The following is a 72,089-nucleotide window of genomic DNA, read 5'->3' as shown; positions in this document are numbered from 1 at the left end:
ATTGGGTCGTTTGTAATATTTACAAAGTGGGCCGTATCTGTGGTGTTGCAAGGATATGGTACCCAGCCTTATCGATGTACTACATAATCTTTATATTCCCGAGACATTGTCCACTTGTATATTGAGAGTATATCAAATATATACACAATATATACTTTCCCGACCACAAGAAAATAACATTGGATGTTTAGTTTATTGGAGTTGGACCATGCAATGTTGTAAACTCAACAACAATTTGATTGAATAAGAAAACATAACTTCATTGAATATAATTTTTTTTTTACAAAATTACAAGCTACGAGTTTAGGGCAACACACCCAACAATCTCCCACTTGAACTAAGCTCTAGTGGGGGTGTACAAAATCATAAAGTAAATGGACAAATACAATAAAGTAGGGCATACACTATAACCATTACATTTATCCCACTTGTCCTATACTAAATGTAGAACGTACGTAAACTTAGACTTTCTAGATCGCCCTCAAAGCCTTTAGCCGTGAACACCTTCGTAAAAGGATCACCAATCTTGTGCTTCGAAACGATCTTTGTGACGATCACGTCTCCTCATTGCACTATCGCCCATATAAGGTGGTACTTTCTTTCGATATGCTAGCCCCTCTTGTGGCTTAGAGGTTCTTTAGAATTTGCCACAGCACCACTGTTACCACAATAATGTGTGACGGGCAAGTTCATGTTAGGAACGACTGTCAGATTGATTAAGAACTTCTTAAACCAAAACCGCTTTTTTTTACTGCTTCACAAGCTACAACGTACTCAGCCTCCATGGTGAAGTGTGCAATGCATCCTTGTTTGATGCTTCACCAAACTATTGCTTCTCTGTTAAGAGTGAATACTGATCCCGATGTGGATTTCCTAGAATCGTTGTTTGTTTAGAAGTCAAAGATATTGTATCCTGTAAGGATCAAATTCTTAGAGCCTTACACGAGCTTGTTGTCCATCATTCTCGTAAGATACTTGAGGATTTCGTTAACAGCAGTCCAATGATTATATACTTGGTTGGATTGATACCTACTGACCATCCCTACTGCATAGCAAATGGAAGGCCTAGTACACAACATAGCATACACCAGGTTGCCCACTGTGGAAGCATAAGGTATGCGTCTCATATCCTCAACATCTTGAGGTGTCTTAGGACATTGTTCCTTGACATATGAATTCCATGCTTGAAAGGCAATAAACCCTTCTTGGAATTCTACATCGAATATCGAACAAACATTTCATAGATATAAGTTGCTTGAGGCAGGACTAGCGTTTTGTTCTTGATATCCCTTAGAATTTAGATGCCAAGAACATATCGAGCTTCTCGTAAATCCTTCATTAAGAACTCGGTAGCTAACCACTTCTTTATGTCAGTGAGGTACCCTACTTCATTCCCAATGAGTAGGATATCATTCCTATACAACACTAAGAAGGCTACAGTGTTATTAACGATCTTCTTGTATACACAAGGTTCATCAACGTTTTGGTCAAAACAAGCTACAATGTACTCAGCCTCCATGGTGGAGTCTGCGATGCATCCTTGTTCGATCGTTCGCCAAATTACTGCTCCTCTGTTAAGCGTGAATATTGATCCCGACGTTGATTTCCTAGAATCGTTGTTTGTTTGTGTGACGCCCGAGATGAGGGGTACATGAATAAACCAATACCACATCCGAATGAGAGGGATCCTGAGATTATGGAAGAATGGTCAAGAAAGGGTTAAAAAGAATTGATAGTCACTACCTATACCAACAAGGTGTACCTTCCTTTTCGTTGCTCAATTGTAAGAACTCCAAAGTTAAGCGTGCTTGGCTTGGAGCAATCTTAGGTTGGGTGACCTCCTAGTTGCTTTACTATGAAGCATGTGAGTGAGGACAAAGCATGTTGGAAGGACTCGTGTTGGTCTGTAGGGGCAGTCTATGCTCTTCTAACTCACTTAGAACTTGACGGTGGCGCAGCCAGGTCGCAGGGGAATGTCGGGGAGAGAGGTGTCGAAACCGGATTCCGAATCCTGGGCCGTTCCTGTAGACTGAGTTAGAAACTAGTAGTGATCTCGGTCGACCTCCTCGTCATCACCATGTACGCTTCATGCTTGTCCTTGAGAGCTTATACATTGAAATTTTTCTCATCAGTTTTTGTTGCCGCTCTGTTTCGCTAGACATAGAGTGTGTTTATTAAGCGTACCAAATAGAATGTGGTCGACCTTTTTCTATTGTGGGGATTTCGACTGCCACTTTTTCCTTTTAGTCTATGCGTGGAGTATCGTGCTAACGTCTTATCGAAATTTTGTGTCATTCTTGCAGACAATGCCTCCCCGTCGTAGTATGAGATTGCGAGCTGACGCCGACCCCCCTCCCAAAGGTGAGAACGGAGCGGATCCACCGCCCCCTCCTGCTGGGAATCAGGCAGGAGTAGTCCCTCCATTTCCTCCAGCAGCCGCTCGAGAGCGGGCAGATCCTCCAGTTCCCCCAGCAGTTCCTCAGGTGAACCCCCAATTGGCATTGCTTGTGGAGGCCTTGCAAGCAGTGATCAGTAACGCCGCAGGGGTGGGCGGGGTCCAAGCTCCGCCACCCAAACACTTTCATACACCCCAGAGTGAGGCTCGCTTCATCAAGGATTTCAAGCGCTACGGACCCCCAACCTTTGACGGTGAGAGTGAAAGAGCGACTACAGCGGAAGAGTGGATCAGAGAGTTGGAAGCCTTTTACGCGTATCTTGGTTGCGAAGACCAATCCAAGGTGAAGGGCGCGGTTTTTTTGTTGAGGGGCGAGGCCCTGAACTGGTGGGACTCAGTAGCAGCGGCAGAGGATCATGCGAATGTACCAATTCCGTGGGCAAGGTTCAAGAACTTGTTGTACGACTACTACTATCCGGAGACTGTGAAAGACATGAAGGAGGCAAAATTCCTGCATTTAGTCCAAGGAACTTTATCGGTGGCACAGTATGAAAGGAAGTTCACGGAACTCTCCCGTTTCGCTCTAGAGTTGATTCCCACTGAGGCATTAAAGATCAAGAGGTTTGTTAAAGGCTTGCGCAAGGGAATCAGAGTCTCGATGGACCTCCAGCGACCCACCACCTATGCTGAAGCGGTTAGGGGCGCCTTGGTTATGGATAAGGATGTTTCCAACAAGGCCTCACCCCTACTAGAGGTCGGATCATCTTCAGGTGTGAAAAGGAAGTTTCCTTCGACTTATGCCGACCCGGTATTGAGAGCACCCCAGCGCCAGACTCAACACCAGGGCATGCCTCCAGTATGCCCCACCTGCCAGAAAAGACATACAGGGCAGTGATGGACGGGAAGTAAGGGTTGTTTCAGGTGTGGAAGAGAGGGGCATTTTGCAAGGGAATGTCCCATGTCGGCCGCAAATACGCAGAGGTTGGGTCAGAGGATTCCACCACCAGTTTTGACGCAGGGAAATAACCAAAGGGCTCGTGTCTTCGCACTTACTCGCAAGGAAGCGGCGGATGCCGAAACAGTGGTCACAGGTATTTCTTCTCATTTTTTTTGGGCTTTGTGTGTGAGCGTATGTCCTTATCTTTACATTGTGATCCAGGTACTGTTTTAGTCCATGATGTGCCTGCGTATGTATTGTTTGATTCGGGGTCGAGCCACACCTTCATCTCTTCTGCGTTTGTTCGTCAGGCAACCCTCGAATTAGAGCCGATAGGGTTTTTGTTGTCGGTTTCTACACCATCAGGGTCGATTTTGATCGCTAGCCAAAATGTGAGGGCAGGTGAGTTGTGTTTTGATAATCAGACTCTAAGGGCAAGACTGATCGAGCTGGACATGCAAGATTTTGACGTTATTGTGGGCATGGATTGGCTAGCTACCAACCAAGCCAACATTAATTGCTCGAGAAGAGAAGTCTCCTTTCAACTACCTTCGGGTAGGAACTTTACATTTAAAGGGGTTACGGGTAGAGTCGCAAGGACAGTATCCGCGTTGAAGGCAAGACGCCTGTTGCATAATGGAGCTTGGGGATATTTGGCCAACGTCGTTGACATTAGTAAGACTCCACCTAGTATCGACTCTGTTCCCGTGGTCAGAGTGTTCCCAGATGTGTTCCCCAATGACCTCCCGGGGCTACCCCCTGTTCGTGAACTGGATTTTTGTATCGACTTACCACCCGGGACAGCTCCCATTTCAAAGGCACCGTACCGCATGGCTCTAGCAGATCTTAAGGAGCTTAAGGCTCAGCTGAAAGAGCTCTTAGACAAAGGCTTCATTCGCCCGAGCGTGTCTCCTTGGGGTGCTCCCGTGCTGTTTGTGAAAAAGAAGGATGGATCTATGCGACTTTGTGTTGACTACCGGGATCTGAACAAGGTGACAATAAAAAATAGGTACCCCCTTCCTCGCATCGATGACCTCTTTGACCAACTAAAAGGAGCAAGGGTGTTCTCGAAGATAGACCTACGATCGGGGTACCACCAGTTGAGAATTAAAGACGCCGACATACCTAGGACAGCCTTTAGAACCAGGTATGGGCATTATGAGTTTACCGTTATGTCTTTCGGACTCACTAATGCCCCTGCGGCATTTATGGATCTTATGAATCGAGTTTTTAAGGAATTTTTGGATCTGTACATGATCGTGTTTATCGACGATATTCTAATTTACTCCGTTACGGAAGAGCAGCACGAAGGACATCTGCGGCAGGTTCTTGCCGCTTTGAGGAAGAACAGCCTGTACGCGAAGTTCTCGAAATGTGAGTTTTGGCTAGTTAAGTTGGCTTTCCTTGGCCACATAGTCACTAGGGAAGGTATTCATGTGGACCCGGCCAAGGTGGAGGCGGTCAGTGGTTGGCCAAGGCCTCGCACAGTGACAGAAATCCGCAGTTTTCTCGGTCTAGCCGGCTATTATAGAAGGTTCGTCCAGGATTTCTCTCGGGTAGCGGCACCGTTGACTCAGTTAACCCGCAAGAATGCTACGTTCATTTGGAGCGACGAATGTGAGAAAAGCTTCCAAGAACTGAAGCAGCGTTTGGTCACGGCCTCAGTGAACAGTACCGGATGGGTCGGGAAGTTTGGTGGTTTACAGTGACACTTCACGAAGGGGCTTAGGTTGCGTTCTGATGCAGCAGGGAAAAGTCATTGCCTATGTCTCACGTCAGTTAAAGGTACACGAGGTTAACTATCCCACCCATGACTTGGAGCTCGCCGCGGTAGTTTTCGCCTTGAAGATGTGGAGACACTATCATTATGGGGAAAAGATTCAGATCTTCACTGATCACCAAAGTCTAAAATATTTCTTCACTCAGAAAGAACTTAACCTTAGGCAACGGAGGTGGTTAGAACTGGTAAAAGAGTAGGACTGCGAGATCAATTACCATCCGGGTAAGGCAAACGTGGTGGCCGATGCACTCAGTAGAAGAGCAACAAGCGTAGCTCCTCTGGTAGTACCTCCTGGACCAGTGTTAGATGAGTTGGACCATTCTGAGGTGGAGCTAGCGGTAGAAGATGTTTTGGCAGTGCTAGCTCAACTCTCGGTCAAACCCACCCTAAGACAACGAATCATCGCTGCACAAAAAGGAGAGTCCAGTATGAGCAAGGGTTTCGTGATGCTGGGCCAAGGAGATTTTTCCCTTTCGGAAGATAAGGCCCTGCTCTATCAGGGGAGACTGTGCGTACCAAGAGATTTTCCTTTAAGGAGGGATTTACTAACCGAGGCTCATAATACCCAATTCTCGGTGCATCCTGGGAGTACCAAGATGTATAGAGATCTTAAGAGACACTATTGATGGCACAATATGAAGCGTGAGATTGCTCAGTTTGTTAGTAGCTGTTTGATGTGCCAACAGGTGAAAGCCTCCAGACAGAGGCCCGCCGGGTTGTTGCAACCTTTAAGTATACCGGTGTGGAAATGGGATGACGTAGCCATGGACTTCATTACAGGGTTGCCGAGAACGGCTAAAGGTTTCACAGTGATTTGGGTGATTGTGGATCGCTTAACAAAGTATGCGCATTTCATACCAGGCAAAGCCATGTATTCAGTAGAAAGGTGGGCGAAACTTTATCTGCATGAAATAGTTAGACTCCATGGCATACCAGTGACCATACTGTCAGATCGGGACTCCCGTTTCACGTCAACGTTTTGACGGAGTTTACATAAAGCTCTGGGGACACGACTCGATTTTAGTACGGCGTTCCACCCCCAGACCGATGGTCAGATCAAGCGTCTGAACCAGGTTCTGAAAGATATGTTGAGGGCTTGCACATTGGATTTCGGTGGTTCTTGGGACAGACACCTGTACTTAGCAGAGTTTGCTTACAACAACAGTTATCAGGCGACCATTGACATGGCCCCATATGAAGCGTTGTACGGGAAAAAGTGTAGGTCGCCGGTGCATTGGGATGAGGTCGGTGAGAGAGTCCTGTTGGGACCAGAATTGGTACAAGAAACTAATGGTGCCATCCAAAGGATTAGAGCAAGAATGCAGACGGCCCAAAGCAGACAGAAGAGTTATGCTGATATTAGGCGAAGGGCATTGCAATTCGATGTCGGTGACCACGCTTTCCTTCGTGTGGCACCGGTGAAGGGAGTCCTACGTTTTGGTAAGAAGGGAAATCTCAGTCCAAGATTTATCGGTCCTTTTGAGATCTTGGAGCGCTTCGGACCGGTCGCCTACAGGTTGGCCTTGCCACCGTCGTTGAGCGCAGTGCATAACGTGTTCCACGTGTCCATGTTGAGGAAATACGTCCATGACCCTTCCCACGTCTTGGATTATGAACCACTGTAGGTAGATGAAACATTGTGCTATAAAGAAGTACCCATTGGGATCGTAGCAAGAGAGACCAAAGTGTTGCGGAACCGGGTGATTGATTTGGTGAAGGTCTTGTGGAGGAACCACCAAATAGAAGAGGCTACCTGGGAGAGAGAAGACGAAATCAGGGCCCATTATCCTGAATTGTTCGAGCAACGAACTTTCGAGGACGAAAGTTTTTGAAGGGGGGAAGTCTGTAACGCCCCGCGTTACTCAGGTTAGCTTGCCCCGAGTTCCGAGAAATTTTATACAAAATGGATTTTATTTATTGATTTATTTATTTATTTCATTTATTTTATTTGATTCATCATTGATCTTTATTTAATTTTAGTGTGGCATCTCGGCTAGTGTGTATTGTTACAGATTTAGTGGTGAGTTAGTAGCGTGTAGTATTTATTAAGTTATGTTTATTACAGATTTCGCTATGTGACACTAGCTCTGGGCCATTGGATCAACTATGAAATTATATTATTGGTTTTGTTAACAAGGTGTGATTGGGTAAATGGGCCTTAAACAAAAGAAACTAGCCCAAGTCGGTTTATGTTGCAAAACAAAAGGAAAAGGGGAATTCAAAACAAAACAACCCTAGCCCATCTTGTTCTCCTTCCTCATCTTCTTCCACCCTCCCCTATCGTTTGAAGCCGCCAGCCCCCCCTCCCATCCGGATTTCTTTCTCCGACGAACCAGTACTGACGACGAGACAGCAGCAGGCGCGGGCGTCGGCAGCAGCAGGTGCGGCGTCGGGCAGCAGCAGCGCGGCGTTGGGCAGCGGCAGACGGCGGCAGCACGCGACGGACAGCAGCGGCGTGCGACGGGCAGCGGCGGCGCGTGACGTTCGGGCTGCTGCAGGCGGCATCGATACACGTGAGGCTGTTTTCGCGGCGTCCCTTCTCCGATCTAACAAGCCTAACAACCTCGAATAGCTTAGATCCGTGAAACCCGGTAACTTTTCTTTGACCCACATTTATTCGAAGTTAGATTTGGATTACCCACATCCAAACGAAACCGATTTGGAATACCCACACCTAAGCGAAGTTGTTTTGTAGTAATGGACATCAAAACGATGTCGTTGGAGGTCGTTTTGGGCACTTTTCGCTACTGCAAAAACGTGGACAGCAGTGTTTTGGTGGTGTTCGGCGATTATCTTCATTCGTTCGAAGCCCGATTTACGCTACCCACACCTTTGCAAGCTAGATCTAATTTACCCACACCTACACGAAGTCGTTTTGCGGTAATGAGCCCTTTGAACCCTCATAGAGTCGTTTTCGAAGGCTGAACAGTACATTTAAATTGTTGTATTTTCCAGTTTTTGGTGCTTAGGTGTGAGATCGACGCAAACTTAAAGACGTGGTTGTGTAAGTAGCACCAAGGGGCGAGTGCGTGCGTTAATTAGCGTTAACGGAATGGTTTTGATGCTGTTTTTCTTGTTAAAAATAATTTAATTGAGCACGTAGGGATTGTTAGTTTTGATTGTTGCCGTCTTTCTATTATCGAACACTTCTGAGAAAACATGCTTCCTGTTTTTTTATATTGATGTAGGTGACTAGTAGGTTCTGAATGGTTGTAGTTAGAAGTAACTGGCTCATGACGTTTTGCAAATGTGATGTAAATGAAATGCTCACGTTGTTAAACTGATAATTTAGTTTGTATCGTTCTGGTTGCGAGTTGTGGATGTATTTTGTTCATTACGAGGAAAAGCATGCTTGTGAATGGTGCAGTGGTTTAGAATGTGGGAAACTTACCTGTAGGTGGTCATGGGAGGGTTAGTGAAGTGGTGAAGGGTGAAGGGTAAAGGACGGGTTGATAGTCCGTTAACTATGGGTTCTGACCTGAAAATGCATATAAATCGCTTGGAGGATCAAAGCCTTGAGTAGTGGCCTCGGGAATAAATGACAAGGCCGAACGTCAAACCTCTGTAAACGAGTATTGGGGTCTTGGGGATAAATGTCAAGGACCAATACGCTGGGAAGTCATCGGTACCTTGGGGATAAAAAGCAAGGACCGGTGCACAGTTCAGGCCTTGGGAATAAATGGCAAGGCCGAACGTCAAGCTTCTGTAGAGGAGTATTGAGGCCTTAGGGATAAATATCAAGGGCCAATGCGACTCGAGGAGTTAGGCTTGAGGGATAAAAGTAGAGTGGTGCTTGCGAAGTAATGGTTGTAGGCCGTGGGAATAGATGACAAGGTCGAACATCAAGTACTGTAAAAGGAGAGGGCACGGTAACTTAGGAATAAATGTCAAGAGCCGTCATGCCTCGAGAAGTTAAGCGGGGAGTAACACGGGGGGGGGGGGGGGGGTTTCAGAGGAAGGTTTAGTACTATGAGACAAGGGCTAGTGAATCATGGGTTGTGGTCTTGGTAGTTTCGACGCTTGGTTGTTGTATGTAAATGTCAAGTTATTTGTTCGCTATCTCTCACTGCTTATTTGATTGCCTTGCTATTGTTTTGTTCTAAATGTCAAGTTATTTGTTCGCTATCTCTCACTGCTTATTTGATTGCCTTGCTATTATTTTGTTCTTTATATCGTGACTGTGAGCATGATTTTTGTGCTAGTTAGGAAGTGCTACTTACGGAGTACCTTCTGTACTCACCCCCCTTTGTACCCTTATATGTTTTTAGGTGTGAACGGGATCGACCGCGGTGATGACGTGGAGAGGGCTTGACCGAGGAAGGATTACTAGCTTAGTTAGTGAGGATAGAGGGAAGGGTCGTTGGGTATGAGTAGCATTGAGATTTATGTTATTGCTACGTGTGAACCGCGAAGGAAATTTTGTATTCTTTAGAACTACTTTATTTGTTATGGATGTTGCTGGTAAACGCGTCGTTGTTGTCGTTGGAGTTTAGGTGTACGGTTGTTTTTATTTATTTAAGAATTTTTGCCACTGAGGCGAATATGAGATGTTGTTGTTTTCAAATTGCCCACGGAGGGTGAAGTCCTGACAGTTTATGACATTTATATTTCTGATAGAACGTATGGGAGTCGAAGCTTTATTTCATTTAAATTATTTTCCCAGGGAGTTGTTTATCTCGTGTTTAGAGTTAAGGTTAGCCAGGTGAATTATTTAGCGTTGCCTAAGATGTTATATAAAATCCTGGGGCGTTACAGATGGTATCAGAGCGGAACCTCTCCCAGTAGGATGTGGTTCTGGGACGAACCAAGGCGGAAGCTGGTGGGCATGTGACGCCCGAGATGAGGGGTATATGAATAAACCGATACCACATCTGAATGAGAGGGATTCTGAGATTATGGAAGAATGGTCAAGAAAGGGTTAAAAAGAATTGATAGTCACTACCTATACCAACAAGGTCCACCTTTCTTTTCGGTGGCTCAATTGTAAGAACTCTAAAGTTAAGCGTGCTTCGCTTGGAGCAATCTTAGGTTGGGTGACCTCCTAGTTGCTTTACTAGGAAGCATGTGAGTGAAGACAAAGCATGCACGAAGGACTCGTGTTGGTCTGTAGGGGCAGTCTATGCTCTTCTAACTGACTTAGAACTTGACGGTGGCGGCGCAGCCAGGTCGCAGGGGAATGCCGAGGTGCCGAAACCGGATTCCGAATCCTGGAATCCTGGGCCTGGGGCGTTACAGTTTGGAAGTCAAAGTCAGTTTATCGTGTAAGGATCAAATTCTTAGAGCCATATACTAGCTTGTTGTCCATCATTCGCATAAGATATTTGAGGATTCCATTAACAGCAGTCCAATGACCATATACTTTGTTGGATTAATACCTACTGACCATCCTTACTATATAGCAAATGTCAGGCCTAGTACATAGCATAGGGTATGCGTCTTATATCCTCAAATCTTGAGGTTACTTAGTATATTGTTCCTTGATATATGAATTCCATGCTTGAAAGGCAATAAGCCCTTCTTGGAATTCTGCATCAACTATCGAACAAGCATCTTATATATATAAGTTGCTTGAGACAGGACTAGCTATTTGTTTTCGTGATTCCTTAGAATTTGGATGCCGATAACATACCGAGCTTCTCCGAAATCCTTCATTCGGAACTCGGTAGCTAACCACTTCTTTATGTCAGTGAGCTACCCTACATCATTCACAATGAGTATGATATCATCCACATACAACACTAAGAAGGCTACAATGTTATTGACGATCTTCTTGTATACACAAGGTTCGTCATTATTTTGGTCAAAACCATAAGATTTGATCGCAGTATCAAATCTTATGTTTCAAGATCGAGATGCTTGTTTCAATCCATATATGAACCGTTTAAGCTTGCAGACCTTTTGCTCTTGACCTTGTGCTTTGAATCCTACGGGTTGAGACATATAAATACTTTCTTCAAGATTGTCATTCATAAATGTAGTATTGACGTCCATTTGCCAAATTTCATAATCATAATATGTGCCAATAGACAGGAGTATTCGTATGGACTTCCTATGGGGAGAAGGTTTCTTCATAGTCCACCCCTTCACTTTGGTGTAGCCTTTCGTCACAAGTTTCGCCTGTTAGGTCTATACCTTTCATTCAGCGTCCTCGAGTTTATGAATTCTTTGAACCCGATTAGCCATTAACTCGGCTTCTGAGCTCAAATTTGTAGCAGTTGGAAAACTTATTAGATCAAGAGTTAATGACGAGGGTTAGTATCTACGGCCTCAAAAGGAGTTTTGCCTGTGGTCAGATTCTTCATGTTGTTAAAGCAAATTACACATGTTGTAAACAAAGATCCCATTGCTTTCTCTTATCCCCACGTAAACATCTAATTAATTTGCCAATTGTTCTATTTGTAACCTCAAGTTCACCATCCGTTTGTAGGTGGCGAGTTGTACTATACTTTAATTGAGTATCAAACTCCCACAAAAGGCATTTCCAAAAATGTCTTAAGAACTTGGTAGTCCTATCACTTGTGATAGATTTGAGTATTGCACGTAGTATAGCCACTTCTTTGAAAAATAGACTGGAAATATGAATAGTATCATTAGTCTTCTACATGGTATGAAATGGGCCATAATGCTAAAACAGTTAACCCCTATAAAAGTAGAATCGTTACCTCGTTGGGTTCATGGCAAGCCCAATACAAAATCCATAGTGTGATGATGTTCCAAAATTGTTTTTAGAATAGTGAGAGGAGTGTACAAACATGTACTTTGTCATTGACCTTTATCAAACTTGACATACATGACATCTTCTCACATATTTTTCAACATTCTTTCAGATATGAGGCCGAAAAAATCCACTAAGTCCTTGCTCAATGGTTTTATCTCGGCCAAAATGGCCTCCTAGCCCACCTAAATGAGTATCCCTAATAATTTGCAACCGTAATGACGTGCTTGGAATACAAAGTGCATTGTCTTTAAAGAGAAAATCATTAGTTATGCTAAAGTCTTTATAAGTATGTCCATCTTTGCATTTATGCCAAATATTCGAAAAATGATCATCATGCTCTTCTAAATTAGCAATGCGCTATCAAAGGAAATAATTTCACCTTTCAATATGTTGAATAAGTGAGATCTTCTACTTAATGCATAGGTCACCTTGTTAGTTTCTCTAGATTTATGTTGGATAGAGAAATAAAAAATGTTGAATAAAAGTAATCCATCTAGCTATCGGGGTTTATGCCGTAAACACGTGGTTTGTAAATGTAATTACAAATTTATTTATTTAAATAAAATTGTTATTGATGTTTATTTTACACTTGCATTAATCTAAATCAAATAAACTACGTCCAAAGTTATGTAATATAGATGGAATAGTATATATTTGATAGACTATATATATCTAAGATACAATTTATATATATGTAGTATATATACAGTATATATTCGATATACAAGTGGATAATGTTCCAGTAATAACTTAAATGGTTTATAGTATATGGATAAGGTTTAGTACCTTATCATGGTAACACTATGGATACGGTCCACTTTGTAATAGTTACAAATGACTTGATCTAGGTCGTTTGTGTGGGGACATGCGAGTGGGGGTATCCTATAAATTGAGTTTGTATAAGACCGGACCGCGAAATAATTAATCTTTAGTTGTAACATCGTTAGCTAATAGATTAATATTTCAATAGGATGTCTAGGTAACTCAATCTCAATCTTGAGTGAGTTATAAACTCCTGCATATTAGGGCTCGTCCTAGGATTTGTATGGGTTAGAGTGATTGAGTTTCTGACTCAACATGCCTATCATTTTGGGGACGAGACCGAGTGGGGAGCTGGAAACATAACTTCACAAGATGAAATTCAGTCCTCCCCGACTTTAGGGGAGTACACGAGTGTTCCCATTACTACTGACTCCGGGACTTGAACGAGAGTCCCCAAACTCTCACTAGCCCAAGACGGAAGTTATTGGTCAGAACATAACCAGGTTGTTCTTTATAGGATCATCGGTACTTAAGGTACAAGATGTAACACAAGGGTAAAACGGTCGCAGCAATTTGACCCAGCTGTATTTACGAACACTCGTGAAGGATTCACTTGTTGTTAATGGTTGATATCCGTGGACACATAAACATTCTATAATGAGAAGAGTGCAGTTGCATGTTTTTACTGGAATAACCCGCAATTAACGTAGGTGGATTAAGGTGGTTAATAAGCTTAACCAAATAATCTGGTAACTTTGATGCTTCTAATCTATAGTTCCTTTAGGTATGCTTGCTAGCTCATAAAGGGTAATTAAGAACATTAAGTCTTGGAAGGAATTTGAATTGTTCAAATTTAATTAAATTAATTTGAGTTAATTAATACAATGCATTATGATGTATTATAAAACTTTATATATAGTATGAGAGAATAATGTGAATTGGATTCATATTGAAACTATAGGTTAAAAGTTAATGTGAATTAGATACATATTAAATACTATAGGTTAGGAGTGAAAAGCATATTTGAACATGATTTAAATATTAATTTATTTAATTAAATTATGTTTAATTAATTAATTAATTAAATGAGATTTGATTAATTATTACTTAAATTAAATTCAAATAGCTTTCATTTAATTAATTTATTTATTTATTTGTTAAATTAAATAAATTAAATATATATCTATATATATATATTAAATTAGTTAACTATGTTAATTAATAATAATAATTAACATAATTAGCTAATTCACCACTTCCTAACAATTTTGCTGAGAAGTGGTGAGGTGGAGAGTGGGAGGTTACTCTCACCCCTCTCCGTTTCCTCTTACGTTGAAATCACACATGTTCACCGTGATTTTGGTGCTTTTGGATTTTTTACAGAATTGTTTTGGAGTAAAAATCTCTTTCTCTCATAATCCGAAAAACTCCCTGTTTTTTTTTTCCAAGAAAGAGGATCCCGCAATAAAGGTTATTAATCTTAGAGGAGAGAAAGGTTGCTCTTTGTTGGTGTCGCTTCTTGGGTTCGTGGATGTTTTTTCGTTCTTACACCAAATTTCATGTTTGAGGAAGAAGATTTGTTCTCGGTCTATGTAAGTCATCTTCTTCACAAGAGGCTGAACCTCTAATTCAAAATAGAAATGGATCTATTTTAAATTCGGTAACGTAAACCACAATCGATCAATCGCTTCTGTTGGGGATTAGATCCCTTCACTAATATGCATCCTAGATAAATGCTTTTAGGACTTGATGTACCGTAGGGATTGGTAGTCAGAATATAATATGAGTTCCTTTCGTATTAGGTAATGTTTCCACTACTTAAAGCTCTAACAAAAGCATAAAGTACTCCTTGCTTATAGGTACTCAACTTTTATCTAGCTTCAATATGTTTCTCACTAAAATACTCAATAGGCTTATTCTCTTGACCTAGTACACCACCTATTCCCTTGCCCAAATCATCTACCTAATCAATGAACAGTTTATCAAAACTTGGTAGTGCTAGGATATGTGCTATAGTTAACCTTTGTTTTAAGGTCTCAAAGCTATGTTGTGGATTTTTACCCCATTGAAACCCCATTTTCTTACGACATTCGGTTAAAGGAGCTGCTATAGTGCCAAAGTTTATAATGAATTTTCGACAAAAAGATGCAAGCCCAAGAAAATTTTGACGAACTTCTTTAATATTTGAAGGTTCTAGCCATTCACTTATGACCTTAGTCTTTATGAGATCAACTTCTATACCTTGCTCACTTATTATAAACACTAAGAAGATAAGTTTAGGCACTAAAAAATGCATTTTCCAAAAATTGATATATAACGATTATCTTTAAGAACAGACAAAATACGCTTTAAGTGAATAAGACGTTCATCTAAGTTTGTGCTATAGATTAAGATGTTATCAAAATAAACCACCACATATTTTCCAAAAAACGGTTGTAATTAGGACTTTATTCATTAGGCACATGAATGTAATCGATGCATTAGAATGTCCAAATGGCATTACATGCCAATCAAATAATCATTCATTAGTTTTAAAGGTGTTTTTCCACTCATCTCCCGATCCTATATGAATTTGGTGATATCAACTTCTAACATCAATTTTGGAGAAAATTTTGTATCCATATAATTGATCTAGAAGGTCGGATAACCTAGGAATTGGGAATCTATATCTAATTGTGATTTTATTTATTTTACGATTATCAATACACATTCGCCAAGTTCCATCTTTCTTTTGGGTAAGGAGGGTGTGAACTGCATAAGGACTCATACTATGTCGAATCAAACCATTATTCATGAGGTCATAAATTTGTTCATGCAAAATAATATACTAAGTTAGACTTATCTACAGTGTGGTAAGTTTGGCAAAGGTGCACGCCAAAATTAAGTTTGTTGCCAAGCTAAAGACCTCACCCTCAACCTTAGCGCCAACTGTAGTATTTATTCTCAATGTACTATTTTGCCTATGCGACTTCATCAGCTTGCTAATCCGTTTGAGAACTAGGGCTAAAATCTGACAGTCTGAATACATTGCTGAGTAGTTTTGCTTTTTCTCCTTACTACTTTCCAACTGTTGGACTTGAACTGATGGAAAGTTCTCTCATCTATCCTGGATGTCAATCCTGCTAGTTCTATCAAGTCCCCCCTGAACCATATGCACGCTTATGCAAAACCTATCTTTCTAATCCTTTCGCAACACCATACCTCGACACGTACACTGATGCTTCCTTGTGCCTTACAACCACTACTTTGGATCCCCTCACGAGTTTCCACCTGTTCTCTACAAACTCATTTTTGTAGCCTTCGTCATCCAGCTTCCCTACTGACATTAGATTCATCCTAAAATTGGGTACATACCTCACATCATGCCATACATACCTCACATCTGGCACTCAGCAAGCTTAACATGGAAGGCTCCCATTTTTCCATCAAGCATATTGAGTTTCAGGAGGAGGCCCCCATTGTTTGCTTCTTCATTAAGCTCTCCAGTTTGTGCTGTTGGTAAGTCGATCTCTATTGGTACCACTGCGTCTAACCTAACTACTAGGGAGAAAGGTGTTTCACCGGCCGAGCCTCGCGTGGTTATCTGATAAGACCATAACACTTATGGGAGTTCTTCTGCTCAATAACCTCTCCGATCTTCAAGTCTCACCTTTTGGCCCACACTTAATTATCTTATTAACTGCCTCCACCGGCTATTGGCCTACGGGTAGGTGGAAGATGAGCTAAAATGCTTTATCTCAAGCTTCGTACAAAGTTCGTCGACCTTTGGAATTATCGAACTATTTTCTATTGTCGAAGATGATGACATGGGGTATGCCAAAACGACAGATGAAGCTCATACGAAAATCCTGATTTTGGCTCAAGTAATCCTAAATAGCGGCTCGGCCTACGCCCACTTAGTTGATGGGATGTGAATCCCGAGCGGAAGTAGTAGAAAGCATTATTGAATTTCTTCTGAAACTCAAAACACAATAAAGCTAAAATAGAGGGAATTAGTTTTATCTTTGGAGAACACTTTCTACAATGTGAATGCAAGTGACATGTCCAATGGATATTCGTTGTTATTACTCCGACGAGAATGCGATTAGTGGAAACTGTGAGGAATGTAGAACTTCTTTTGTTGGGTGCTATTTTCTTCAGTTTTACACTCAGAGACTGTGTTTTAAGCTTAGTTTAGTTTGTAACACCTTTCATTTGGAATTATCATTGGTTATACATGCATATAAGACCTTTTTACATACTTTAGAGTTGATTTCTAATGGAAATTACAAACTTATGCAGAAAAATACCGAGCTAGGCGCCTGGCGCCTTCCCTAATTCCGAGATTGCTCTTAATGTAACACGCAATTTTTGGTGTGTTTTGAAGCTTCCCCAAGCCCCTCCACGTGTCTTCCATGCATTGATGATGGCCAATTCAACAAACAAACTAACTAAAAGATATTGTAAAGGGATGACTCTCCATCAATGTCTCAACCTCCTAACCGTCTTGAAGTTCCTACAAATACGCAACTCTGCTCACTTCATTCATTCATCATCCTCAAGATCCAACACGGCAAAATGCGTTTTTCTCTTCTTTTATCACTTAAAGTCGTTTTATAAAACTTAAAATTTGATTTGGTCAATTAATGTTTTAACCAAGCATCAATACTGAAAGGGTTAATACATTTTCACAACTTGACAATGATTTCGCTCGGGTAGCCTAGACATAGGACCTCGACTAAGGTTACGGTTGGTTTTTATTAAATTAAGTTCCATTTTCTAATAGACATATTAGGATGAACTTATACCTTCAAAATCACTAAGACATAAGAATATGGCGAAGCAAAACTAATGAAAAATATTGATAGGCGCCAGAAAAAATTGTTGTATTTTTAGCTAATTCGAAGTAACTGGGCTGTGTTTATTGCATTGAGTCTTAAAACACCAAAACCAACATTATCCTTGATATTTGTTACACAAAATTCAATTGTAAAGTCATCAATCAACATCATTTTCATTAAAAAGACTTCATTTGGCCCTGAGGATCGATAATCGGAATACTCATTCCGTTTTACTACTTGTGACGGGTGTACACTTGCGCTCTATCATTTATTTCCATTTCAAAATCCTAAACAAGTTTTTTGCGCCGTTGCCGGAGACTAATTTGATTTAGTCGTTTATTAATTTTCATGATTGGTTTTTGTGATTGTCGTTTCTGTTCTCAGACATTTGAATTTATATCCAACCTCGAATGTCATTGTTTAGCGCATGAGCACATATTCATTTATGTTGCCATTTCATCTTGAAATTGAAAGAACGTGTTGTAAGTTGAGAAAAGAACAGAGACTTAGAAAACAGGGGGAAAAACAAAAAAAGAAGGAAAAAGAAAGAAATTTTGAAAGCAAGAGTGAAAGTACCATCACCATTATGGACGAGATTCCACCACAAAATCCTGCAGATTAACCAGTTGTTAACGGAAATATTGCAGATCAACAACAAAATAATGAGTTCAATCATATCCCAATGGCAGATAATAGATACATGGCCATGCGAGATTATGCTGCCACAGCATTCTACAATTTTGATTCTGTCATCTTGAATCACATTCCAAAAGCTGCTCACTTCGAACTCAAGTCTCTTAGGTTTCAAATGCTTCAGACATTAGGACAGTTCCGGGGGGGGGGGGGGGGGGGGGGGGGGGGGGGGCGTGAACACGGAGATCCTTATGACCATCTCAAAACTTTTCTTCAAATAGCCAGTGCATTTAGATATCCAAATATAACTGATGATGCATTAAGATTAACTATTTTCCCATTTTCTCTTAAGGATCAGGAAAGAACATGGCCCAACTCTTTCCCGCTTAGATCAATTACAACATTGGGGTCACTAGTAGGGAAGTTCGTTACAAAATATTTCTCTCCTACTCGCCATGCTTACATAAGGGAAGATACTGCCCCTTCTCCTATTTGCAAAATTAATGAAATTAATTGTTCTTATTGTAATGGTAATCATCTTTATGAGAATTGTCTTCATAATCCAGCTCCTGTTTATTATGTAGGTCACCGGAACAATCAGAACTTTAACCCCTACTCAAACGCGTACAATCTGGGATGGAGACATCATCCCAACTTTTCATGGGGAGGTTAAGGAAATTCTAGTGGAGCAACCCAAGAGCAAAACCAGTAGTACAAGTAGCCCTATATTCCACCAACTTATCTGAATCATCAACCATCACCATCGCAACAGTTTACTCAGAATCAACAAGTTCCACCATAGCCAGCCCAGAATAATAATTATAGCCTCGAGAATATGATGGAGTACATGGCTAGAAATGATACAACGATGAGAAACCAATGCTATTTTCCTTTACATATTGAAGTTCTAAAAAGAGATGGAAAATAGCAATGCAAAGCGGTAACTTTGAGAAGTAGATTATCTTACAAAGGACCAAAGATGCCGGTTGAGGTAGAGAAACCGCCCACATCAATCCATAATCCCCCTAGCGAAGTAGAGAAAGAAAAAAACACCTCCGGTGAGGGCGCCTCTCCACAAAATAAATCATCTTTTGCCCCGATTCCTCCTTTCCCACAAATATTAGCAAAGAAAAACCAAGAAACTCAGTTTAGGAAGTTTTTAAACATCCTTAAACAACTACACATAAACATTCATTTAGTTGATGCCTTATAGCAAATTAGAGGTGCACTCAAAACCGAAAAAATCGAGAAACAGAACCGAACCGAACCAAACCAGAAAAAATTTGTTTAATCGGGTTCATGTTTTGATTCGGTTTGAGAAAATAAACAAACCTAATTATTCGGTTCGGTTTCGTTTTGAAAAAGTAAAACTGAACTTCAAATCGAACCGAACTGATTACGTTTAAATATATATTTTTTAATATATTATATATTTAAATATACATATATTATATTATATTACATTAATGGTGACGTGACAGGACGCAAAAGATAAATAGGTTAGCGTGCATGAAAAGAAAGAATGTGGTGTCATGTCAAGATGTCTTTTCTTCATTTATTTTATGTTTTTTCTTCTTCTAGTGAGTCGTGAATCTCTTCATTTACGTGTTTCTTTCCTTTTATCTTTTTCATCAAAATATGAATCTCCCACTTCCTAAGACTCATTAATTTCTCATTTTTCTTTTCTTATTCAAAATAGTTACGCTCTCATTCTTTCCAATATCCATCTCACCCATCTCTTTCTCTCTTCTTTCTCTCTTGAAAATAGAGTCTCTTATATTTCTGAAAACGCACAAATTTCTTTCTTTATCACTTTTTTCCTTCTTCAAAATAACTTAAGAGTCTCTTCTCTTTTCAAGACCCATGAATCTCTTCATTTTCCTTCAATGGCCGACTCACGAAAAGAAAACTCACAACACAGCAGCTCCGACGACGTCAACAGATCCGACTAACTACACCATCGCAGTGATCGACGCTCCACTGCTCCGACGAGATTTGTAGACTTGCATCTACAAGAACGACTTTTTTCATTCGTCCGCTAAACAGCAAAACCGAACCGTCAAACCGTCTATTTCGATTCCATTCCATTCGATTTGCATCTTGTTTGCTGTTAAGAGCAGTTTTTGTTTTTTTTTTCATTTTAAAATTTTCAGTTTGGTTTCGGTTTGATCCCAAAACTGAACCAAACCGAACTGTGAACACCCCTAGAAAAAATGTCAAATTATGCTAAGTTCATAAAGGATATTGTGTCTAGGAAAAAGAAGTTAGGTGAATGTGAGATGATGGCTATGACTAAGTGTAGTAGTGAAGCTCTAGATAGCCCTTTCCCCATAAAATGTAAAGATCCCGACAGTTTCGCCATCCCTCGTTGAATTGGAGGAAAGAATTTAGGTAGAGCTATATGTGACTTAAGAGCTAGTATCAACCTCATGCCTTTATATGTTTTCAAGGAGTTAGGCATAGGAGAAGCTATACCAACAATAGTTACCCTCCCATGAGTGGATAGATCCATTAAGAAGCCTGAGGGAAAAGTAGAAGATGTTCTAGTTCGGGTAGATAAGTTTATCTTCCCTGCAGACTTCATCATCTTAGACTGTGAGGCTGATTTTGATGTACCTATAATATTAGGTAGACCTTTCTTAGCTACATGAGATAAAGTGTGTAATGTTCGAAAAGGAGAAATAACAATGAAGGTTAATAATGAGGAGGTTAAGTTTAATGTTTTGGATGCAATGAAACTTCCAGGAGATTTAGAAGAATGTTCAGCCATTAGTACTTCGAACCTTGCTTCGTTTGATGAGTTTTATGATCCTTTGTATTTACAGGAATTGAGGAAGAATGAGAGCCTGCAAAAGATGAATGCCCAAAAGTAGTTGAAGAGTCGCATCCACTAGAGGAGAAAGAGGATGCAAAGGCGGAATTGTGCAAAACATTGCAACCATCAATTGTGGAGCCGCCTATTTTGGAACAAAAGTCTTTACCTTCTCAGTTGAAATACGCTTATCTTGGGACTAATGATACTTTGCCTGTTATTATTTATTCTAGCCTATCCATTGAAAATGAACTTTCATTGTTGCAGATTTTGGTGAAATACAAGAAGGCCATTGGTTGGACCATTGCTGACATTCGAGGGATAAGCCTTGCATTCTGCATGCATAAGATCCTATTGGAAGACGTTTGAACCCAAAAACGAAGGAAGTCGTTCAAAAAGAGATCTTGAAATGGTTAGACGCTGGAGTCATACATCCTATATTTGATAGCAGCTGAGTGAGCCTAGTACAATGCATACCAAAGAAGGGCGGGATGACGGTGGTGGTAAACGAGGAGAATGAACTTATATCAACCCGGACTATGAGCGGATGGAGAGTTTGCATCGACTATCGTAAACTAAACAAGGTAACGAAAAAATATCATTTTCCACTCCCGTTTGTTGACCAAATGTTGGATCGTCTTGCAGGTAAGGAGTTTTACTGTTTCCTATACATATATTTGGGATATAACTCGATTACCATCGCTCCAAAGGATAAGGAGAAGACGACATTCACATATCCGTATGGGACATTTGCCTTTAGGCGTATGCCTTTCGGACTATGCAATGCACCAGCGACATTTCAAAGGTGTATGATGATCATCTTTTCGAATATGGTAGAAAATATTATTGCGAAGATGCGAGGAAACAAATCTTGTTTTAAACTGGGAGAAGTGCCAAGGTACGAGAAGGGATAGTTCTACGCCATAAGATTTCGAAAAATGTGATTGAGGTGGATCATGCTAAAATTTATCTTATTTCAAAATTACCACCTCCCACGAATGTTCTAGGAATTAGAAGTTTTTTAGGCCATGGGGGTTTCTATAGACGTTTTATAAAAGATTTTGCAAAGATTTCAAAACCCCTCTACTATATATTAGAAATTGATAGACCATTTGTGTTTGATGATGTTTGCATGACAGCCACTACAACAAATTTGTCTTTTCATGACGGGTATTGCCCGTCATTAACGAGTAACCATGTCGGTCAGTGACCGACATCTATTCGAGTGTCCTTGTTTCCTTTTAATGACGGACAGTTTTAATGTCGGGCATTGCCCTCATGTAAATCTTCTTTTCCATGATGGACATGCCCGTAATTGAAGGATAACAATGACGGGCGGTGACCGACATCTTTATGAGTCTCCTTGTTTCGTTTAATTTTGCATGGCGGTTTTTGCCCGTCATTATATGTGCGACATTGTTTGTAGGTCATCGTTTGTGCGTCATTGTTTGTACGTCATCGTTTGAGCATCATTGTTTGTACGTCATTGTTTGAGCATCATTGTTTGTACGTCATTGTTTGAGCATCATTGTTTGTACGTCATTGTATCTACTTCTCGTGCATCATGGAATGACTATATTTCATGACAGACATTGACCGTCATTATTTCGTGAATAATTTAATTAAAAAAATAGTTGGTTGCCGAGACGTGACTAATCAACTATATTTCATTCAGACTTATGATAATATTTCATCTTAGACTCAAAACACATAAATAATAAAAAGTACAAATTTGAACCTGACCTTTCCACTTTAGAATATATATAACTGAATACTAACCCCAACCATATATCTCCTTCCAACCTAATCACGCAAAATAATATCTCAATATTATTGCAACACAAAAACTAATATGCAACTAAAACTTAACTATTTCAACATCATGATCTATTCGAAAAACATAACTCAAAAATTAACCTTTAAATTCAAAACACAAACAATAAAAGAAAAGTACAAATTTCAACATGACCCTCCCAGTTTAAAATAGAATCAAAACTAACCAACCAATATATCTCCTTCCAACTTATTGACACAAAATAATATCTGAATATTATTGAAACTGAAAGCATAATATGCAATAATACTTCTATATATTAACACCCTTCCATACAGAAACAAATGGGACCGCCCGTCGCTCCAACAAAACTACATTCAGCATAACAATCCAAAGTTCTATATATTATAAACAAGACCAAGTACTTCAAATCTACTAAATACTACTACAGAAAGTAACCCGAACAAAATACTTACATCAAATAAACAAAAGTAATGAATTCATAGGTACTACACAAATCGTCCAACAAATGATGTCCATTCTATTCGAACTTCGTCGATTTCTTCTTGTTTGTAGGCATTTTTTGTATTAAACTACAAAAAAAGAAAGATAATACTGATTAATATAAGGATAAAGCATATATAAACAAATAAAGGTATATGATAATACGTACAAGTTCAGTTATGGGAGTATTAGGGTTCCGCACTATTTCTCGTATATAATTTTGCAAATAGTACCCACACTCGATACAACCTAGTTGACGAGGACACTACATATAGAAAATTTGAAAAATAACATAATTATGAGTTACCAAAAGATTTCAATGCAAATTTGAGCATATTTAAAATGTAATCAAATGCAAATTTACTTTCACAAGTTTCCAAATTGTAGTACTGTGACAATGTTAAATAGAGTGTTTGTCTTGCCACATTTTCAATGATCTAAATAACTTGAAACATTAGAATGACATAATTATAAATATTATAACTATAAGAGTTCAAGGCACTTACGTGTTTATGATTCCCTTATAATTTTCTTCAATCTTACTTCCTAGAAAGTCCAATACATAAACACAATTCTCTCGAACATGTATAACAAACAACTTTCAGTGAAAACTATTAATAACCAACATGATAATGTTACATTCATGGATGGATTAAAGAAACTGTAAATAAGTAAAATCAAGTTAAATTGCTAGCTTACCCGCGATTATGTAGGATAAGTACTACTTGTTCCAAGTTACTCATGTCTAACATATTGGCTAGATGTCTAGAACAAGTTTCTTAAGACATAATTTGTGGTACAATGTTGTCAGGGTCAACCACCAAGAACTTTTTATGTGTCTCCTCCTCACATTCATTCCAAATATACCTAAACATATAATTGTAAAACATTAAACTTCATAGTTAGCGACGTTAAGATATGAAATAGATTTAATATACTTACGTGATGCACGTGAGCATACACATATAGCCTATTTGAATCATTTCGCAGTATTGCATGATGTCATCACCTGTTAAACCAATGATCTTCTCCATTCCAAATATATAATCACCGATATTGAATTCAATTACATCCTTGTTGTTCATTGAACGCATGTCATATTGATTTAGGAGTTTAATAATCATGTGGACATCAATATGTTCAGATGATTGTGTTCTTGGCTTGGAAGTTCGAGGAGAAGGAACCTTTGACAAACAAAATTACAAACAACATTTAACAAACGAAAAAAGTTAAAACTTCACTCAAGTTACAACAAGACATACATTTTTCTCCTCATTTAAAATTACTAGTGACGAGGCCGTGCCACAAAGCTACCAATGATTTGATTTAATGTCTCTATCTCACCCTTCACAAGAATTGGTATCGTAGCATCTTCACCCATGACAATGTCTACCATCACTCTGACATTGTCCACACCTAATGGCACTCCATGAATTGTTGGACTTTAGACGTCATTATCAAATACTGTGCCAACTACAACAATGTTCTCCACCAATCCAATAGCCAGATGAGACAGTTTTCCCTTAGAAAATTTAAAAGCAAAATGTTAAATGTTATGCACAAAAAAGATAAGTGTCGTGCCCAAACACAGTAAGTGACAAAACTAAAACAAATTAGTTACCATTGTTGGTTGTTCGTTTGAGATAAAAACTTTAGTAGGTGCATTGACAACTTCCTTCCCTTTCTCCTTTTTCTTTGAGACATTCCTGACTTTAGTTGTGGACTTTTTTGGTTGTGAGCTCTGAGTATTCAATTCGGCTTGGTCTTGAGGTTGCAATCCCAAATTTGACTTCCTTTTGGCAACATTAAAATATAGGGATGATGAAACAAACTCACCTAATGGTTTCTTCAAATTATATAACTTCAACAATGCAGATATTTTGGTAAATTTCTTACAATTTGAATATAATGGTTTCTTCGCATCACCCAGTAGCTATTCAAAATTTTGTGGATTTTCATCAAAGTAATCATATGCAGCCTCAAACATCCCTATTGTGTCATCAAAATCGTCATCCTCAACTTCTTCTTGTACACTATCAGACATACTTTCAATGTTTCTCTTAATCGGTAGTGATTCACCATGCTAAATCCATGTCTTATAGCTTTGATCGATACCATAAACAAATAAGTGATCTCTTACTACATTCACATTTTGAGACTTTGCATTCACACACATTAAACATGGACAACAAATGACATTTGATCTTTTTGAATGTCGTAATCCATTTTCAATAAACATCTCAACCCTTAAACTATACTCTGTTGACATTCTATTTTTTGTCATCCACGACTTATCCATGATTAAATTTTTTAAAGTTTAATCTACAAAAAGAAAAAACAATGGTTAAGCTTGTGTACTTTGTCGGGTTCTTAAGAAGTAAAACAGGAATGATTAAGAAACAAATGGTTCATAAGGTGGGGTCTGTAAAGTGGTAGCTAGTAAACATGGAAGGTTATAATGGAAATATAGATGGACCCCACCTGCCTGTACTCTACACTCACCCACAAAAGAAAAAGTGTTTGTTATTATTGTTTTTATTATTATTATTTTAACTTTCAAAGGTCTGTAGAAAATGCTGCAAAAAAGAAAAAGAAAAAAAGATCTGATTTGGGTCTTTGATCTTATTTGTTTATTTTTTTCAATGATCAGATGGAAGCTCATATGCATGTTGATTTGGGTCAGTTTGAAGGGTGAGTGAATATAGATCTGAAAGTAGTATTATTATTAACGGGAGTAGCAAAGTGCACACTAGAATTGAGAAGACAAGAAAGTAAAGACTAAAAGAGGGCGAATGGCGTGTGGAATTAGAATTTTAAAATATGCCAATTGTCATTCCATTCGGCTTCACCCTTTTGTCGACTTTGGTTAAATTCTATGCCCAAGACAAGAAAAAACCAACTGCTTTCATGTCTTTTAAATCCACACATCTCAATTCAATTCACCAAGCAGTAGCAACAACACTTAACCAATTAAAATGATGACTTGGACTACCGATCAAAAATCTACAGGCCTGAGATAGAAGGTGGGTGGAGGCGTAGGCGGCAGATGATTATTTTGTCGAGTGGTGATAAAGTGAAATGGCAAGGGATAAACAAGATTATTTTCCTCCTTCCCTATTCAATTTGAGGTTCTTTAGTTTTTCTCCTCTTCATTTTCCATTTTCCGGATCTTCTTCTCCCTCCAACAAACAAGATTATTCCCTACCCTTCCCTTCCCTTCCCTTCCCATCCCATCCTAGCGCACTCCAATTATTATTATTATTTTTTTTTGATTTCTTTCGTGCAACAAGGCACAACAGAGAAAGAGAAAAAGACTAAAGTTATAGATAAAATAACATAAACTCAAACCATAAGAAAATGAGATAGTTACCAAACTAGAAGAAGATGAAAATGTGCTGATATTAGGGAAGAGAAGAGAAGAAGAATGGAACCTTCGATGTTGTGGCTGCCGCCTAATATATTCGCTCGTCGTCGCCGCCTACTGCTGAATTGAAGCTCGCTGTTGCCGGAAAATCACTCCTGGACCGTCACTCGCACCGTCGTTCATGGCTATTCGTTGGCCTTCCCACGTAGTCAAGCTCGGTTCACAACGATGGTAGAGAGGGTTTTGAAGTTGAAGCTGGGTTGGCAAAGGGAGGTGGGAGGCAAAACATTATCGATTATAAAATTTGGGTGAAATTTTGAAGTAAGGGTTAATTAAAATCACACATTATCCATGTCGGGCCTGCCCGCCATTAAAACTAAACTTACAATGGCGAACTAGGCCCGACATAGATACTTAATATATATATATATATATATATATATATATATATTAAAATTGGCGCGTTTTTTACCTTGTCTGACATGGTTTCCTCCGTGTTTTTTTGTTCGACGTCATTTCGTCCGTGCTTTTCTTGTCCGACATCACTTCCTCCGTGTTTTTTTTTTGTCCGACATTAAAACCAAGATTTGTTGTAGTGAGCGTTTGAAACTCTGAAAGCTGCTTTGAGCTTGACTCCAATAATTATAGAACCTAATTAGGAGTTACCCTTTGAACTCATGTGTTGTGCTAGTGATTATGCTTTAAGGTTAATGTTAGGAGAAAGAAGGAATAAGATTTTACATTCGATATATTATGCAAGTAAAACTTTACCTGAAGCACAAATAAACTACACCACTACTGAAAAAGAATTGTTAGCAGTTGTGTTTGCTTTTGATAAGTTTGGGTCTTATTTGATAGGAACAAAAGTAATTGTGTATATTGACTACTCTGCTCTGAAGTACTTGTTTGCAAAGAAGGAAGCAAAACCGCGTTTGATACGCTGGATCTTGCTACTTCAAGAATTTGATATAGAAGTAAGGGACCAAAAGGGAATGGAGAGCCATGTGGTCGACCACTTATCTTGGCTCCAGTCTCAACTTCAGGAAGATCAAGTAGAGATTAGGGAACAATTCATAGATGAGCAGATACTTTGTCTCGAAAATGTCCCTTGGTATGCGAATATTGCAAATTATTTGGTAAGTTGTATCATTCCCTATGAATTCAGTCAGCAGTAGGTAAAAAAGTTTCTTCACGATGTTAGATATTATAGGTGGGATAAGTCTTTTCTGTACAAACTTGGTCCTGACGGTACCCTTCGCATGTGTCTAGCGGAACAAGAGCAAAAAGCAATCCTGGAGGCTTGTAATACATCTCCATATGAAGGCATTTCGCAGGACAAATGATCGCAACGAAGGTACTTCAAAGTGGGTTATTCTTGGCCCATTCTATTCCGTGATGCACATAGCTTCGTTCAGGTTTGTGATAAGTGTCAATGGACAGGTGATATTTCTAAACATAACGAGATGCCTTTGAACCCCATTTTGGAATTAGAAATTTTTGATGTATGGGGTATTGATTTCATGGGCTCATTCCCTCCTTCATATGATAAGAGTTATATATTATTAGCCGTCAATTATGTGTCCAAGTGGATAGAAGTTGTTGCTACCCCTACGAATGATGCTAGGGTAGTTGTTTGATTTTTATAAAACTATATCTTCACTCGTTACGAAACCCCTTGATGTTTTATAAGTAATGAGGGGACCCATTTTTTAAATAGAGCTATAAAAAGTTTGTTGTTTAAATATAATGTCCGTCACAGGATAGCTACAGCTTATCACCCCCAATCCAATGGGTTAGCTGAGGTGTCGAGTAGAGAGATCAAGTGGATTTTAGAAAAAAAAACTGTAATTATCAATAGAAAAGATTGGTCTTTAAAACTAGACGATTCTCTATGGGTATATAGGACAACATATAAGACTCCTCTCGGTATGTCCCCACTCGATTTTTGGTAAAGCTTGTCATTTCCCGTTAGAGTTAAAATATAAAGCTTTTTGGACGACAAAAAGACAAAACTTTGATTTTGTTTCTATGGGAGAATCAAGGAAGCTCCAACTGATGGAACTTGAGGAGCAGATGAATTTTTCTTATGAAAACGCAAAGATTTTTAAAGAAAAAACTAAGCAGTGGCATGTTAAGAGGCTTAGGCCTAAACATTTTCAAGTAGGAGACTTAGTTTTACTTTTGAACTCTCGTTTGAGATTATTTTATGGAAAACTAAAATACAGGTGGTATGGACCATTTAAAATTTAAAAAATTTTCCTTCGCGGTGTCATTGAACTCGAATATTTTAAACGTAATATTTTTTAAGTTCATTGCCAACGTGTAAAAATATATTTTGGAGAAAAAAAGATAGAGGGAAAGCGTCTATCCATCTTTCAAAAAATTAAGAGATTCAATAAAAAAATTCCCTTCCTTGATTAATTGGAAATATCTTTTGAAGGGTTTTTAGTGTAAACTAGTTAGGATTAGTTTTCTTTTATTTTCCTTTCCAATTTCACTTGTTTTCAATTGCAATTAGGTTATTTTAGCTCAGTTTAAGGTTTTAACAAGTTCTTCTGGCGAAATTTAAAAAATTCGAATTTTTTTCCTTATGGAAGGTGCCTGGTGTCACAACCATAGTAGTGGAGAATAGTTTGCGACACCCAAATAGTGGCCAAGTGGTGACGACATGCATATGTCGCCCATCGGGCCATGTTGAGGGTCGAGAGAGGTGTATCGTGATGAGACCAAGGAGCATGGTGCATCACCTATCACACCCTATGGATGTGCACAAGAGTGCCTAGAGAAGGCGTATGTAGAATGTAAGGCGAAGACGATGTCAGTGGTGTCGGTGACAAGCTCAACGAGGGCCAGTTGGGGCCCCGGGCCATGACCCTAGACGTTGGGTTCCGTCGAGAGTTTGGACGAGCAGCTTTAGAGTTAGATGCATATTAGTGAGATATGCAAGCACGCCAAGTTTCGTGTTGATCGGAGTTCAGACGTGCGCTTTACGTTGGCGAGTGACTCCTCGCCACTTTGCACGTACACGCCTGTCAGACCAAGATTGCCTTAGAATGTATCTTAGAGGGAGGAATAGTGTCAGCTCTCCACCACCCTAGGCCCTGTGAGGTAAGTGAGCTACCCCATGGCACATGCGTGTGTCATGGCGTGGGCGAGTGTTGCAACACCAAGGTCTTGGGCGTCTTCGTTCGAGAATAGGAATCTGAAGGACAGTGCACGGGTGTGCCGGCATTGCGCCTCGTCCCATGGGCTGGAGGTTACACATAGGGGCCGTTATTCGGTACGATATGCTCGAAAGACAAGGCACGGGTGCGAGAGTCGTTGTTCCTCTATTATGTCCGGATGGATGGATGTCCGACAGGTCCCGAATACAAGCTCATCGATCGGTTCTCGGTCTGCATGCTCAAGTGATCAGCGAAGCCCGATGATATCCTGATGCTCGGGGTGGTATCCTACAGTACCGATGGGCACCCGGTAATTGAGAAAAAGCTAGTCTTGGCCCGGTAAGCGGTAAGACTCATTCTGATTGCCAAGTTTAGTCATTTCTTGCCCGGATCTCGACAGGAATCATCCCGGTAGTACCCGGGGTAAGGCCGTTTAGCCCATTATTGACTAGTTTCTTTGCAGGAATGCTCTTAGAGGTGTCTGATGGGCTCGATAAGCTAGTTTTGACATAGTTAAGCGATAGGAATCTCTCGGTTGGCGTTTTAAGCTCGTTCTGACCCTGCTAAAGGTCAGAACTCATCCCGGTGAGGTTCTGGCTCATCGTAGGAGGGGGACGGCCTAGTGGCTGAGAACCAAGATGGTTGGAAACGTGAAGGTCCTCGCTCATTGTAGGAGTGGGACGGTCGAGTCGATCGACGAAGAAAGAACCTCGCCTAAGGTCTGACGACGCCACAAAGGGCCCAACAAGTAAATTCGGGCTAGAGTTCCCCGTAAGGCTGGCCATGGTCGAGATTAGATCATGGTGCCGCGCAGTTGAAAAATGTACGACCGTGACAATTGGTATCAGAGCCATTCTTTGTGCGTTTAATCAGACAGTTTGTAAAGCCAAGTGCAATTTGAAGACTATGCAATTGTGTCAAGAGTGCCAGTTTGGGGTAGGGCAGTTGCGTCAGTAACTATTAGAGGTAGAGAAAGAAGGGTTGAAGCCGAACTTCTTATGACTCAATGATGTCAAGAGTAGGCATCCGATTGAGGGAAGTCCATCCCATTAGAAAGTGAAAACCAAGCGTACTTGCCAAGTACTTGGGTGTTCTGTTGGACAAGAGAAGAAACCAGAGACGAACAAGGTAGGGTGTCTTCGAAAGAGCCATTACCATTAGAGGGATAGTGTCAATGGCTGCAAGCAGACAAGTCGGGGTTCATTGTGACATGTGTCGGTCAAGTGCAAGAAATGCATCAAGTAAGTTTACTGATGGTGGACAGAGTGGGTAAACAGATAGCCAGTTCGAGAAAGGGAAGTGACCCAAGATAATGGGTTGCTTGCCCCAAGTTGTGCTCGAGATATGAGCACGCGTGTCCCTTAAGTTGAAACGCTATAAAGTAACGCGGGCTTGCAGGTGCCCTCAAGAGAATGGGCCAGGTTGCATGACGAGTTTAGAGTTCACGACTTCACAAAGAAGTTTAGAGGCTAGTGTTTGCTCAAGAAGGAGCGTCAGCTTAGTACGATTATGTTCACAGGAAGCTGCAAACAAAGAAGGCTCGTGCAACGTATTCGCCACATGAAGGTGGCGTGGACACAGCCGTGTGGGTTGTTCGTTTGCCGCAAGAGGCGGCATGAGAGTAGTTACCGCGAAGGGTAGCATGAGAGAAGCCGAGTTGCGGCTAGTTAGCCAGGAGAAAGTGGCATGTGTGTGGTTGCTGATTACGCTTGTTTACATGCGTAAAAAGAAGGTTTTTGATGCTGTTTTTACAATGTTTCAGCTTTGTTTCGGATTTTTCTCGATCGTTTGAGTTCCAATTCATGCAAAATTCATATACTATGGTTTGTGGATGGCTTATATGGTATTTATGACATTTTAGGACCATTTGGGAGTGCAAATTAATCAAAAGAAGCGAAAAGACGGAAAAACCTACATGGGAGGCGCCAGGCGCCTGGGAAGCCTGCAGAAAAACTGGTTTTCTTCCAACTTTGCCCTTAATGAAACGCGTCTTCCAATGCGTTTTGGTCGTTCCAACCGATGCATACGTGTAGAAGAAGTGTTCCACTATCAGTTTGAGCACGATTTGGTCAGTCAAAAGAGTTGGAAATGGGTGATTCACCATCGTTTTAGGACCTACCTAACCAATTCTGCACAGCTATAAATTCCAGCAACTTCTCCACCAAAATCATCAAGCCTTGCTTCCTTCTCTTGATCATTTTTAGTGTTTCTTTGTTGCTTTCTAAGTACTTTTGAGTTGCTTTTATTAGTTGTTTTTGGTTTTTAAATCCCGAGTACTTTACATTCTTTTATTGAGCTTTGTTTTGTTTCCATTTGTACTTAGTCATTTTCTACTTATTCAAATATATAAAAATCCAGCACTTTGCTTATCTTCCCTTTGCCTTTACTTTATTTTTAGTTAAGAGAGTTGTGTTTTTGGAGGAAAGAGCACGTGACACTCCCCCTTGCTTGAAAGAGAAGGGCGAAGCTCTCAATCCCGATAAAAACTCTCCGTTAGTTAACTTTTGTTTTTCACACATGCATTCCACATTCAACCATTTTACTTGCTGTATTTTCTTCAATATGTCTTTCTAAATTCTCGTCTCTAGCCCGGTTATGGATAGTTAGCCTTTTATGTCTAAAAAGGGTTGCTAAGAAGTAGTGTTTTTACTTTCCATTCATTGCTCAACATGTTTTCCCAAAAAGTTAGGATTTAGAGAAGGCCACTGTAAGTCTTAACAAGTCAATACTAAACAGGTTGCTTATTTGCATTGTTGAGTGATTAAACCGAGGAGAGGAGCGCCTTAGACATAAGGGTTCCGCTTAAGTAGCCTAGACATAGGACCTTAACCCGAGGTTGCGACTATTTCCATCCTAAAACTAAGATATCTCTCGTAATAGACATATTAGGGAATGTCTTAGGACTTTGAACTTGCTTAGACATAAGTCAAGTGAAAAGCGTAGTCGTTGGTTCCTAAAGTGAAATGCATATCGTCCTTAGCATATCCTTGATTCTTTGTTGGCTAACTTGAAGTAATTCGGGCTAGGTTTTATTATTATAAGTCCAAATCCCAAATCCAAAATCATTATTTGTGACCACTTCCCATTTACAAGAATCACTCATTTCAACATTCACTATTCTTTAAAACTTCAGAGTTTGGAAATTATTTAGAAGTCCTTGAGGATCGATACTTGGATACTCCATCCATTTTATATTACTCTGACAGGTGTGCGCTTGCATCTATATAATTGTTACCACGCTTAGTGCGTGCGTTCAGCATAAACATCCCAGTCAAGTTTTTGGCGCCGTTGCCGGGGACTTTAGTTTTAAAATTTATTTTCAAATTCTTTTAGTTTTTTATTTTTGTGAATTGTTGTTGGGTGTAATTTCCATCCACCGTTTTTGTTCTATATTTTTGGTCGTTTATCTCACAAGGGTAAGTTAAAGTGCATGAGCACAAGATCTTTTCTTCTACCCCTTGACCCTGAGATTGAGCGGACCCTTCGAAAAACTAGAAAGGAGCAAAGACTTCGAAAACAACTAGAAAAGCAAAAAGAGAGAGAAGGTGAAATCAGTCCTGAAAGTGAGGTAGAGAGAGTACGAGCACATCAATGGCAGATATTCCACCTCGTGATCCGGTTGATCCACCTGCTGTTAACGGTAATATGAGGGATCATGCAAGAAATGATGAATTCAACCATATCCAGATGGCGGACAACAGAGACGTGGCAATGCGAGAATATGCCACCACGGCTTTTCAGAACTTTGATTCAGGGATAGTCAACCCTATTCCAGCCCACGCAAACTTTGAGCTTAAACCAATGATGTTCCAAATGTTGCAGACAATTGGACATTTTGGAGGGCAGGAACATGAGGATCCACATGATCATCTGAAATCATTCATTCAAATTGCAAATGCATTTCGATTACCTGGTATAACAGACGATGCTCTGAGACTAACACTTTTTCCATTTTCTTTGAAGGACCAAGCTAGAGCATGGCTCAATGCATTTCCACCGGGATCCATCACCACATGGGGGTCGTTAGTGGAGAAGTTCTTAACAAAATTCTTCCCACCTACTCGCCACGCTGATATCAGAGAGGAGATCATCTCCTTTAGACATATGATCGTGAACCTGTTCACGAGGCGTGGGAGAGATTTAAAGAACTAATCAGGAAATGTCCGAACCATGGCTTGCCGGCATGCATCCAGATAGAACATTTCTTTAGAGGTTTAGATCATCCTACTAAGATGATGCTAAACAATGCTGCCAACGGAGCCTTTACAAAGAAGACATTCAACGAGATAGTTGACATCCTAAATGACTTAGCTTCACACAACGAACTATGGTGTTCGCAAAGATCTAGGGCAGCACCAAAGAAGCAAGATCCAGCTGGAGTTTTGGCTCTGGACATTGCGACCTCGATGCAAAAAGAGATGGTTACAATGAACCAGAGGCTGAAAGAGATGGCATTGGGAATAAAAATCCATTAGCCACGCCGATACAACCTGTGCAGTCGGATTATTGCACTCCTGCCCCTGTTTGCCAAGTCAACGATCTCATTTGTTCATTTTGCAGTGAAAACCATATTTATGATAATTGTCCACATAACCCTGCTTCTGTTTTTTATGTAGGACATGGGAACAATAGGAACTTTAACCCATATTCGAACACCTACAACCCAGGTTGGAGGCCCCACCCTAATTTCTCATGGGGAGGACAAGGAGGTTCGAGCGGTTTTAATCAAGGGCAGAGCCAAGAGAACAAGCAGCCCTATGTTCCACCTACACAGCAATACATCCCACCACCGCAACAGCAGTACAATCAGAGAACACAGACTCCACCAGTTCACAATAACAACTCAAATCTTGAGAATATGATGAAGGAGTACATGGCCCGAACCGACGCAGTGATACAATCCCAAGCGGCATCAATGAGGAATTTCGAGACCCAATTGGACAGCTCGCCAATGAATTGAAGAATAGACCACAAGGTTCTTTTCCAGGCCATACTGAATTACCAAAACGAGAAGGGAAAGAACAGTGCAAAGCTGTCACCCTCAGGAGTGGACTGGCATATGATGGACCAACAATGCCAACAACAGATGTACAGATTCCGTCCACTGAACCAATTGTAAAGATACCAGAAAATCCAACAACACCAGAAAAAGAAAATATTAGAAAAGGTAATGAGGACACCCCGAGTGTTCCTCCACAGGTACAGCCTTCTTTTACTCCTACTCCCCTCCCCCGTTTCCACAAAGATTAGTTAAGAAAAATAATGATTCCCAGTTTAGAAAATTTTTAGATATTTTAAAACAATTGCATATAAATATACCATTAGTAGATGCTCTAGAACAGATGCCAAATTATGCTAAGTTTTTGAAAGATATAGTTTCTAGGAAGAAAAAAATAGGAGAGCATGAACTGGTAGCCATGACAAAATGTAGTAGTGAAGCTGTAGGCAGCCCGCTACCCATGAAATGTAATGATCCTGGCAGTTTTACCATTCCATGTTCCATAGGAGGAAAAAACTTAGGTAGGGCATTATGTGATCTAGGCGCTAGCATTAATCTTATGCCATTATCAGTTTTCAAATCTTTAGGCATAGGAGAAGCTAGACCTACTACGGTTACCCTCCAACTAGCAGATAGATCTATTATAAGACCTGAGGGAAAGATAGAAGATGTTTTAGTCCAGGTGGACAAATTCATTTTCCCTGCGGACTTTATCATTCTAGATTGCGAGGCAGACTTAGACGTTCCCATTATTTTGGGAAGACCATTTCTAGCCACTGGGGATACAGTTTTTAATGTAGGAAGGGAGAAATTACAATGAGGGTAAATAATGAAGAAGTTAAATTTAACGTTCTAGATGCCATGAAATTACCAGGAGACTTTGAAGAGTGCTCTGCTATAAATAGCTTGAATCCTGTTATGTTTGATGAGTTTTATGACTTATTAGTTACAGAGATTGAAGAAGAGCTTGATAAGATAGCAGAAGGACCAGAAGATGTGGCTAATCCTATTGAAAAAATACAAAAAGAAGAATGCAAGTCGTTACTTCCGTCCATAGTGGAACCACCCACGTTGGAGCAGAAGCCATTGCCGTCGCATTTGAAATATGCGTATCTAGGGGATAACGACACTTTACCAGTTATTATAGCTTCCAATTTATCACCTACTAATGCATATTCTTTATTGCAGATTTTGGAGAAGCACAAAAGGCCATTGGATGGACGATAGCAGATATCCGAGGGATAAGCCCGGCCTTTTGCATGCACAAAATTCTATTGGAAGAAGATGCTAAGAACTCTATTGAGAGTCAAAGGCGGTTGAACCCGAAGATGAAAGAGGTTGTAAGGAAAGAAATTCTCAAATGGCTTGACGCCGGTGTTATATACCCAATATCCGACAGCAGCTGGGTAAGCCCAGTACAGTGTGTACCAAAGAAAGGGGGTATAACCGTGGTGGCCAACGAGGAGAATGAGCTCATCTCAACCCGAACTGTGAGTGGGTGCAGAGTTTGCATTGATTATCGCAAACTCAACAAGGTAACAAAGAAAGACCATTTTCCTCTCCCGTTTATTGACCAGATGCTCGACCGTCTGACAGGTAAGGATTTCTATTGTTTTTTAGATGGATATTCGGGTTATAATCAAATTACTATTGCTCCAGAAGACCAAGAAGACAACATTTACGTGTCCGTATGGTACGTTCGCTTTTAGGCGAATGCCCTTTGGACTATGCAATGCACCCGCGACTTTTCAGAGGTGTATGATGGCCATCTTCTCTGACATGGTAGAAATATTCTAGAAGTTTTTATGGATGACTTTTCTGTTTTTGGAAATTCTTTTGACGCTTGTTTAGTTAATTTGGAGAGAGTATTGGAGAGATGTGAACAAACAAACCTAGTCCTAAATTGGGAGAAGTGTCATTTCATGGTACAAGAGGGTATTGTTTTGGGTCACAAAATTTCCAAGCAAGGAATAGAGGTAGACCACGCTAAGATAGACATCATTTCAAAGCTACCTCCTCCTACAAATGTCAAAGGGATTAGAAGTTTTTTAGGGCATGGGGGATTTTACCGCCGCTTTATAAAAGACTTTGCTAAAATTTCTAAACCCTTGTGTCAATTGTTAGAACATGATAGACCATTTTTTTTTGATGATGACTGTTTAAAATCATTTGAAATGTTGAAAGTTGCTCTAAGTTCAGCCCCTATAATTATCGAACCTAATTGGGATTTACCTTTTGAGCTCATGTGTGATGCTAGTGATTATGCAATAGGAGCTATGTTAGGACAACGTAAAAACAAGATCTTGCATCCTGTGTATTATGCTAGTAAGACTCTGACCGGTGCACAACTCAATTACACTACTACTGAAAAGGAACTGTTAGCAGTTGTGTTCGCCTTTGATAAGTTTAGGTCTTACTTGATAGGCACAAAAGTCATTGTTTTTACTGACCATTCTGCTTTAAAATATTTATATGCTAAAAAAGATGCTAAACCACGTTTGATACGGTGGATTTTGTTACTTCAAGAGTTTGATATTGAAGTTAGGGACAGGAAAGGTACTGAAAACCAAGTTGCTGATCACCTGTCTAGATTGGAATCCCCGCTCTGTGATGATGGAACTGTTATACGTGAACAGTTTATTGACGAGCAACTCTTGCGAGTTGATTCAGTTCCGTGGTATGCCGATATAGCAAATTATTTGGTAAGTCGAATAGTTCCTTATGAGTTCAACAAGCAACAGGTAAAGAAATTTTTAAATGAAGTTCGATGTTATCGTTGGGATGAGCCTTTTTTATATAAGCTAGGACCTGACAATATCTTACGCAGGTGTGTCGCAGAAGAAGAGCACGAGGCGATATTAGAAGCTTGTCATATGTCTCCATATGGAGGACATTTTGCAGGACACAAAACCGCAGCCAAAGTTTTGCAAAGTGGGTTCTTTTGGCCCACTCTGTTCAAAGATGCACATAAGTTTGCCCAGGTTTGTGACAAATGCCAACGGACAGGTAATATATCTAAACGCCACGAAATGCCTCAAACCCCGATCCTGGAGATTGAAATATTTGATCTGTGGGGTATAGATTTTATGGGTCCATTTCCATCTTCTAATGGTAAGCTTTATATATTGTTAGCAGTATATTATGTTTCGAAATGGATAGAAGCCATTGCAACTGCTACCAATGATTCCAAAGTTGTTATTCGTTTTCTGCAAAAGCACATTTTTACGCGTTATGGAACCCCGCGTTGTCTGATAAGCGATGGGGGGGCTCATTTTGTGAATAGGTCTATGCAAAAGTTGCTGACTAAATACAATGTGCGTCATAGGGTTGCAACAGCATATCATCCTCAGTCGAATGGGTTAGCCGAAATATCTAATAGGGAGATAAAAAACATTTTAGAAAAACTGTAAATCTTAACCGTAGGGATTGGTCTTTTAAGCTTGATGATTCACTTTGGGCATATAGGACAGCATTTAAGACTCCCCTCGGCATGTCCTCCTATAGGCTAATCTTTGGAAAAGCATGTCATTTGCCTCTTGAGCTAGAATATAAAGCATTTGGGCTGCTAAAAATTAAATTTTGATTTGTTGGCTGCAGGTGAAGCGAGGAAGTTACAATTGTTGGAATTAGAAGAACACAGGCACTTTTCTTATGAGAATGCTAAGTTGTTTAAGGAAAAACTAAACAGTGGCATGATAGGCGTCTTCGGCCGAACAATCTTCAAGAAGGTGATCTGGTTCTGTTATTCAACTCTAGGTTGAAACTTTTCCCTGGAAAACTTAAGTCTAGATGGTCTGGTCCCTTTCAAATTTTTAAAGTTTACCCATATGGGGCAGTGGATCTAGTTGACTCTAAGGGAAATGTTTTTAAAGTAAATGGGCACAGACTTAAGCCGTATTTTGGAGAACCAGTGGATAGAGGAAAAACCTCTATTCAACTTTCAGGTCAATAAATTTTGCGAAAAATGTTTTTTTCCTTCTTATCCGTTTTTGAAAGAACAAAAGTAAAGGAAGGAAGTCTTTGTATCTTGTATTTTTTTTTCTTTGTTTCATTATAAAGTTTTTTCTTATTAAGAGAATGTTTTTGAAAACGTTGAAAAACAAAAAGAAAGAATGAAAAAAAAAAAAAAAAAAAAATTGAAAAAATTTTACGCAGGCGCCTGGCGCCTGCCCTGTTTTTCCAGCATTTCGAAAACTCTCAGGTTCAAGAAGTCGTGCAACATATCTACAACTTAAGGGCTTCATTGGATTTTGCGGTTTTACCTTCATAGCCTCCAGCGCTAGCTGCTATCCTTGGTCATCCATCTCCCAGTACTGACACTGATCCTAGTCCACAACCTCCGACTTCATGAAGGGGAGGTTCCTTCTTGCTATTTTTTGTGTTTTCTTCTTTTTTTTTTAATGACGTAGTTTGCATATTCTAGCATTACTACGCATGTTTTTTTTTGTATTGATTATGTTTGAGCTTAGTTGAAGCATGAATAAATTAGTATCGTTTATCTTCTGATCACTTAAAGTATGCCTTCACTTAACCTTAGTTTAGCTTTTCACATGCCTATTTTGAAGCATCTGTGCTGTGCATGTGATTTCATGTCGATGATGATTGTAAGAGATGGTTGAGTTTTCTGTTCTATGCCTGACTAAGCTTGGAGCTATTTCCTTTGTTTATGTGATAAACTCATTTTCTTTTATGTCTTTTTGATCTTTACAAACTTTAAGCTTTTTCTTTGCCCCTATATAGGAAGTCCTTGTCCTTTTTATTGTTAAGCCTTTTTCATCCGATGCAAAAGTCTTTTCCAGTGAGGACACTGTCTCTCTTAAGTTTGGAGGGGACAGTCGTTGTGTGAGTCGTTGTTTCAGAAAGATAAAGTGTTATTTATATTTGAAAAATCATGCTATTTTCTTTGAAAAAGAGTCAGTTGGAAAAACAAATGCTATTAAAAAAAGAAAGTGTTGAAAAGGAGAAAAAAACACAAAACAGAAAAAAAAAAAAAAAAAAATTTGCAAAAGAGTAAAAAAGAGTCTTGTTGAGAGAAAATAAGAGTGGGGAAAAGACTTGTTTAGAAAGAAAAGAGTGGTAAAAACAATGAGAGTTAAAGAAAATGTAGTTATGATTTCCGAGTCCTACTGTAGACACCCATTTAGTTTTAGGTTGGGTGTTGACTTTGAAAATAGCAGTAAGGATGGTGATAAGTGACTTCGTGTTTCTCATTGTCGTCGTTTTATGACCTAGCTGTTAGTTCAAAGTCTTTCTACGAGTAGCTGTGGTTGAAACCGATGTTGTGTGTGGAAACCTCAGGGGCTAGTAGCCGGTCTTTCAGATGTAAAAGTCTTAGTGTAAGAGGGAGTGTGCAGATTCCTTAGGGGTATTTGAAAACGTTTTCTGTTTTTGAAAAAGAGAAAAAGATTTTGAAAGAAAAAAAGTTTTTATCATTTCAAACTTGGTTTATAGTGACTAAGTTTACAAAGGCAATAGAATGGTAGGCTTTGACATCTTTTCCTGAGACAATTTATGATTGAACATCTCGGTTGCTTTTGCTTGCTTTTCCTTGTCCATGTGTTAGAAAGCTGATTAAAGTTGCTAAGTTTTGCTTGAGGACAAGCAAAAAGTTAAGTTTGGGGGTGTGATTACGCTTGTTTACATGCGTAAAAAGAAGGTTTTTGATGCTGTTTTTACAATGTTTCAGCTTTGTTTCAGATTTTTCTCGATCGTTTAAGTTCCAATTCATGCAAAATTCATATACTATGGTTTGTGGATGGCTTATATGGTATTTATGACATTTTAGGACCATTTGGGAGTGCAAATTAATCAAAAGAAGCGAAAAGACGGAAAAACCTACATGGGAGGCGCCAGGCGCCTGGGAAGCCTGCAGAAAAACTGGTTTTCTTCCAACTTTGCCCTAATGAAACGCGTCTTCCAATGCGTTTTGGTCGTTCCAACCGATGCATACGTGTAGAAGAAGTGTTCCACTATCAGTTTGAGCACGATTTGGTCAGTCAAAAGAGTTGGAAATGGGTGATTCACCATCGTTTTAGGACCTACCTAACCAATTCTGCACAGCTATAAATTCCAGCAACTTCTCCACCAAAATCATCAAGCCTTGCTTCCTTCTCTTGATCATTTTTAGTGTTTCTTTGTTGCTTTCTAAGTACTTTTGAGTTGCTTTCATTAGTTGCTTTTGGTTTTTAAATCCCGAGTACTTTACATTCTTTTATTGAGCTTTGTTTTGTTTCCATTTGTACTTAGTCATTTTCTACTTATTCAAATATATAAAAATCCAGCACTTTGCTTATCTTCCCTTTGCCTTTACTTTATTTTTAGTTAAGAGAGTTGTGTTTTTGGAGGAAAGAGCACGTGACACTCCCCCTTGCTTGAAAGAGAGGGCGAAGCTCTCAATCCCGATAAAAACTCTCCGTTAGTTAACTTTTGTTTTTCACACATGCATTCCACATTCAACCATTTTACTTGCTGTATTTTCTTCAATATGTCTTTCTAAATTCTCGTCTCTAGCCCGGTTATGGATAGTTAGCCTTTTATGTCTAAAAAGGGTTGCTAAGAAGTAGTGTTTTTACTTTCCATTCATTGCTCAACATGTTTTCCCAAAAAGTTATGATTTAGAGAAGGCCACTGTAAGTCTTAACAAGTCAATACTAAAAAGGTTGCTTATTTGCATTGTTGACTGATTAAACCGAGGAGATGAGCGCCTTAGACATAAGGGTTCCGCTTAAGTAGCCTAGACATAGGACCTTAACCCGAGGTTGCGACTATTTCCATCCTAAAACTAAGATATCTCTCGTAATAGACATATTAGGGAATGTCTTAGGACTTTGAACTTGCTTAGACATAAGTCAAGTGAAAAGCGTAGTCGTTGGTTCCTAAAGTGAAATGCATCTCGTCCTTAGCATATCCTTGATTCTTTGTTGGCTAACTTGAAGTAATTCGGGCTAGGTTTTATTATTATAAGTCCAAATCCCAAATCCAAAATCATTATTTGTGACCACTTCCCATTTACAAGAATCACTCATTTCAACATTCACTATTCTTTAAAACTTCAGAGTTTGGAAATTATTTAGAAGTCCTTGAGGATCGATACTTGGATACTCCATCCATTTTATATTACTCTGACAGGTGTGCGCTTGCATCTATATAATTGTTACCACGCTTAGTGCGTGCGTTCAGCATAAACATCCCAGTCAGTTGCCACATGAAGGTGGCATTGTTGAAGCCTTGTGCAGTTTTTTGCTTGCCACAGCAGGTGGCTTGAGAAAAGGCTCGTTGTAGTTGTGCGTGCCACGACAGGTGGCCTGTTAAGGAAGTTGGCCGAAGGGGAGTGCCAAGAAGTTGTGTGGGCTGTGTGAGATGTTGTTGTACCTTACTCTGGATGGGTTAGTACCACGATGAGTAAATTCCGTGGTAGGCTTGTGAGCCTCACCCCGAGGGGTGCACTGTTATGTGCTGCTTAGAGAGTACGTGTTTTAAGGGGCGGAAATTCCCCAGTGTTGTGTGTTGTTGGGCAGAGTTGTCCGGGTAAGAGAATTGTGCATAGCTGACACGTGAGGAGCGCTCGGCTGCTTGTCGTGGCAATGTTGCGAGTCTTGGGGCCAAGTCCTAAAGTTGGGCGTGTGAAGCTCCGTGGGTGGGATAGCTCATTGTTAATGTGCAAGTTCCGTATTCAATCTGATGCACGATTATTTACAAGCGGGTCAGTTGGCAGCCAGTCCGAAGTTGGAGTTTCGGGTCGTAACTGTTATCTTTGGATTGGGGAAGAGTGTTACAATCCTATGCTGAGTTTAAATGCGGAAGACTGTCACAATCCTAACTGTTATCTTTGGATTGTACCCCACCAATATGTCATCGAGGACGATTACAGTTTAAGTGGGGGAGAATGTCACAACCATACTAGTAGATAGTAGGTTCTGACGCCCACATAGTGGACCAGTGGTGGCGACATGCATATGTCGCCCGTCGGGCCATGTTGAGGGCCGAGAGAGAAGTGTCGTGGGACTTAGTAGCAGCGGCAGAAGATCATGCTAATGTACCAGTTCCGTGGGCAAGATTCAAGGACTTGTTGTACGACTACTATTACCCGGAGACCGTGAAAGATATGAAAGAGGCAGAATTCCTCCATCTCATCCAAGGAAACTTAACGGTAGCACAGTATGAAAGGAAGTTTACGGAGCTCTCTCGTTTTGCTCGAGAATTAATTCCCACTTAAGCAATGAAGATCAAGAGGTTTGTTAAGGGCTTGCGCAAGGGAATAAGAGGACCAGTGGACCTTCAGCGACCCGTCACCTACGCTGAAGCAATTAGGGGCGCCTTAATTATGGATAAGGATGTCTCCAACAGGGTCCAACCTCTGGTGGAAGTCGGATCATCTTCAGGTGTGAAAAGGAAGGTCCCTCCGACTTATGCGACCAGCCATTTAGAGCACTCCAGCGTCCGGCTCAACAGCAGGGCATGCCAACAGTGTGCCCCTCCTGCCAGATAAGACATGCGGGGCAGTGTTGGACGAGGACTAAGGGTTGCTTCAGGTGCGGAAGGGAGGGGCATTTTGCAAGGGAATGTTCTATGTCGGCCGCGAATACTCAGAGGCTAGGCAAGAGGGCTCCCCCAACAGTTTCGACGCAGGGAGGTAATCAGAGGGCTCGTGTCTTCGCACTTACTCGCAAGGAAGCGGCGGATGCAGAAACCGTTGTCACAGGTACTTCTTTCTCGCTTGGGGTTTTCTTTTTGTTTTATTTGGGGTATTGCGTGCGGGGTTTATGTCTTTCCCTCTGCATAATTTCCCAGGTACGGTCTTAGTCCATAATGTGCCTGCTTATGTATTGTTTGACTCGGGATCGAGTCACACCTTCATCTCTACTGCGTTTGTTCGTTAGGCAACCCTCGAACTAGAGCCGTTAGGGTTTCTGTTGTTAGTTTCTACACCTTCAGGGTCAGTTTTGATTGCTAGTCAAATGGTGAGAGCAGGTGAGTTATCTTTTGACAATCAAACCCTAAAGGCAAGATTGATCCAACTAGACATGCGGAATTTTGACGTCATATTGGGCATGGATTGGCTAGCTACCAACCAAGCCAACATTAATTGCTCCAGGAGGGAAGTCTCTTTTCAACTACCTTCGGGTCGGAGCTTTATGTTTAAAGGAGTTACAGGTGGAGTTCCAAGGGCAGTCTCGGCGTTGAAGGCAAGGCGCCTTTTACAGAATGGTGCCTGGGGATATTTGGCCAGTGTCGTCGACATTAGTGTGACTCCACCCAGCATCGACTCCGTCCACGTGGTCAAAGAGTTTCCAGATGTGTTCCCTAAAGACCTCCCGGGGCTACCTCTTGTCCGTGAACTGGACTTTTGCATCGACTTATTACCCGAGACAACCCCTATCTCGAAGGCACCGTACCGCATGGCTCCAGCAGAACTTAAGGAGCTCAAGGCTCAGCTAGAAGAGCTCTTAGACAAGGGCTTCATTCGCCCAAGCGTGTCTCATTGGGGTGCTCTAGTGCTTTTTGTGAAAAAGAAGGACAGATCTATGCAACTTTGCGTCGATTACCCAGAGTTGAACAAGGTGACAACGAAGAATAGATACCCCCTTCCTCGTATCAATGACCTCTTTAACCAACTAAAAGGAACGAGGGTGTTCTCGAAGATAGACCTACGATCGGGGTACCACCAGTTGAGAATTAACGACGCCGACATACCAAGGACAGCCTTCAAGACCAGGTATGGGCATTTTGAGTTTACTGTAATGTCTTTCGGACTCACTAATGCCCCTGCGGCATTCATGGATCTCATGAATCGAGTTTTTAAGGAATTTTTGGACCTGTTGGGATCGTATTTATCTACGACATTTTAGTTTACTCTAAGACAGAAGAACGGCACGAAGGACATCTGGGAATAGCTTGTATGCGAAGTTCTCAAAATGCGAGTTTTGGTTGGATAAGGTGGCCTTCCTTGGCCACATAGTCACCAGGGAAGGTATTGTCGTGGACCTGGCCAAAGTAGAGGCGGTCAGTGGTTGGCCAAGGCCTCGTATAGTGACCGAAATCCGCAGTTTTCTCTAGCTAGCTGGCTATTACAGGAGGTTCGTCCAAGATTTCTCCCGGTTGGCGGCGCCCTTGACTCAGTTGACCCATAAGAATGCCACTCTCGCTTGGAGTGATGGGTGCGAGAAAAGTTTTCAAGAACTAAAGAAGTGTTTGGTCACGGCCTCGGTACTAACGGTACCGGATGGGACAGGAGGTTTAGTGGTGTACAGTGACGCTTCGCGGAGAGGTTTGGGTTGCGTTCTGATGCAACATGGGAAAGTCATAGCCTATGCCTCGCGGCAGTTAAAGGTACACGAGCATAATTACCCCACCCATGATTTGGAGCTTGCTGTGGTAGTGTTTGCCCTGAAGCTATGGAGACACTACCTATATGGGGAAAGGATTCAAATTTTCACCGATCACCAAAGTTTGAAATATTTCTTCACTCAGAAAGAACTTAACCGAAGGCAGAGGAGGTGGTTAGAACTGGTAAAGGACTATGATTATGAGATCAACTACCATCCGGGTAAGGCGAACGTGGTGGCCGATGCACTCAGTAGGAGGGCAACGAGCATGGCGCCTCCGACAGTGCCTCGTAGACCAGTACTAGACGAGTTGGATCGTTCTGAGGTGGAGTTAGCGGTGGAAGATGTCTCGGCAGTGTTAGCTCGACTTTCGGTTGAACCCACTTTAAGACAGCGGGTCATCGCTGCACAGAGGGGAGATCCCAGCCTGAGCAAGGGTTTCAGTATGGGTGGGTCAAGGGGATTTTTCTCTTTCTGGAGATAGGGCCCTGCTTTATCAGGGGGGACTGTGTGTGCCAAGAGACTTCTCTTTAAGGAAGGACTTATTAACCGAGGCTTATAGTACCCCGTTCTCGGTGCATCCTGGGAGCACCAAAATGTATAGGGATCTTAAGAAGCACTACTGGTGGCACAACATGAAGCGCGAAATTGCCCGGTTTGTTAGTAAATGTCTGACGTGTCAACAGGTGAAAGCCTCAAGACAGAGATCTGTCGGGTTGCTGCAACCTCTGAGTGTAGCTGTGTGGAAATGGGATGACGTAGCCATGGACTTCATTACAGGGTTGCCGAAGACGACTAAAGGTTTCACAGTGATCTGGGTGATTGTGGATCGCTTAACAAAGTCTGCGCATTTCATACCAGGCAAGGCCACTTTTTCAGTAGAAAGGTGGGCGGAATTGTATATGCAAGAGATAGTTAGACTCCATGGCATAACAGCGTCCATCGTGTCAGATCGGGACCCCCGCTTCACGTCAACTTTTTGGCAAAGTTTGCATAAAACACTTGGGACGCAGCTCAATTTTAGTACGGCGTTCCATCCCCAGACCGATGGCCAGACTGAGCGTCTGAATCAGATTTTGGAGGATATGTTGAGGGCTTGCATACTGGACTTCGGTGGTTCTTGAGACAAATACCTGTTCTTAACGGAGTTTGCCTACAACAACAGTTATCAGTCAACCATTGCCATGGCCCCATATGAAGCTTTGTATGGGAGAAAGTGTAGGTCGCCGGTGCATTGGGACGAGGTCGGTGAGAAGGTCCTATTGGGACCAGAGTTGGTGTAGGAGACTAATGGCGCCATCCAAAGGATTAGGGCAAGAATGTAGACGGCTCAGAGCAGACAGAAGAGTTACGCTGATGTTAGGCGAAGAGCATTGGAGTTTGACGTCGCGACCACGTTTTCCTTCGTGTGGCACCGGTGAAGGGAGTCCTACGTTTTGGTAAGAAGGGAAAACTCAGTCCAAGATTTATTGGTCCTTTTGAGATCTTGGAGCGCATTGGCCCAGTCGCTTACCGGTTGGCCTTGCCACCGTCGTTGAGTGCAGTGCATAACGTGTTCCACGTGTCCAGACCCTTCACACATCTTGGATTATGAACCACTGCAGGTAGATGAAACCTTGTGTTATAAGGAGGTACCCATTGAGATCATAGCAAGAGAGACCAAGGTGCTGTGGAATCGGGCAATTGACTTGGTGAAGGTCTTGTGGAGGAATCACCAAGTGGAAGAAGCTACCTGGGAAAGGGAAGACGAGATTAGAGCCCGATACCCTGAATTATTCGAACGACGAACTTTCGAGGACGAAAGTTTCTAAAGGGGGGAAGTCTGTAATGCCCCGCGTTACATAGGTTGGTTTACCCTCGAGTCTGGGGGCCTCGTTTCTTAGAAATTTCTTTTTATTTAATTTAATTGTTCCATTTCATTTTATTTCGAGCTGTTGCGGTAATTGTTATGAGTGTTGACGTGTACTTACATATCTAATTATTGTTTAACGAGGAAATTGTTTTCACTACAATTGTTCTGGTTCGTTGGGCCCAAATTAAGTATCTAGGTAAGTGGGCCTTCCTTATTTTAGAACAAGAGGGAAAAGGAAAAACCATAGCCCAAGTGGGTCCCTTCTTTGTAAAAACAAAAGAAAGGTAAGGAGAAAACCCTAGCCCCCAAAACCCCTCTCATTCGTGAACCACCTCCCCCCCCCCCTATTTTAGTTTTCCTTTTTTTTTCTCCTACCGGCTCCTCAACCCTCCCCGAAGCACTCGACGGACGGCGACCTCCTACGTAGCGGCTTACCTTCTCCGGTTGACGGCAGCAGGCGGCCTGGCAGGCAGTGGCGGCAGGCGACTCCGGGCAGCGGCAGTGCGCGGCGTCGGGCAGCGGCGGTGCGCAGGTGTCGGGCAGTAGTGGTGGTGCGCGGATTCCGGTAGCAGCGGGTCGTGGCGCGGGTCCTTGCTGCACACAGCGTCGTGGGTATCGTTTTGGTGAGTTTTAACTTCTAAAATAGTCCGGACAGCAGCAGTTTCCGATCACGGCGCCTACCCATAACCATTAGAGGCTCGATATACGCAACCCACATTTATTCGAGTTAGGCCTGAGTTACCCGCACCTATACGAAGTCGATATTTGCGGTAATGGATATTCCAAGATCTCTTAGAATGAATTTAGACGGCTGGAAATTTTGTATTAATTATTTCGTTTGTCTATTGGTCGTTAGGTGGTGAATTGACGCAAGATATAGGAGCATAGCAGTGGGTAAGTAGCACCAGGGGGCGAGTGCGTGCCTTATTTAATGATAACGGAGTAGTCTTGTGTTGATTTTTAATTAAAATAATTTATTTCATGCATGTAGGAATTGTTAGTCGTGGTTTTGAGGGCTTCTAGCGATTGTGTCGAGTTTCGTGTTACTATTTTCATTGTTAGACATTATAAAATGCATGACTTGTTATCGTTGGAGGGGACTGGTCTTTGGAAGTAATTGGCCTATGACGTTTGTGCACAGGTCGAAGACGAAATACGCGTGCTGAAGGCCTGTTATATAGTTTTTATTGTTTTGTTATTTTGTTGGGAGTTGTTGTGTTAGTGATTTTATTTGGTATAATGAAAAGCATGCTGGTAAATTGTGCTGTGAATGAAGTACACGTGCTGAAAGCCTGTTACATAGTTTTATTGTTTTGTTATATTTTGTTAGAAGCTGTTGTGTTAGTGATTTTGTTTGGTATAATGAAAAACATGTTGGTAAATTGTGCTGTGAATTTAAGGCTGGAAGACGTGCTTATGGGATTGTCTTGGAAGGATTAGTGGAAATTGCTAGGTGTGATGTGCTGGATTAGTGGTTCGTTAACCTGAGGTCCTTTCAAGAGAGATTGTACATTAATCGCTGGTTACGCAAAGCCTTGAGCGAGGCCTTGGGAATAAATGGCAAGGCCGAAGCTCAGTTTTTTTATAGGAGTATTGGGGTCTTGGGGATAAATGTCAAGGACCAATACGCCGGGCAGTCATCGGTACCTTGGGAATAAATGTCAAGGACTGGTGCACAGTTCAAGGCCTTGGGGATAAATGGCAAGGCCGAACGTCAAGCTTCTATAGAGAAGTATTGGTATCTTGGGGATAAATGTCAAGGGCCAATACAACTCGAAGAGTTAGACTTGGGGGACTAACGTAAGGTGATGCTTATGGGTGATAATTCAAGGCTTTGGGAATAAATGGCATGGTCGAGCACCAAGCGTGATAGAGGAAGGTCGGTATCTTGGGAATAAATATCAAGCGTCGATACGCCTCGAAGAGTTAGACCTGGGCTACCAACATAGGGGGTAGAGCGAGTGCTAGCTTAAGTGGGGCAGTGGCTAGTGAGTCGTGGGGTTGGAGTCCCGAAAATTCCAGCGTTAGGCCGCTTGTACTGTAAGGTTAATCTGCTGTTATCATTCCTTACTGCCTATCTGTTGTTTCTGCTATTGATTTGATGTGGTTGTGATTACGAGCATGCTGTTGTGTTTAGTTAGGGAGGGCTACTTATGGTGTAACGCCCCAAGTCTGTCACGTTAGTTAGTCTCGAATCAGGAGATTTTTCATTTAATATTAAATTGATTGTTAATTAAATTTATCCATATTTATCGGGCTCTAAATATCCAATTAAATTAATAATTACCAAACTCTGTATGTTGGGTCTTGTTTTAAGGGGAATGGACTCCTTTCTCTTGGGCTTGGATGGTTGGGCCTCCATTGAGGTAAATTGGTTTTAAAACAAAGCAAAAGAAAACAAAAATACAAACCCTAGCCAAAGCCCTTTTCTCCTTTCTTCTTCTTTCTTCTGCCTAGCCACCCCCCCCCCCATTTTTTCTTCTTCATTTTCCAACCCAGCCGCCCCCCTTTTCGTTTTCCGACAACTCCGAACGACGGCGCGACATCGACGTGAGCGACCCGACTGCGACCCGACGTACCGACAGCGTCGTCTTCGTTCCAGCAAGCCGCGCGACTCGTTTCTGCGTGCAAGGCCGCGGCGCTCCTCCGCGAACGGCAAGTCCCACGGCGGCGCTTCTCCGGGTTCTGCAGCAGATTCGGGTACCCAGCGACGGCGGCGCGTTTCCCCGGCGATCTGCAAACGAACCAGCGCGGCCTCCCCCTCGCGGCGGCACACGGCGGACGGGCGGTACAACAGCAGAACAGCGGCGACTTGCTGCTACGACCCGACGAACAACAACTCCAGCAACGAGATTTGTACGTTACAGCGGTGTTTAGGACGTTTGGCGGTGACCCACTTCCGTTCGAAGCTCGATTTAGGCTACCCACACCTTGCGAGTTAGATCTAGGTGACCTACATCTATACGAAGTCGGTCTTGGTGGTAATGTGTCATTCGAACCCTTTTAGAGTTAATTTCGAAGGATAAATAGCGTACGTAACGTGCTGTATTTTCTATTTTGGTGTGCTTAGGGTGAGGTCGACGCAAAACGTAAGGGCGAGGTTGTGGGTAAGTAGACAAGGGGCGTGTGCGTGTGTTAATGTATGCTCGATGGTCTCTAACGTGCTGATGTTGTGGCATTTAATGCTAATTTTGTGATGTTATTGTGCTAAATAATTTTCGTTGTGTTAATCGATATACTTGGAATGGTGTTGAATACTTGTTGATAAAAATGGTGAGTTTTCTGCTTGCTAAACTCTGAGTATTGTCGTGGTAATGTTTGTTGCCTGGATATGCATGTTTTGTTCGGCATGTTTAGTGAGCTATTATCCTTAGTAATACTTGTTAAATAATGATGTTGGATATTGAGCATGAATTGGGTTATTATTTCGTTATTAGAAAGTTGTTAAAGTTGTGAAAGCATGCTGAACTGCACTTGTTAATTGAAAGATGCAGGGTTAGTGGTAAAAGAAAGTATATGGTAAGACTCTGGTGAAAGTTGGATTTTTGGAAGGAATGAGAGAGTGGGTGTGAGGGCCTCGGGTATAAATGGTCGGGGGCTGATACGTCACTAACGGAGTATCGAGGCCTCGGGTATAAATGGTCGAGGTTCGATACAAGGAGTTCTGTGGAGGGAAGACTATTGGGGCCTTGGGTACAAATGGTCAAGGGCCAATAGATGGTGAAGTCATCGGGGCCTCGGGTATAAATGGTCGAGGGCCGATGCAGCAGGGTCGTGGCTCTGGGTATAAATGGTCAGGGGCCGACTCTACTCGGAAAGATAACCGTGGAAGGTTAGGATAGTTGTGATGAACATAGAGGTATTTGAGATGTTAGGGGGTCTAAAGGTTGCTTGTTAACATGTTTTCCTAGTTGTGGTTGTCACTAAATTTTGTGGAATGTGTTATGTTTGAATGCATAATGTGTTGAGAAGCATGACTATGAATGTTTCATGATATAGTTGAGCATGATGTGTGCGTGTGTTGACGAGGGCTACTTACGGAGTATATTTTATATACTCACCCCCCCCCCTCTAAATTGATTGTTTCAGGTGAATGACTCGTGGAATGACTCGTGGGCGACCATGGTGATGGGACGGAGGAGACATGACGAGCGGGGACCATAGGCTGCTTAGTCACTCTTGCTTAGTTTAAGTGATTGGTTAAGACCTTATGTTATGGTCAATAAACTTTTGTCGTATTTGAATAATTGGGAGGTCCCCCCTTTGTTGTTAGTTTCATTTCGAGAATAGGTGACTATCCTAGTTCTATTCCATTTATTGAGTTTTGCCTAGTTTGATTAATAAACTTGTCTCGTGGGGTGGTCCACGAATGTTGTTGGATGTTACTCTGTGAGATTGATTTATTGTTAAATTGATGAGAATTGGGACTTGATATATATACTTGTTTGCATAAGGGGTTAAGTTTAAGCAGCTGGGTAGTTAACGTGACCTAGAAGCGTGTGGGAAATTCTGGGTCGTTACATAAGGAGTATTTTATGTACTCACCCCCCCTACCTTATTTGTTTCAGGTGTGAACAGGGCCGACCGTGGTGATGACGTGGAGGAGGTTTGACTGAGGAAGGATCACTAGCTGTGTTGGTTAGGATAGTGAATAATGTCGTGCATTGCAGACATCGTTAAAATCTTATTGCTATGAAATAACAGGGGAATTAGACATTGGGTTAACTCATAGGACACTTTCTTTTATTGTTTTACGGATATTTTTACTATTCGAACTACTGATGTATTTTGGATTACTAGACAAAACGATTATTTTCTTTTGATTGGATTCGTGACCACTGAGGCGGGTATTATTTTCTGGATATTCCATTATTGTGTACCTCCATTTTGTATGTTGCATTAAGAGAACATTACATTTTTGTTACCTTAAATAGGAGGGTTCAGTAAGCGTTATGGGACTGTTACCTCGTTAAACGTATCAGAAATTCGGGTCTTTACATACTTACCTCAAAGTAAGGAATGAATGAATTCCATCTTGCGTAGTTATGTTCCCAACTCCCCGCTCGGTCTCGTCCTCAAAATGGTGGGATTATTGAGTCAGCAATCCGGCCACTTCCACCGATACAAATCAAAGGATGATCCTTATAAGCAGGAGTCAATGACTCACTCAAGATTAAGATCGAGTTACTAGTCATCATATGAAATATTAATCTAGTTAATTTACTGTGTGATGACTAAAGACTAATTATTTCGTCGTCCGGTCTTATACAAAGTCATTGTATAGGATACCCCCACTCACATGTCCCACATAAACAACTTCGATAAAGTCGTTTGTAACTATTACAAAGCGGGTCGTATCCATAGTGTTACTAAGATAAGGTACCTAACCTTATCAATGTACTATAGATCATTTAGGTTATTGCTGAAATATTATCCACTTGTGTCTATCGAATATATAATATATATATACTATATATCAAATATATATCTTGTATATTAAATATATATTGTATATCAAATATATATTATTTCACTTATATTAAATAACCTTGGATCTAAGTTTATTGCTATACAATAAATGCAAAGTAATAAAAAAAAAGTTTTATTAATAATAAATAAAATGTTTACATATGGCAAACTCTCGAGCTCATGGCACTAAACCCAACATTAGTGAAATAAACCACGGAAATGGCTACTACTCTGAACTTGGTCTGACCCAGTTGCCGCAGGCCTATACTTTGGCTTGTTTTGAGCACGGGCGGCTGGTGGATGGTGGTTCCAAACATTTTACACCAGTCAGACTTTTGGGCAACACTTTGGCGTCTCTTCCCATGGCAGGTGAGTAGTAACCTTGTCTAATTAATTTGGTGGCCATAGATTGGCCTCCTTAGTGATTGTCAAAGATCCCCTCGTGAACTTCTCTCATGGCATAGTATTTCTCTCATGGCATAGTATTCCTCGTTTGGGTCTAGGCACGTTAATAAGGGTAGAGAGAATCATTATCGATAGAGTTTACCCTCGCAGAGGATGTACCTAGTCGCCTTTCTCTTCATTTTCCTGAGTTTAGCTCGATCCACGGGCAGCTCGCCATGTAGGAAAGCTTTGATGGGGTCCATCCAGATTAGAGCCTGGACTTCGATGTCCATGGCTTCTTCTTCAAAGACTAAAGGGGTAACGAGGATCTCCATGGGGACCATTCTAGCTGTAGGATGCTAGCTTGCAAGAGCATTAGCATTAGAATTTTTAGATTAGCGTACTCGTTAGACGGTGTACTCCTTGAACGAAGTTGTCAGACCTTTCACCGATACCACTCTATCTTGTCATCCTTGGCATGATATTCCTTAGTTACCTTGTGATGGAAGATTTCATTTCTGACAAGGCTTGAGTACAACACTTAGGGGGAACCCAGTCACCGTACCGACTTGAGAACTTGGTGTAGGTTTTGACTTTGGAGCTCAGCCCACGTGGTTCGCGACCTTACATCCAACAAGTAACAGAAAATCTATACTATACCCAACTTAAACTATTAATTATTATTTATTTTTAAGAGAGTAATAGGAAAAAAAAAACAAATAACAAAAGACAGAAAAACAAGACAGAAAAGATAGAAGAGATTTGCTCCCACCCCGAGTCTCTTCTCCAGCTTTATCTATTATATAAAATAAACGGCAAATTGGAAAAACTATTGTTGCAATTTTACCCTTAAACTTTTAATTGTAAAAATTGGACCCTTAAACTTTCTCAAGTAGAAAAATTAAACCCTTAAACTTATGTAAGTGAAAAAATTTGTACCATGGTAATAATTAAACCTTTAAACTTTCATAAATGAAAAAATTGAACCATGGAACTTTCAATTTTAAAAATTAAACCATAAAAAAATAGAAGTTGAGCACTAGGCTGATGGAAATTGATAATGAAACTATGGAGAAATGGGAGTTGGCCGTATCGACAATTTTCGTTCAAGGCTATTACCGTCAAGTGCAAAAGATTTATGAGAGGAATTTTTCCGATTAATCCATGCCGGAAAATGTATTCCCCAAAAGGCTGATATGAGTTTTTTCCATATTTCTGGACTCTATCCTCCGAGAAAATTTACACTCACGATAATCTCCTTCAACCTGAGAGAAAACTGGGTGTTCCAAAATTTGTGAATGTCTAGAAACTCCAACCTCTTCAGATTTTGGAATGACCTCAACTCCTCACTAATGTTTGCGTTTCTTTCTCTCAATGTCTCCTTTAATATCCAGATCTTGAAGACATTGAACATGCAAATGAGATGGAAGCATGAAATCCCCAATAGGCGAGATGCTGAGACATTGAGATTTTCTATTGGAGTAATGCGTTCTTATCTTACATGGCCCCAAATCCTCCCAACTCACAACACCTGCCCACTCTTTCGATTGTTTTCTACATATGTATTCTCGCCGGCTGGCATACGAAGTAGAGAGAGGGAGAGCAATGAAAGAGAAATGATAACAATGTGACCGTAAAAAAAAAATGTTTTTAGTGTTTAATTTTTAAAATTATAAATTTTAGGGTTGTAATTTTTTGAATTCGGAAAGTTTGGAAGTTTAATTTTTACAATTAAAAGTTTTTGGGTATAATTTTTCACTCATGAAAGTTTAAGGGTTCAATTTTCCTATTAGTTAAAGTTTAAGGGTTTAATTTTTGCAATTGAAAGTTCAAGGGTACAATTGCAACAATCATTATACTTTTAAGAATGGTTATTGCAATTTGTCCTAAAATAAATAAATAATATTGTTGCAGTATTACATCATCTCATGAGAGAATTTTGTGATCACCTCTCTGTAGTCTGTACAGAAATTGATGTTGGAAGTCTATAATTTTGTTATAAGATTGTAATAACCCCAAAATTAAAGTAAGAGAATTTTAAGACGATAAGATAACAGTTGAAATAGGTAAGGTTGATGAATCTCTGTGGTTCAAAGATGGGAAGGACAAAAAGTTAGGCACAACAAAGACCGTACAATATAACGAAATTAAACTAACCTGTCATAAATTTGTCGAGCGGAATGATCCATACACACATGTATTGATTAATTTTGGTTTCCCTTTTTTCCTCGAGTACACCATATGAGATGATATATTTATCTTGATTCGAGATACATGTCAATTATTGCTGAGCTATGTTTGAGATTTCGTTATTAAGAATCATAATTACATTTAATTTAGATATTATTTTGATTTAGATCATTTCTTATTTCTATGATTAAGAATTATCATATTTAGGATGATATGTTTGTATTGATATGAAATAACAAAAGTAAGACAATGAAACCGTATTTTGTTATTATGTCCATCTTATCTTCTTCCTGAAAGCTTCCTAAACTTAATCAAAAAGCTCTGACACCATATTCAGTATGAATAAACTACCATTCAATTAAAAAAACAGTTTTTAAGATAAACGGTGATTTATTGATCGTCAAAATAGAAAACCTCAATCATATATTAAATCGTGTATATATACATATATATATGAACCCAGGAATTAGGAGAACAGCTCATAAAATGGCTCTTCTTCCCCCTTCCTCTTCCTTCTAATCTGAAAAACTTATCTGAAAAACTTCCCCACCGTCATACTCTTCCATAATCTCCACACCATTCACTTTCTACAATGGTAATCTTATTTCATTTTTTTTTATCTTTGTTTTAATCTATCCACATTATCGTTCTCATTTTAATTTGTAGGTCTCGTTTACCATGAATAAAATGAAAATTAATTAGAATTAAAAGGATGATAATGTTATTTATTTGATGTTGTTTGCTACGATTTTTTTTTAAATTGGAATCACAAACTTATTGATGTTTTTTTTCTCTACTAAATCTAAATCGAAATATGAATAAAATATATGACAATTAATCTAAGACCCGTCTCTTTTTATAACTAATTACAAATACATTAACTAAAATATAAATTTACTAATATTGTACAATTGTATAATACAAGTAGGAACCAAAATATGTTTTTAAAACAATAATAGGATTAAATTTATTTTAATTACTATTTAAATAGTACATATTTTTATTGTGAAAATTTGTTTGATATTGACAAATAAAAGATAATTAAAATTAAATTAAATCAACTAAAAAAATACTAATGTAGTTTTTATAGGACAACCATCATTGATATATTGTTCATTGATATATTGTTTTTATAATACCTTCTAATAATTAATTATATTTTAACAAATTTGTTGATATTAATAAATAATAACAAAATTAAATTAAATAAATGAGAGTATTAATAAATTTTTTAATATTAATCACACAAACTAAAAAATGGTATAATTTTAGATCAGAATAACATTATTCGTAGTATAAATAAACAAAAAAAAACAATTTAATTCTAAAACAATGAATTAAAAAATTATGTGTTTCATACCGAATCTTACGAGAAATAAAATAATTATTAAAAAGGTATAGGGCCTCCCAAATAAGAAATGAGATTGATGAGATTTTATGGGAGTGAATGATATTTACTCTTTTTTTGGGGCAATTTCATATATGGCAAAAAAAAGTTAGGAAAATAAGCAAAATAGTAATAAGGTTTGGGTTTTTCAAATATACCATTTTTTTTTTTTACAAAAAAACGGAAGCCACCGTTCTAAATTACAAGTATACTCTACAGTCCCGAACCAACAATAAATTACTTTTAATTGACTTCTGATATATTAATGATTGACAGATATACTCCTGATATATATGTGATATATGTTTGATATAAATATGATATGAAATTGATTTACTTCTGATATAATTATGATATCTACTACTATAAGTAACATAGAATTGATTGACTTCTGATATACTATTGATTTACTTATGATATAACTATGATTGACAGATATAATCCTGATATATATGTGATATATGTTTCATATACATCTGATATGAAATTAATTTACTTCTGATATAACTATGATATATACTACTATAGGTGATATAGAACTGATTGACTTCTGATATACTATTGATTTACTTATGATATAAATATGATTGACAAATATAATCCTGATATATATGTGATATATGTTTGATATACATATGATATGAAATTTATTTACTTATGATATAACTATGATATCTACTACTATAGGTGATATAAAACTGATTGACTTCTGATATACTATTGATTTACTTCTGATATAACTATGATTGACAAATATACTCTTGACATATATGTGATGTATGTTTGATATACGTATGATATGAAATTGATTTACTTCTGATATAACTATGATATCTCCCAATTATTTCGAATATATTACCTCTAATATATGTTTTTTGATGTACTACTAATATATGAAATAATTTTTTTTTTCAGATAAAAGAAATGGTACAAAAACGAAAAATGAAATAAAAAAAACATCGTCGAAAATGTTGATGTCGTTCGTCCCAAAAGACAATATAAACCAACGCCGAAAGTGTTGTCTATGGAAAAACGGAAAGCTTCATAGATATTAACTCCGAAGACACGACAATCACCAAGAACGAAGATTGATGTCCCTAGCTTTTACCTAAAGGTTATACAAGAATGAAACTTAAGCTTTTCTAGACTGTTGGAACTTATGCTTCTGGAACTTATGCTTCTTCTTTTATAGAATTTTAAGAATGACATTGTTAGTCTACTTTTGGTTTATGCTACTGGTTCGTTTTGATGTTTAAACCTTTAAGTTTTTGGTCGAAGGACTTTGCTGCTGATTTGATGTTCATGTTGATACCCAGGAATGATGTTTAAACCTTTTAAGAATGACATTATTGCTGATTTCGTTTGATATTTAAAACATAATTGTACTATTGATATATGTACTATATATACTTGATATATCACTGATATATTATTGATATACAGAAAAACCCTAAATTTCTATTTACCTCTAATTTCTAATTGATTTCTCATTCATAGTAATTTCGAAAATCACCATTAACGTTCACATTCACGTTCCTTTCAAATTTTCTTTCTCATTTTCATAAGTATCAAATTTTTTTTCTCTCATTTTCCATGTATACCAATACCTATTGATTTCTAATTGATCAAAAAAAATACAAGAGAAAGGGTTAAAGCAGGTAAAATAATGATTTACTATTATACAACTGATATAGAATTGATTGACTTTTGATATACTATTGATTTACTTATGATATACTAATGTTGTCCGACATACTCCTGATACATATGTGATATATGTTTGATATATAATAACGAAGCGATAACTGAAAAGGGTAATTTGGGAATACTGAAAATTTTAAAATCAGGATTTTCAAAAAAATGCTATATCTGAAAATATCAAAAAGACATGCTATTTTGTTAAATATAGAAAACTTATATGCTACCCATTACAAATCCCTTTTCTTTAGAAGGTAAGTCTATTAATTAATTCAATTCATGCAATTTAATAAGCATAATAAAAATTTTCATTCTAGTTTATTTGAAGTAATTGAGACTTCATTCTTGTTGCTCTAAAAGTGGTCTATGAACAAAACACTTGAAGAAAAGCACTACAAGATGTAGAAGTGATTGTACTCTTAAGGGACAAATTTTAAAAGAGAATAAAAGGACTGATTTTAGTGAGAAGAATCAACAGATCTATGAATGTTGAGTTGGTGTTTTCTATGTTCCAAAAATAATATTTTGAAAGTTGTATACAAATATTAAAGACAAAATGTAACAAAAAATTATCTTCATATATTTTGACCCATTCTTATTTTGATTCTAACATATTTACAACTTTCAACACGTTTGAAGATGAATTGTGTTGGTATGAGTGCAAAAGCATCGAGAAAAGATTGAAGATGTTATTGTGAGGCGGTCCACAAATTACCATCATCATATTTTGAATGATGAATTTATTCAATCAATAAATAACGAATTCAGGGTATGTATGCACATTTGTTTTCTCATCAGGCCAACATTAGTATTTGAACATATATATATATATATATATATATATATATTACTTTCCATATATTTTTACTTCATGTCATATTTAGGGAGAAATATATACAAGACGGTTCAATCAACTGAAAGGTCAGGTTACGATATTACTCAGAAAAACAAAGGATTACTCGGAGCAACTGGACCTAATCAATACTTTACAAAGACTTGGAATATCATATCACTTCGAGAATGAAGTTAAAGATATATTGGAATGAATATACAATAATAGCTATGAAGATGTCTCGAAGAAAAATAACCTTTGTACAACATGTCTCAAATTTAGACTTCTACGACAATATGGATTTCATATTTCAGAAGGTATCAAAGAATTTATTATACGAAACTATATACGTTGGTTTGTGTCCAGAATTGTTTTAATTCGCATGGAATAATTCTTACCAATTTTAATTTTTCACCACAGAAGTTTTTAACGTGTTTAAAGACGAGTCAGGAAATTTCGAAGCATGCTATCACCGAGATACAAATTGAATGTTATCTTTATATGAAGCTTCAATTTTATCAATAAAGGTGAAGATGTTTTAGTGGAAGCAAAATACTTTACAGACAGTCAACCATCTAAAGGAATACATGAAATCAAGTAAAGATGAACTTGAAGTAGACATTGTAAGGCGTGCCTTGAAGATTCCTTTACATTGGAGGATACCGAGATTAGAGGCAAGGTGGTCTCTTGATACGTACCAGAAAGAAGCAAACATAAATCCATTCTTATTGAAATTGCTAAACTAGATTTCAACACGCTACAATTTATCTACCAAAAAGATCTTAAATATGCATCAAGGTATGAACATGTCACAACTACCCTTAGTATTATTTGTTTATTATTATTATTAAAATTACTATATTTTGCATTTTTAATGGCTCGCTATTCTTTTTGGTACAAGTACCCTAGACCTCAGCGCGAACTGGAGTATTTATCCTCGATCCACTATTTTGCCTGCACGACTTAATTCAACTCGTTAATCCGTGTCACAACTAGGGGCTAAAATCCGACAATTTGCTGAACAACTCACTGAACTGTTCTTCCTCTCATTTCCTTTACTTCCCAACTGAACTGATGGCAATTCTCATGATGTGTCATGACTGTCCCTGTTGCTTATTCTATCAAGTCTTCCCCTGAACCATATGTAACCTTGTGCATAATCCATCTCTTTGATTCTCAAGCAATGCCAAACCTCAACACATATACTAAAGCTTCTCTGTGACCGACAACTACTACTTCAAAACACATCATGAGTTTTCACATGTTCTATACAAAAATTACTTATGTAGCCTTTGTCATCCACCTTCCTTACTGATTTCAGATTCAGTATGAAAATGGGTACATACCTGACACCATGCAAAACTAGCTCGGTCCAACTGTCAGTCCTCAAACGAACCTCTCCAATTCCTTTGATCTTGGAGAGTCTCCCACTCCTCAGCATTACCGCACCATGATTCCTACAATGAAGGACATGAACCATCTCTTGTTTGAAGATACATGCACCGATGCTGCACTGTCCACTACTCATTATGATGACAAATCCACAAATGTCATGTCACTCTCAACGCATGCTAACAACATGTCATTTGATAAAACATTTGTCTGTATTTCCTTTTCTTGATCCTCTTTAAGCTTCCTGCAGTGTTTCTCGAAGTGGCCTCTGATCTTTTGGTAGTAGATACATTCAATCTCGTTGCACTAACCTATTTGACCATGTCTCTATTGTTTCCCTTAATTCTATTTGCTGCCTTTGCCCTAAACTACCAACGTTGACTCCATAGAGTTCTCCCCACCAGTAGTGGATGCGGAATAATTCTTCTGACTTCCTTTCTTATGAATCTCCTCAGTAATGGCAGCATCGCAAATTTCTGAAAACTTAAGATTTCTATTCCCCAGTGAATTCGACATAACCTTTTTCATCACTTCACAGCTCTCAAGCAAAGAAGATAGCAGCTTTATAGCTTTCGCTTCCTCTGAAAAAGTGATCTCGATCGACTCCAACAGATTTATCATTTTAGCCACCTTATTTTATGATGTAGTTCACCAACGCGCCTTCCTCCATATGAATGTTGAAGTATCTCGTAGTTAGATATACCTTTTTTTTGGTAGAGGGTTTTTCATATCTGTTTGTCAGTGACTTCATCAATCCCATCGCCGTTGTTTGACTCACCACGTTCATTCACAGACACAACTTGATGATTGCTATAGCCTGTTTTCATCCATCTACGCCCATTCCTTTTTTGTCATCCAGTAGCTTGTTGTTCCCTCATGGTTTTGTGTATCCTCTTGTATGTAAGAATATCTTTCATTTGCATCTTCCAAAACCCAAAGATTTCCACATCAAATCTCGAAATCCTCCTCGAAGTAGTGATGTGACTCATGATGCTGAATACCTATAACTCTTATACCACTTCAAGGGAAAATTACTTACTAAGAAACTTTTCCTCTTTCATAGTTCTTAAGTGTAAACTAAACAAACTACGATAATAGGAAATAATAAAGAAAGCACAGAAACGATACAGAGTATTTATACTGGTTCATCCAACTATAGGCTTCGTTCCGTCTTCCGCAACGATGGATTCTACTATTATTTTGGGATAATACAATGAGCAATACAATCTCTAATCTAAAGGGCTCGACCAAAACCACTTGGCTTCTAGGAACTACAATAATAGAATCCTATGAATACAGAAATGAAAAAACGTCACCAAATACTGATGAGAATTTGTTGCCAATGATGCACTACAACTCCGAGAGCTCGCCTTTGTACCTCTGCCAATACACTGCACTCAACCTTAGATTTTGTCCACCTACACGTTTTGGCTGCCACCCAATATGCAACAACATAGAAGATAACCTAAAAATGCACAAAACTGCATATTTATAATGTCGACAAAGCACCATGGTGCCACGGATGCAAAAGAACGCGTGCGCGCATGTGGAGAGCACCGGCGCTGCTTCCTCGGCCATTATGGTCTGCAGCCCGCTTCTTTTCATCCATTTTTCATCCTTCTTCGTCCTCACGACTTATTTCGACGTCAATTTGGCTGCATCAATCTCAATACTGAAACCAAATTCAACTTTAACATGTTGAAAGACATGATGCTCTATACTTTTAAAAACAAACTAAAAAATAACAAATATTTGTAAGAATTTTATATATGTTTCAATTTATTTTTAATTTTCGTGGTCTTAAATTCAACTCGTTAGACAAGTGACAAATTACCAAAAGGACATATCATATAAAACCCTTACCATCCAATTCATTAATTACAATTCATGTAACAAACTATTGATATGCTTAAATAATAAAAGTTTGGATTTTATTTGTTAGAGTTCGTACGATTGATTTCTGCACCTTTTGAGTCTATCTTTAAGTTCTGAAAACTAGTAAAACTTAAATATACCTACGTGAAAAATATCATATACTCGACTAAAATCTTGAAACGGAATATATTCTCTTGTTTTTTCATTACTATATGAATTACTAGACCATATTTTTGTTTATGGAGAGGGAATTCTTATTTTGCAAAGAGCATTTTCTCTCAATATTAGCCATAAGATTCGAAAATGAAGCTATGGCCTATTGGAAAATGGAAAGAGAAAAGTAGGAATAATAATGGCAAGTTTACATGGCTCAATTTAGAGTAAAAGACATCTACTTTTTGTTTCGCTTTGCTTTGCTTTTATTTTATTTCAAGTAAAAAAGACACTATTTTAAACTGCAAACAGAGCATGACTTACACGAACACATTTTATCTTCGTTGTAAACTAACATAGATTTTCTATAAACTCCATATTTGAGATTGAGGAAAAAATATTGAAGATTATAAATATTCATTTTCTTTTACAGTAGATATTTTCTTACCAGTCACAATTATGGACACTTAATTTCTAGTTTAGAATGCTATTGACACTTAATTCTCTGTCTAATGGTAATTTTAGATGGGATATTGCCTCATCGAACCAGCTTCCAGAGTATATGAAAGAATGTTTATTTACCCTATACAATTTGGTACATGAGATAGCATCTGAAGTACTAAGAGACCATGGAGTCAACGTCGTGCAATGCCTTAAGAAGATGGTATGAGCTTATCAAACAAACTAACTTTAAGATTCATTCACATGGATCAAATTAGTCTCTAATATATTTTGTCAAAATTTGATGGCTCAGTGGGTAGACTTGTGCAAACCTTATCTACTTGAGGCAAAGTGGTATCACACCGGTTATAAACCAACATTACAAGAATATATGAACAATGCATGGATTTCGGTAGCAGGGCCAATTATGCTACTCGATTCGTACGTTTTTATTACATCTCAAATAGTCAATGAGGATTTAGAGTGATAGACAGAATATGCAGATATAGTCCGTTGGCCATCAACAATTATGCGACTGGTACGTGAAAAATAACCTTTGAGAGATAGATTAGTATAAATTTGATGGACATTCTTTCTTACATTTTAAATTTAAACTATTAAAATGGTTTAATAAAACTAACATTTTTATAATGGTTTATGATTTAGGATGAACAAAGTGCAGGCGATGTTCCCAAAGCAATTCAATGTTGCATGAATGAGATGAGTGTCTCTGATAATGGTGCTCGCGAATATATTAGACAGTTGATAGATGAGTTATGGAAGAAGTTAAATGATGTTTAAAATGATGGGAACCTTGTGTTCTCTCCGGCATTCGTTAAGATGTCCAAAAATCGGAGCCAAAACAAATTGAAGAAATAATGGTTTATATCACCAAATTGCTTCCTCATTAAGTTTCATAATATTTTTATGTAAAATTTTATTATCTTGCCGCCTCACTATTTTAACAACCTCAAGAGAGAGAGTGTTTTTGTGAGGTTTTCATACAGAGGGCCATCTTCTTCGTGGGGTTTCTGTGAGGGTTTTACAGAGAGTTCTATGAGTGAATTTTTGTGAGAAATTTTATGTTCAATCTCCATCGAAGAGCTTTAAAAGCTTGTAAGAGTGATTCATGAGCATTTTTCTTTTAGAGAAAAGTGAGAGAAATCATTGTAGAACGTTTGTAAACTCTTGAAGATTCTCCTGGCATTTAGTGGCACCTGCAACGATAGCAGAGAACTAGACATAGCCCACATGGGTGAACTAGTATAAATCCAGTGTCGATTTCTCTTCCCTATGTTCTATTGTTCTCGTTGCTAGAGGTTTAGGTTGGTTTACTTACTCTTTGAGCATAGTTCCGATTTGAAATAATTATGTTATAATTGGAATCAGAACCTGATATGAGATTAGTTAGCATATATTGTCTGGAGTTGTGATTGAGATAATATTTGTTAGCTTGTGTTTTATCCCTAACATGTGGTATCAGAGCGAGGTTGAAGAACAATGGCAGCGAATGATAAATTGGTAACTTTTAATGGATCAGATTATTCGTTTTGGAAAAATCAAGTATTAGATTATTTGGAAACATAAAGTATAATGTCCTCGAAATTTCGACATGAAATATCAAGGTAATGCTATCACCTTCCCTGTTCAGCCCCTCTCCAACAAAAAGACATAAAAGCAATTATTTTAAGAAGAACCGTGGGGTTCATACCACAACCAATTCCTAAAGAACGCATGTCTGCCTTAGTGGCTAGTAATCCAATAAGAGAAAATGAACAATCAATTGGTCCAGCAACCCAAAATACAGCAGAGACTCATATAATAATAAATAAAAAAAACAACAGTTCGCCCAAAAAGAAGGGAAAAAACGTTTCGTGAGTCAAACCAATATCTAGTACACCACTATCAATAAGTCTCTGACGCTCCCAGCAATGAAACTACAATTTAGCTATCCTAGACAAAAACGCAGTTAGTGGTCCTTCCTCAGTCAAGCCTCCTCCACGTCATCACCACGGTCTAGGGTCCTGTTTACACCTGAAACAATTAAGGTAGAGGGGGTGAGTATATAAAATACTCCCTGAGTAGCCTTCACTAACAATTCCATTTGGGAACTTGTAGATCAACCTGACGGGGTAAAACCCATAGGATGCAAATGGAACTATAAGCGAAAACGAGACGCCGAAGGAAAGGTACAGATCTATAAGGCGGGACTTGTGGCAAAAGGCTACACACAAAGGGAAGGGGTGGACTATGAAGAAACCTTTTCCCCTGTAGCTATGCTTAAGTCCATTAGAATACTTTTGTCCATTGCCATATATTATGACTATGAGATATGACAAATGGACGTCAAGACTGCTTTTCTGAATGGCAATCTTGAAGAAAGTATTTATATGTCTCAACCCGAAGGGTTCATAGCTCAAGGTTTGCAAGCTTAAACGGTCCATATATGGACTGAAATAAGCATCTTGATCTTGGAACATAAGGTTCGATACTGCAATCAAATCTTATGGTTTTGACCAAAACGTTGATGAGCCTTGTGTATACAAGAAGGTCGTCAACAACAATGTAGCCTTCTTAGTGTTATACGTGGATGATATCCTATTCATTGAGAATGATGTAGGATACCTCACTGACATAAAGAAGTGGCTAGAGACTGAGTTCCAAATGAAATATTTGGGAGAAGCTCAATATGTTCTTGGCATCCAAATTCTAAGAAATCGCAAGAACAGAACGTTAGCCTTGTCTCAAGCAACTTATATCGACAAGATGCTTGTTCGATATTCGATGTCGAATTCCAAGAAAGGTTTATTACCCTTCAGGCATGAAATTCATCTGTCTAAGGAACAATGTCCTAAGACACCTGAAGAAGTTGAGGATATGAGACGTATACCCTATGCTTCAGTAGTGGGCAGCCTGATGTACGCTATACTGTGCACGAGGCCTGACATTTGCTATGCGGTGGGGATGGTCAGTAGGTACCAATCCAACCCAGGATATGATCACTGGACTGCTGTTAAGGGAATCCTCAAGTATCTTAGGAGAACGAGGGACTACAAGCTCGTGTATGACGCTAAGGATTTGATCATTACAGGATACACTGACTCTGACTTCCAAACAGACAAGGATTCAAGGAGATTCACGTCGAGGTCAGTATTCACAAAGCTAGCATAACTTCGATAATAACACTTTCAAGAAAGGAGAATGCAAATAATCAAGGGTAGGATACGAGTACCTGTAGCATTAACATGTTATTTTCCTTCATTAGCTAACGCAAAGACGTGTGCCTTCTGAACAGTTCCTTATGCTAGCTTTGAGAGTTATTGGTCTTAAGTCGTTTCTTGTTCTTTCTACTTTGATTGGTAAGTGAATATTAAGTTGGAACAATTAGGTGGTTCGTGATAGGTCTTCACACCGCAAGACTCAGTGATAGTTTTGGTTAATGGCAATAGAGGAGAGTTCTTTATTACTTGCAAGGCCCACCAAGAGTAAAGAGAAAAGGGTTGTTTTATCAAAGGTGTTGCAAAGAAACAACTAAGAAGGAAGAGGTTAAGCACTAAGGATCATTTGACTAATCAACTTTTGAGGACGAAAGTTTTGTAAGGCGGGTAGTCTGTAACGCCCCGAGTTTTTGGGTTATTTCCATTTTAAGATTTAAATCGAGCCATTAGATTTTTCCCTAAGAGGTTAATTTAAATTCTTGGGATTTTCTATTTTTTGGTGTTCTAATTTTAGATAAATTAGAATTTAAAGTTTAAATTCCAATAGTTAAGATAAATTAAGTTTTCAAATTTTGGAAGAGAGATCTTTCAAGTTTTGGAAATTTCATTACCTTGTGAATTTAGGATATTGGGTTTTAAAATTTAGTTAATCTCTAAATTAAATTTCTCAAACCTTTTTAAAGTGGGTTTCCTTTTACTAAAAGGATTACGAAAAATTCCCTTTATCTATAGGGTCATGATCTTAATTGGTTCATTATGTTGGGATATTTTTATTTGGAAAAAAAAAAAAACAAAACAAAACCTTAACTCACCATCATCTCCTTCTCCTTTTGTTCCCCTAGCCGCCACCCCCTCCTTCTTCTTGTTGATTTTTGACAGCCACCCACCCTAGCCTTCATCTCCGGCGACCTCGAGCAGCAGTGGGCACGGCGGCACATCCTCCAACAAGTGGCAACCCAATGACGGTGCAGCACGAGCAGCGGTGCATGATTCTCCTCCACGAACGTCTGGATCTTCATAGTCGACGACTCGAAGTGATTCCAACTCTGACCCACAACGGCATCATCCTAGCAGGGCGATTTCAGACCGTTCCAACCAGCTATTGTGGTGTTTCGGCAAAAACCCATGGCAGCAGCAAACCCGCGCGAACCCGGCAGTGACCCACCCCCCACGACCCGCGGCGACTTCCGATAGTGGCGGCACATGTTGGAGAGAGCAGATTCGGCGTCTTCAACGTCGTCTCAAAGTGTGCAGCAGCGTTTCGACGAGTTCTGCAGCAGTTCTAACGTCACTCTCCCTCATCTGCGTCGATTTGCACGCAGCTCCCTCCGATGGTGTGTTCGAGCAGTGGTGGCACGCGATTTCTTCCCTCCCCAGCTGCATACGATGTTTTAGAGCAGACCCGTAACCTTCCCTAGCGACGACCCGTGACCAGCACGTGATTCGACACTTCTAGTGGCTGATTCGCAATCCCGACGCGACCAGCAACCTAGTGATTTTCGGCGTGGACCCACACCTATTCGAAGCTCGACTTACGTTACCCACCCCCTTCAGTATTGACCCACTCTTAACTCAAGAGGTTTTAGTGTGAGTTAGTAGGTAACAACTCACTTAGAATCGATTTTGATGCAATTAAAGTGGTTTTAGTTGTTAACTCAAGTTTGTTGCCGTTGATTTAGGGAATCCTTCGGCAAGCTTAGTTGCGTTAGGGCCATTGTTTGTAAGTAGTTCTTACTTGTGGGGATGTTTGTTGTTTGAATATGCATGAGTTGTTTGGCGTGTTCTGTGTGCTTTATTATCGAATAATATGTATGTTGACTGTCTCTTTGTGAATGTTAATGATTATAAGTATTTGGATGAAATCATGCTTGTTGTTAGTTATTCTAACATATTGATATTGTTGTTTGATGCATTGTGAATGATAAATTGGATATAAGTAACTTTACATGTATTTATGTATTGTTGATGGAAAATGTGTTAATTGTTCCGTTACGGAGTGTGGATATCTTTATGGCATGATATCATTATTGTGGTTTGGTGTTTGAACTAAACTCTTGAGAAGTATATTGCTGGATATATTACTGAACTGTGGATAATTATGTCAGCTGTGTGTTTATACTGAGTTCATGTAAGATTTATTATATATTGAAGTATAATTGACATATTGGTTCATGATTAGTATGCTTTGTTTGTGGTTATGATAGCATACTGAAATGTATTTGTGAGCAGAATGATGCATGGGTCATGGCTTAAGAAAGCATATAGTAGGACTCTGGTGAGAGTTGGTTTTGTTATGAGGTGAATGGGTGAGTGTTAGGACCATGGGGCTGACACGTCACAGTTGGGTATCGAGGCTTCGAATAAATGGTCGGGGGTCGATGTGATGAATGTTAAAGGGAAGGCAAGTATTGAAGCCTTGAATAGACGGTCTACGATCGATGCAATAGTTTGAGGCCTCGGGTAAAGGCCGGGGATCGAACACCAATTACCGTAGAGATGTGTCGAGGCTCTGAATATATGGTTAGGGGTCGGTGCGACTCGAAGGATTAAGCCTTGGAGGAATATATGAGAGAATGAGTGAGACGTGGTGTGAGGATTGGGTTGTGGCATGTAGAATGCATGTTTAGTCAAGCTTATGTATAAATTGTTCATTTTTATTTGAGGATGATGTTAATGACAAGCATAACGTTTTGTTGATGTGTAAGCATGCTGTTTGTGTGTGACCCTTCAAGTAAGGGCCACTTACTGAGTACTAGTTTTTGTATTCACTCCATCCTTTTTTCCCCCAGATTTTGCAGGTAACGAGGTCACTCACAGGAAGGTGATGGCAAGGAGGAGACTTGACCTGAAACACCGTATAATGTTGCGTCATTTTATTTTAAATAGGATAGTCGGAGTTGATTATTTTTAGTTGATTTGTTTAAGTTTTTTTTGTTTAAATGATGTTTTAAGATATCAGTTCGTTATTCTTTTGAGGCTTCTATATATGTTTAGTTATTTTGGTTGTGCTACTGGAGTTTTTAGAGTTAATAAAGTTTATTTCATGAAAATCTTGAGCAGAAAATATTTATTTTATTTGTCGATGATGAGTTGAATAAGAGGTTTTAATAACGTGCCCAAATTGAGTTGTGTGAAATTTGGGGGCGTTACAATGTACACTGTCACTACTACATGAATCCTTGTATCTGTATCATTGTTTGGAGGCCTTTGGATGAAATTTCTTATAACAAATACAATCAATTTGAATAGAAAATTTACACAAAATCCTAGCCATTATAGGTATTACGTTTTATCTAATCAGACATAAAATCTAATACCAAATATGTCAAAATAGCCCAATTGCAAACCACAATATATCACATATACAATACAAGTAACTTTAAAATGGAATTTTCAAAAAAAAAAAAACCCTACCACCGTCATTTTAATTAAAAGGGGCCAAAGACTTCTTTTATACGAATTGCTATAAATCGAAATAGATCCGGCTGCCAGGCGCAGCGGAAGCACCTTGGTACTGTAGATGATGGACTCCACGAGATCTTCCCAACTATCCTCAATCTACAACGAATCGGTGTGTGGACACCTCTTCAAATAAATTGGAAGAATACAGTCTTCTTTGGTGGATACTTGGGGAGGGAGAGATCTTATTTTCCATACCCTTGGATTTTGCTACAAGTTTATTTATATAGACTTCGGTCCAAAACCCTAATCCGCTAATTATTTCTTTAGTTAATTATGAAAATTAAAAACAATCTTTAATTTTACTAATTAATAATATTGGTTCCAATCTTATGGGTTTCGGTCCATGGATTTAATTTATTAATAATAAATTTAATTTGGCTTTATTTATTATTAGTATAATGGGATTGTTAATAGTCTATTTGGAAATACAAGACACATCGTGGTCCAACCTTATACAAACTCATTATATATGGTATCCCCACTCACATGTCTCCACATGAATTATTAGGATTAAATCATTTATAACTTTTACAAAGTGAGAAGTATCAATAATGTTACCAAGAGACCCAACCTTATTTGTAACTTTCACTCAAAATTGAGCTGGGCTCCATTTTATCCATTTTGGTTGCCCTAAAATTTAGGGGGTGTAATGCCCCACGATTTTCAACATCAGAAGGAAGGACCGTTACTAAAACTACCTAAAATTTTACTTAAACAACACAATAAACTTCAACAACCAAGACTAAGTAAGAAAACCACCACGCTTCCACTACGCCACTCTATTTTCAACACTCATGAAAGCTCGAACAATTTCAACTAAAAACGCTAAAGGTTCAACTAAAACTCAGATTCTTTACAGTTAATAGTTGAATAGCAACCCAACCTTGTCCAAACTTTTCAACGAAACCTTTGCGAACCGTAAGCTATCCACTAAACAAAAATTTAAACTCTCCAATAGCAACGAAGTGAAATCTTACTGAAAAACAACTAGAATATAAGCAATGAAAGTTAGATTTCAAACCACACAATTCAATTAGCTAAACAAAACCAATATTCTAAAAGTGTAACAAACAGACCTCCTTTAAATAAGAATCATTAAATCAATAACAACTCCATTAAAATAACTTCCACTATCCTATCTAAGAACACTAACTAGAAACAAAAATAAGCTACACAACTAACAGTCTTTCCGATCAAGTCTCCTCCTCGCCATCACCATTCCCATGTGCTACCTCGTTACCTGCAAAATCTGGGGGGAAAAGGGAGGGGGTGAGTACAACCACTAGTACTCAGTAAACATCTCTTACTCGAAGGGTCATGCATAAACAACATGCTTCACAATGAGGTTCAAACGACATTTTTATCAATTCATCATGACTTACATAATAATAAAATAAAGAAATATCTAAATAGGCAACTGTTGGGTGTGTTGCCCTAAACTCGTAGTTTTTATTGTGTAAAAACAAATATATATTCAATAAAGTTTTATTCAATAAATTTGTTGTTGAATTCATAGCATTGCATTGTCCAGAAATCCAATAAACTAAACATCCGAAGTTATTTTAGTGTAACCGGGATATACGAGGTATATATTTGATATACCCTGATATACAAGTGGATAATATCCCGTAAATAACCTAAAGGGTCTATAGTATATGGATAAGGCTGGGTACCTTATCCTGGCAACACTGGATACGGCCCACTCTGTAAAGGTTACAGACGACTCGATCCAGGTCGTTCGTGTGGAGACATGCGAGTGGGGGTATCCTATACAATGAGTTTGTATAAGACCGGACCACGAAATAGCCAATCCTTAGATGTAACACCGTTAATTAATAGATTGCTGTTTCTTAGGATGATCAGGCAACTCATTCTCAATCCTGAGTGAGTTATGGACTCCTGCCCGTGAGGGCTCGTCCTTTGATCTGTATGGGTGAGAGTGGCCCGAGTTGCCGACTCAATATTCCTACCATTTTGGGGACGAGACTGAGTGGGGAGCTGGGAACATAACTTCACAAGATGGAATTCACTCCTCTCCGACTTTAGGGGAGTAGATGAGTGTTACCTTAAATGCTGACTCCGAGACTTGAACAAGGGGCCCCACCCTCTCATTGGCCCGAAAGGGACTTCCGGTTATTGGCCGGACCGTAACCGGATTGTTCATTAGAGGAGCAGTGGTATTTAAGGAGTAAGATGTAACTTGGGGGTAAAACAGTAATTTTGATCCAACTTGAGTTACGAGCACTCGTGAATGATTGACTCGTCATTTATGGTCGTATATCCATGGACACGAAAATATTCTGCAGTGAGAAGAGTGCAACTGCGGGTCTTTAGTGGAGTGACCAGTAGTTAACGAATGTTGGTTAACTCGGTCAATGAGTTTGACCGATTAATCTTGCATCGTTGGAGCTTCTAATCTGTAGGTCCATTAGGTCCCCTTGCTAGCTCATAACGGGTAAAACAACGATCAAATTTTTGGAAAAATTTTAACTGTTCAAATTTCATAAGGAATTATATGTATATTGATACATTATAATATATAGTTAATTCTAAATTAAAACTATATATTATGACAGAAATTATTTGAATGAGAATTAAATAAAATTAATATGAATAAAATTCATATTAAAACTATAGGTTAAAAATAATGTGCATACGATGTATATTAAAACTATAGGTTATACAAGAGAGAGTTGTTTGAATGTGATTCAAACTTATAATTATATTTAATTAATATTTGAATTTGATT

The 72,089-nt window shown here is 39.2% G+C and overlaps 1 long non-coding RNA gene, 1 other non-coding gene and 1 pseudogene across 2 annotated transcripts; 2 read left to right on the top strand and 1 right to left on the bottom strand.

Moving 5' to 3' along the window:
• Positions 1-33,734: 33,734 nt before the first annotated feature.
• On the bottom strand, positions 33,735-33,840 carry LOC148213008 (small nucleolar RNA R71). Its single transcript, XR_015789516.1, has one exon. It is a non-coding gene; the product is annotated as a small nucleolar RNA R71 (small nucleolar RNA).
• A 21,533-nt stretch (positions 33,841-55,373) lies between these two features.
• LOC148213007 (uncharacterized) lies at positions 55,374-57,499 on the top strand. The gene is made up of 2 exons (XR_015789498.1): positions 55,374-55,477; positions 57,185-57,499. It is a non-coding gene; the product is annotated as an uncharacterized LOC148213007 (long non-coding RNA).
• A 950-nt stretch (positions 57,500-58,449) lies between these two features.
• Positions 58,450-71,394, top strand: LOC111025192 (myrcene synthase, chloroplastic-like; annotated as a pseudogene).
• The last annotated feature ends 695 nt before the right edge of the window (positions 71,395-72,089 follow it).

This window comes from Momordica charantia (genome assembly GCF_013281855.1).
Source record: "Momordica charantia cultivar OHB3-1 chromosome 2 unlocalized genomic scaffold, Mcharantia_2.0 BLBB01000002.1, whole genome shotgun sequence".
Classification (NCBI taxonomy): domain Eukaryota; kingdom Viridiplantae; phylum Streptophyta; class Magnoliopsida; order Cucurbitales; family Cucurbitaceae; genus Momordica; species Momordica charantia.
Note: the sequence above shows the minus strand (reverse complement) of the source record. Positions and strands in the feature narration are given on the sequence as shown.